Source organism: Nicrophorus vespilloides, unplaced genomic scaffold (genome assembly GCF_001412225.1).
Source record: "Nicrophorus vespilloides isolate i.1.1-1 unplaced genomic scaffold, Nicve_v1.0, whole genome shotgun sequence".
Taxonomy (NCBI): domain Eukaryota; kingdom Metazoa; phylum Arthropoda; class Insecta; order Coleoptera; family Silphidae; genus Nicrophorus; species Nicrophorus vespilloides.
This window is the reverse complement of record NW_017099098.1, coordinates 2,216-73,372: the sequence shown is the minus strand read 5'-3', so window position 1 is coordinate 73,372 and position 71,157 is coordinate 2,216. Positions and strand designations below refer to the sequence as shown.

Here is a 71,157-nt window from a genome sequence, read left to right as displayed (position 1 = left end):
CAATTTCTAAGTCATATTAATTTTGTGCGATTTATTTTTGTATGTACCTCTATCCCTCGATTTACACGGTACTTTCTTTACACGTTTTCGCTTGTACACGATTATAAAAAAAAATTAAAAAATAATTGTTGAAAATAACCTTTCCCTCCTTTCACACGGTACTTTCTTTACTCGTTTTACACGATTTTACATTCAAAAAGATACAGGTTTTAACAGAAAACAAAAACTGAAACAAATTATTTCAGATTTAATTATCTATAAAAAAAAATAAGGAAATATTTGCATAAATAGATTCAGAAAATATTTGTAATATTTAAAAAAATTATAAGAAAAACAATATTAAAATAATTATATATTTTCGAATTTGACTTTGATTATTAAATATTTTCTTTATAAATTTTATTTCTTGATAGAATTACTAAACTCAATCATAATGGATAATTTGATGCAATAAATGTTGTTGGTTACATTAAGAATTGTAATGACCTTAAATTTATACAAAGGAAAAAAAATTAAGTTAATTTTGCCAATCCACTCAAATTAAGATTAGAAGATATTTTTTACCTGATTCAGTTGCTGGAAGATTTTGTAAAATAAGATTTAGAAGAGATGAATGAGTGGAACGTGAATGCAAGTAGAAGAGCTCATCAGTACAACATTAATGAAACCGGAAGTGCTCCGTGTGTGCACAATCAACATTAAATTTACACGTCGGGCTTCGGTTTGCCCTGCTTCCTCCAGAGACTTCTATTTCCTGGACATAATTAGGTCGTAATGTTCGCTTCAAGGCAGTGCTCGTTAGTGCAGCAAGCGAGACGGAAATTTGCAAAATCAATTCCTCTTGATATATGCAAATAAAAGAATCATAGACAAAAGAAGAAGAATAACAAGAAAACAACCTAAGCAAGAAGAGGGCGTACAAAAGAAAATTTGTGTAGTAAATTTTCCGGTGGATAAAACTGGTGGAAGGCTGCAATCCAAGTTCCGTCCTTTTGTCAACTTATATCCCAAGTGTGTCGTGACGTGTTCACGTTAGAGCACTTACACTGCGTTAAAGTATCGCTCAATTTTCTTTTTATCGTGGCTATGTACTCGCTGCTGGGCCCTTCCTTCCTTTCCCTTCCCATTTTTTTTCCTTCGTTCTCGTTTCCACAGAAACTGTATATCTTCGGAGTTAACGAAATGAAGAAACTCGTCTGTAACTGATCACGACGAAGTGCATACCGCTATCGGGGATATGGCAAATGAAAATGCGGACGAGAGTGGCGAAAGTTCCGGTGCATTATCTCCGACAGCCGCCTCCCCTCTCAGCATCCTCTTGATTCCCATCTAAAACGATGCCGAATATGTACCCTTGATGTTGTAATTTTAAATGGGCTCTAAAGAACTTCTAGTTATAGTCCGGGGAGACCTTTTATTCCCGAATTCCGTGTTCCCTTTATCCTGTTTCGTATTTTTATTTTATCAATTTCTTCTTCTGTGAGACCCGCCGCCTGCTGTTTCTTGTATAAAATATTTAAGCGTTCCGCCATCTCGAACTAAATTTAATGACTCCTAAAATTCTTTCTTTTTAACTAAATACTCTCAACTTATATTTCCTATGATTTACATAATTTGTGGTACTGATCTAATAATATTTAAAATAACTATTGCAAGAAGTTACATAACTTCTTAATTTCTTCTAATTTAACATTTAGATTGCTTCCCGCAAAAAAAAGAAATTTAAAATCCCGTGAATTCCCGGGAAATTATAACAAGTTTATTAAGGCCACTCGTTTTCGTCTGAGATATATCATTTATATAACATCAAAAATTGGAATTCAATTTAATAACTTATTTGGATAATTTAAACATCAAATTTACATTATTCAAATAAAATACACAAAACTGTAAAAATATTTACAATGCGAAATATTGTAATGATCGTTAATGTTGGAATTGAAATAAATATTCAGATCTGAAATATTATCCTTTATAATATTTTCAATAAATTCATAAAATCATTATATTCAAATAGAAATAAAAAAAAACTGTAAAAATATTTACAATGTGAAACATTGTAATAATTGCGAACGTTGGAATTGAAATAAATATTCCGACCTAAATTATCCTTTATAATATTTTTAACAAATTCCAACATTTAAATGTTGATACTTTCAACAGAAATAGTAAAATATAATAAAAAGTGCCTTTCGCAGCTGTGAATCTTTTTGTTTAATAATAATAATAATAATAATAAAACAATAATGTTGTTAATGAAAAAAATAATTTTGATTGTTTTATTTATATAGAAAATATGAAATATTTTAAAATTGTTTATAATAAAATATAAAATCATGGGACTTTTTTTTGAGTTAGTATTAGATTTTACGAGTTGGATTTAGCAATTAATGTTGTATAAATTTATTGATTTCTTCCTTGTTCCATTGTTCCTTTTGATTATATCCAGGTTATTTTCAACATTTATTTGTTAATTTAATCATAATTGTACCAAAATATTTGATAAAACATATATAATCAATTCAATTTGTACCAGACCTGTCTGTTAATGTAAGCAGTATAAATGTTAAAAAAAAAAACTGTTTTGATATGTTTATTGAAATTTATATGCAATTACCATAAAATCTGTGTTAAAATTCTCATCAAAAGCATACAGTTTTATTTTTGTTCAAGAAAATATGACTCAAATACGAATTTTATATTTCCTAAAACATATATAATCCATTGAATTTAAATTGGATTACTCTGGTTATTGAGAATCAAAGCGAAATATTTTTAGACCTAAGGATATATATATATGTAATAAATCTTAATGCGCTCTCCCTTACGAAAATCCCGCGTGCCCCATTGGTTCCAAAAACGATTGCTTTGCGACCCAAAGAACCATTACGAAGCCATTATTTTTTTATTTATTACAAATCTCATACATTTCAATATCAATAGACCCGACCCCACTCGTTTTGTGTTTGGAATATTAACATTGAATTGCAATATCATTATTAACATTATATAGTAAAAAATACGGATAAAAACGGAAGTCTTTCAACTTAAATTATTCAAATTTATATATACTCGCATAGTGTGTTATGGTAATATTCCGGACTGTTTAAAACTGGATCAATCGAGGACTTTAAAACAGCACAAACATAAATTGAACAAAAAATAGTATATTAATTTCATTATATTTTGTCATTCAGTAAATAGTCCAGCAGTTGACAAAATTATAATTGGACATCGCCCGTTGGTGATTATCCTTAAATTATTGGTTATCAATTGAATCTTAATGGTAAATCCAGTGGCTTATGTCCTTCTGTCGATGAGTTGTTAGGCTATTCTTAAGAAGATTGACATCTAATACGTGTCTGTCTAGTCTATTTTGGTATCGGCTACTGTTTTTCATAATTGATTCCTCCACTGTTTCCATTTGAATTCTCCTATTCCTTGGAGCACCAATGATCCTTTCTAGGCTTTTCGAATGGAATCATAACTGTATATATATAACATATCTCTATATATTTCATAGGTTAATTTTCTGGTTGCCTACCCAGATATTTAACTTTATTAACCACCTTATACATATTTCCGATGAGAGTTACTTGCAGGTGATGTGATTCAATTGATGGGTCTGCATGATAATATTGTAGTATCATCACCTGACATGATTGAATTACTGTTTCAAATACTTTCACATGAAATAATCTTCCAGTCAAATATGAATGTATTATTTTATTAAACTTTTATGGTAGTATTTTCTTTAATTAGTTTATAAAATTATTATACAATTAAATTGTATTTATGGTAAATGTATGTTATTTGCTTAATAATATCATGAAGAGAATCGACTTTAAAAACAATCAGAAATTTCTTCATAAATTCCATAGTAATATATTTTGAATCTATGAAATTAATGTCGTATGACTTCTCTGAATAAAGGAAAATGAAAGTTTAACAAAGTATCAAGGTTTTTTTTCAAATGTAGAAATCTTTAAATAATTTTTTTTACATACATATACATTTAATTAAAGCCCAATTGAACCCAACTTAATTAACTAATTATTTCATAAATAGTATATAGTATAGTATACTTATAACACGATTAATTGGTACCGTTTTCTATTAAAACCGCGTTGTAAAAAAATCACAATTCGTAACGTGTTCTATAAAAATTTAGTTATAATTCTGTATTCATATAAAGTTTGTTAACTCTATTTAAAATTGTTTAGTTCAAGAATTATATTCATTTTGGATAAACATAGTGAGAAATATGCAGATTGGATTGTTAACGAAAATTCTTAGTATTGATTGAGGTCATGAATAGAATAATGAAAATATTATTACTTTTCAAGGAAATATACATCAATAATGTTTTAAAGAATTTGAATTTTCAGTTGAAAAACATTCTTTCATGAGAATTTAATGACAACCACCCAATATTATCAGCCGTGGTAAAATTATCAAACGTTTACTGGTTCGCTGCGATAAAAAGTTTGGGGAGCACTGAACTAATGCATTTGAGGTATATGTATCAATGGATGCCATCAATTCCGTTAATCTAAACTTTAGAGTAATAGTTTTGAATATAGTAAATATGTATAATAGTTTATATAGTATAAAAGAACCGCGTTATATTAGCATTTGATGTAGTAATATGTTGATATTATATGATGTTTATATATAAAGTAAATAACTTTGGACAAAGCAAATACAAATAATACTAATATCATAACTAGATAAGCTAGTTGTGCTTTGTATAATGACCTTGATGAAATTATATCAAAGGGTGGCGGTCAGATAATGAAACATCTGTGTAATTAACCTTAGAACCTGTGGCGAGGATCAGCTTTTGGTCATGGGATTTCAATGACCCGCGTTGGGTGTTGATACCTGTAGTTAGATCGATAGCACTTTGTGGTAAAAGTTGCTGCTCCCCTTCGGCAATAAATTTAGTAGACAGATCCAACATAAATTATAACAGGAAGTCTTATATTTTATCTATACAATATATCAAACCAAAGGGAAGCTAAGAATCGTACATTTGAAGCAAAACGGAAATAGAAATGCGAGTATTATTTTATATTTCAATTTAAAAAAATAAAAAAACATAACAATATTTAACAATATTTAATTAATTAATATCAATCAAAAGTTACTTTTTAATATAATTAATATATTAATTAAATGTTTTTTTTTTTAAATTTAATTTATGTAATAAACACATATTAACTCCAATAAATATATAAAGTAAAATAAGAATTATATTTATAATTATATAACAGATGTCGGCAATCTTGTTGGAGCAAAGAGCCACTTGTCTGTAACAGAAAGTTTAGTGAGCCGCATTAAGCATTACACAAGTGAAATGAATTTCACTACTGTGACAGCTGGGAGCCGCAATTATTTATTAAAAGAGCCGCACGCGACACATTTGTCCACTATTTTTAAATTTACATAAACATTTCATTATATTTATTTAACGATGTTAGTATTCCACTGAATTAAAAAGAAAACATGATGTATAATTTTTAAAAATACTTTATTCTATTACGTGATTACGGCGATGCGTCCCTTTCATTTGGGTATTTCTTCTGGAACGTAAATGTTTGACTTTTCCAATATAACTCCTGAATAAATATTGGCCTTACCGATTATTACAAACGTATTTTAAATTTAGTTTTAATTAAATTCCTCGACGAAGTTTACTTTCCGCTATTTTATTTTTTTACCTTGTTCTCACCATTAATATAATTGATAATAAATCAATGTAAGCTTTTACAGAATTCATTTTTTGCTTTAAATTTTATAATTTGTTTTACTTACACAAAGTATAAAAGTCTAGTTACTTGTTAATAATTGTATTGCAACCTAATTGCTAACAGTTTTTCACAAGTTCCTAGTTTTGACAGCTGGCATTGCAATGTTTATAATATTACTTTTTGTTTTACATTAAAAGCAACTTTCAATAATATTAAATAAATTTAATTATATTAAAAGAGCTTTAATTCTATCTACAATTGTAAAGTATGAGAAAATTTATATTTTTACTTGTAATTACAAATTATTTTGATGATAATACTGTTAGTATTGAAAAATGATATTTTAGGCAGAAATTTCGATATCCAATAAAAATATGTTCTGAAATAAATCACATTTTTAATGAACTTTAAAGCGGATATTGGAAAGTACACGAAGCTGAAAAGATTTGGGAGGAAAAAAAAACTATATTTCATGTTTTTCGTTATTATATGTAACGTTCGCTTCTCGGCATTTTTATGTGTCCATAAATGCCCGTGGAAAGTTATTCTTGGTGACGTCCTATTTATGCACGTCTCCACGAGATTCCCGGTGAAACCGAGAAATTTATATGTTTACCACGTAGAAGGCTCATTTAACAACTGTCAATGCACTTCCAGCATCCCAAGCAAGCAACTCTTCCCCCCAGGGCACAGTTTCTCAAGATATAAAATTCACAATAGCCATCCTTTAAACATCGCCACTCTGCATACATTTCAATTAGGGATGCAACGAAATGTCCCTTTTTCGATTACTCTTCTTTTATTGTTACATTATTTGGTCTGGTTAATTATTTAACTGTTAAATATTTAAGGATAAATACAACTAAATATGCATTTATACAAATTATTTCATATTGAATGCTTAAAATATATTAATTAGTAATACTATACTTAATTATTTATTAATTTTTACATGTACATCATTTCATATTAACCCATTTTTGCCCAAACTTGAACAATAAAAAAACATTGCTTTTATTTCAACTAAGCAGAAATGTTGATATACAATCTATATCAACATTTTTTTATCTATATTATAGATGGTAGTTGTTACAGTTTCTATGCGATTTTCATAGTTTGGTACAACATATAGGTAAAAAGTACTCATCTCAAATTTCTTGCCATGAATAATTATTCAGAGACACAATAATTATTCACAGACTGATCACTTTGTTATAATTTTTGAACGCAAAAGTAAATCATTGATTGCCGAATATTGCCGTACCTGCTTGAGAACTGTGGGCAAAAATGTGTTAATCTATATTCAACATTCAAATACATATTTGGTTTATAGATAACTTCGATTTTTAGACCACTTTGAGTTGATTCATATAATATACATAAAACTATTAAGTTCAGAAATAGAAATGTATCTTTGTTATATAGTAATTATTAAAAATTAATTAAATATTTCACAATTGTTTTATTAATTATAATGCAAACCATTTCCTTTATAAATAATTTAGTATTATTCATATAATTTTCTTCTCCAGTTCATAGAAACAGAATATTATATTATTTTTTAAACAGTTATACTTAATGTGTGAATAAATTTCCAGATATGAAAGATTTGGAACAATATTTAGAAAAATTAATTTAAAAATATCAGGGGTTAATAAATACTTTCATCATTTAGAGTTTGTATTCCTTATATTATTCAGAAATTTATTTATTTTAGATTTCTTAATGAAACTATTATATTGAATCTTATTACTTACCGCGCTTAGTGCGGTTTAAAAATTATAAAAAAAACTAATTTTATTTTTGTGCTGTTTATTTTTATGCATTTTTAATATCCTCGATTAGTACTGTTTTAAATAGTTCGAAAAATTGGCGAAACTGACTACCCGCACTATTTGAGATACTGCTGTCATTTTCTTATCTAATATTTTTTTTAATATTGATTCAACTAGGTTCTTCAAAATAAGAAATTAACATTAAATTGGTATTTAAAATAATTTAAAAAACAATTCCTGAAAATATAAATGAAAGATGACAACGCCTTTACAATACTCTAACCTTCTAAATCCTTCCATAGACACATTTAAAGTTGACTAGGATTCTACTATTTGAGATTTGTAGCAATATACGTAGATAAGTGGAGAATTGCGTGTGAAATGAGTTTAGGACCTGGATAAACCATAGTTACAAGCAATTGCGACGAAAGTGATTTATGTACAGTGTGAGTCCGTGTGATTTGCATTCAATTTGTAAAACGTAGTGGCAATACGACTATTATTGCGATAGCTGCAGTCGTTAGTAAAGTCGTCTCTCCGGAAAATGGATGTGATTTCTCTTAGCCGCAATAATTTAAATCGACTCGAATGAAATATCTTAAGTGATAGAACGGGCCACAGCGAATATGCCTTGAGGATGTAATAATTTTCAATTTTGTTCCACTCCTCAACTCCCTTTTTCTCTGAATTTATATCTTCCTGGCTTCTCTGAAACATACATGTACAGCTTCATCTCTCTTCGAGAGTATTTCCAGTCGCTTGGCTTAATTTGCATCTGGATATTGATAAAACGAAGCTCCCTGTTTTGATCGAAGCTCATTTTCACCTCTCACTCCATCACAAACATACACACACAGAGATATGAAGCATCTCTATATATTTGAAGTTTGAGCTCCGTTACCTCTCAATTAGATTCCGGGCAAACCGTCACGGGCTTCCTAATGATCCACCATGATTTATGGTAACTAAATCCCCGGAGAAATTTAGCAGTCAACCAAACAGGCGATACATGATTGCACTAACGGCACCCAAATTATCCTTATTACCGACGCCCTTCTACAGACGATCGAAAAACTTTGGATGTTCAAACGCTCAGCTCAAGAGTATTCTGTTTCATAAGACATAAATGGAAACTCTTGTCTGCTTTGACTTCCAATTGATTTAACACTGAACATTGTTTTATTTTATATATTTACTTTGAAGACTTTTCTAAAAAAACTATTTCCATTTTAACTTGCTAAATCTAACATATATATTCAATAACTTAACTAACTTGTAGATAATTATTTTATTTCATACATGTACCTACACCTATAAGGATTCATTTGAACTACTCCGTTTTCATTATATACTGTTCATTGTATAATAATTAAGAAAAAATGGAATTATTATATCATTACAACTAATAATTACAGAGAAAAAAGAATAAAATATAGGCTTTTGCGTCACAATTTAAATAATAATACATAAAGAAACTACATGATAATTATTTCTAGAATATTTTAAAACTTTTTCTAGTATAAAAATAAACTAGCTTTCAGTTGATTTATTCTACCTTCATTTATTAGAACTACTTTGTGTTTCATTCAGTTCTAATTCAGAATATTTGTTTCAAGTATTATACAATTACAAAAATAAATACAGACAAAAAATATAAAATATATTGCTTTCCATTATAATTTAAATAATAATATAATTTATTGTAACAATAAAAAAAGATAATAAAACCTTAATACAATAATTATAAATTAGAAAGTCAAATGTTGCAAAGGGAGTTTTAAATAATAATGCACAAAGAAATATTTGAAAACTTTGTCTACCTTTAACAAGCTTTTAGCTAATTTTTCAATATTATATTTCATATATTTAACTACATCTATCGTAATTCATTTGATCTACTTTGTTTTTCTTTGAATTTTCATTTATAAAGAAGAATATTCATTACAACAATTATACAATTTAAAATTAATAATTACTTACAAAAAAACTATGAAAAACATTTAAATTATTTAAATAATTATTAATAAAGTATTATTAAAAATAATGTAAATGAGTTATGTAGATTTCATATATTGATTAATTTTGTATAGCTATTTAGAATACTGAAATAGACTTGATTAATTTGAATTACAACAAATATAGAATTACATAAATAATAATCAAATACAAGTCATTCATATCTTACATAAAATAGAGCAATGTGCGGTTTCGGTCAGTTATGATTCACTATAGTCCTGGTTGAAAATTTCAAAACAATCTAAACTTTAATTGAGTATACAAAATTATTTGTTTTATACATAATAAAAATGACTTAAAGTTTCTTCTTGTGAGCTTTAATTCTATTTTTTTTACTTGCTTGATTAGTCCGGTTTCAAACAGTCTAGGATATTGGCAAAATCGATTATCCGCTCTATTGCTCTAATAATATTTTTCTTTTTTTTGAATAACTAAGTTTCATTTCTTTTATAATGATATTAAAATTAATTTAAATAGATGAACAAAAGTATAGTTTACAAGAGTTAATGCGGTATAATCCGGTTGAGTATAGAGCCAACACTGTATTTTCATCCATGCATAAACATGTATCATGTTGTTGCGCTGTACCTAGTTCACGTTAGTTGTGTATTACAACCACTTATACAAAATGTAAAATTATATAACTAACAGTCCATTAAACTTTACTTAAGTGAAAGTTAACTAAAATAAACTACATTTTTTAAACTGCATGTTTAATTCTGTGAATATACATTTAATTACTATATATTATCTACATGTTGGAAATTAACATTTATTAAAATAGATTAATTTCAAAGTATAAAATCATTTTGTGTTACTTTTTAATTAAAAGTTTTAAAATTTAACAATTGTTTTATTTCAATCAGTGATGTTTTTTTTATTATTGCTATAATTTAGTTTTTTTTAGCTGTTTTATTCCAAATGAACATCATTTTTTGATTAACAACTTTAACCAATCGTAACACGCTAAATTTTCGATTTTTTTATACTCAAATATACGTTTACTAGGTTTTTCATTACTTTGGTTTATAACAAAAAAATATTTTGTAATAAAAAAAAATCATATAAGTATTAAGTCGAAATAATAGTTTATATATTAAAAGGAATTGTATGCTAGTTTAAATTGAAAATAGTTAATTTATAATAAAAACTTTGAGATACAAAAAACATCCAACAAAAACTTTTTCTTCGTCACTTAATTGTTGGAACGTTAATTAAAAATGCAACATAATACAAAATTAATTTTACTTAATTTTAATTACAAATGCTTGTTAAGTTCTCGTGTATAATACGCAGAGTTTGTAACATAAGTACAAACTATGGGTGCAAAATTGAGAGTGCAAATTATATTTGTTGTTATCAAAAATTTAACAATCTTATAACTATGAATGTTATTGGAGCAATATTTAATATTACCAAAATGTGTGCCGTGGCGCAAAAATTGAAAAACTACTATTAACATAAAGTTCTCCCGATTTCAAATATTTTTCGTATTTCGAAAAGTTAGGAGTGCGTATTATATACGAGTAAGTATTATTTTTTTCAAGAATAGACATCTACAAGTATTGTGTCAGGTGAACATCAAGAGTCAATATTACTTGACTTGTACTGCCTATTATGTGTACATGTGCACATATTAGTTGCGTACACTTGGTTTTCTTTTTATGAGGTAGATACGTTCCACAGGAAAACGCATAAAAATAAATCGCACAAAAATGGACTAGACACACGTATAAATAAAGAATACGTTCCATAATTTTTTAAAACCGCATGAAACTAAATCAATGAGTTACAATATACCGAAAATCGCATAAAAAAGGGTTTATTGAATTTCAAAAAATAATTATTCTTACTATATTCTTTCTGAAATGTTTATTCATAATTTTATAAAAACGTTAACAATCATAGACAATTTTATTAAATTTCAGAAAAATATAATCTTAACATATTCCTTCTAAATTTATACGGAAAAATTTTACAAAAAAATACAGATTTTTTATATTGAACTTAATCTTTCTTCACATTTTTTCTTTAGAATTATCGTCGCTATATGAGAGTGTTCGGCATAATTTGCGAACTAGCTCGAAATCACTTTCATCACTACAAGAGATAGTCAACATATCAGATCTATGTCCTGAAGATAATGATTCTGCACAAGTAAATTTAGTCTCAACTTCGCATGTTGATTTTTTCCCTTTGACAATATAATCAGTGATTAAACATTGCGATGGCTTTGCTATTTTTTTGTACAATTCCTGATATCCAAAAATGCAATTCTGAAGCTCGCGTTGAAACTTGAATGCTCGTTCAGAATTATCATCTTTTTCGATGAAATGGTTTGCCAATTTGTGTTAATAATAAACCAAATAGTTATTTAAAAAAATGCTTCTTGAAATAAAAACCGCATAAACTCAAAACCGAATAAAAAGAGGACCGAGTGTATATTTACATATTTAAAATAATAATTATGTATACAAATATTTGGCTTCAAGTTATTTATGTAATCAGCAGTGAGCCGCATGAGAGAACCGCAGTTTGACTAAGTCTGATATGCATGTGCACAGGAAACAAAAAAAAAACAGAAATAAAAAAAGAAACGCATTTCGTTGGAGTATAATTTAAACTACTTTACAATTACTCCGCATGAGTTCTCCTGAAATTATTCACTTTTCTCGGCGAAATAAAAATGCAACTGAAACGTCAGATGCAGCAATATTTAGAAGTCCCCCATTATATATACAAACACCTATTATAACGTTGTTTTTTTTTTTTCACGATTTTTTTCGTTTTCCCTCGGTTTTATATAGTTATGAGAGTAATGAAAAACTTCATACTTCATATACCCATTTTTTATCTTCATCTCAGTTGCAGACCGAGTGGGGGAAAAAAAACTTCCCTCCTGTGCTTTCGTCTGCTGTATTCGAATCAATAGCGACGAATCCGTCAAACGTAATTACGTAATTGTCGTCGTTCGGTTATTGTTATCGCCGTGTCTCCGGGATTCGCAGCTTGCTTAAAGTTTGTTAGTTCCATTCGAGTTTTCCTTCAAAGGCTTTTCCATCAATTTTCGCGCGGCTTCTGATTTTAAGCAGCGATAAGATTTTACTACCCTTTTGTGCTCCCTCGGCCAGAAAATAAGCTGGTTTTTGGGTCTCCCAGTATGCACGAGCTTTCTTCCCCCTTTTTCCATCAATTCGGTTCCATTCGCACTCTATTTCTATTATATTCTTATGTAAAATTTAGAGTTCATCAAAGACTAGTGAACCATCGTGTTTATTGCATAAAGTAGCATATTTGATCTATTATAACTGGTGATAATTAATTGATGTTGATAGTTATTCTTATAGTAGTTAACGTGTAGTATATGTCAAAATTGCATCAAGTGTATATCATAATATCTGTTAACGTTACGATGACGTTTATGTAATAATGTCTATGAACGACACAACATTGGATATACAATAATGTCGTTCAGTGTCTCGGTGAGGTCAGTCAAAAAATATGATGACTACGTCTATATGACATCGATCATTGTTACGATTAATCAATGTCATGATGATTTCGATTAACTTTACAATAATATCGATCAACATTACAATGACTACGTCAATATGTTGTTGATCATGGTTACTACTAATCAAAATCATGATGATCTCGATTAACGGCACAAATATATCGATTAAAAACATGTTGACTACGTCAATATGACATAGATCATAGCTACGATTAATAAATGTCATGATGATCTTGATTTACATTACAATGATATCGATCAACATCACGATGACTACGTCAATATGACGTCGATTAATCAATGTCATGATTGACATCTTCATAATAATGTCTATCAATGTCATAACGAAATTAGATATACAATGATGTAGATTAATGTCATTCAATAAAACAGAATCGATGTTATTTTACGGAAAAATGGTCTACAACTTCTACATTGTTATATCACAAAAGATATCAACAAAAACAGCTTCAGAATTTATCAACGTATGTAAATATAACTTCTTATTCCCTAAAAGAAGGTAGATTTCTATAAGATATTTTATTAAAGATTCAATATAAGAAACCTTCTTTATATATTCATTATCATGATAACAACTCATATGATCTATATATATATCTTTACATTTAAAATTTACTGTACTGTATCTGAACACAATTTTGTTATTAATTGAACAGGAGAATATACTTTGGTTGAAGTATATTTCTATGATAGTATTGAAAATTAAAATTAAAATGAACTAAAAAGTTAATATAGTTATATAAACCCAAAGTATTTTATGGATGAAATTCGTGAAAGGTAATCTGTCTTTATGAATAGAGCATAGAATATTAATTGAAAATTAAATAATAATAAGAATGTAACACTTACATCAAACTTTTTCAAAATATTTCTTGAGAATTATATATTTTTATTCATCGTAGCTGTAGAGTTTAAATTGCATTTATAGATAATTGAAAAGTTCTTGAACTCAAAAATATATTTCAATCGTTTCTTTTTTTCAGCTGCATAAGGGGTGATTACGTGAAGCTGTTTTTGCACTTGGAGGGCGGCGAAGTGAACGAGTACACCCCGTGGGCGGCGATGCTGTGCGGCGGTCTCGGCGATATTCCCACGGTGCTTTACTCTTCCGGTCCTGGCCTGGTGCTAGAGTTCCACTCCGGTTCGAAGACAACAAACGCCACGGGATTCTCCGGGACATTCCGGTTTATCGATAGACGTAAGTGTCCTTGGATTCAATTCAGCTTCCATGCTTCTACGAAAACGCAATATTGTCGCACGCAAAGCAAATTCGACAGGCACAAAAACTCCACGTAACCGTAAATTTAATTACCGACGGATTTCTGCGGCACCCTACTCCCTCATTTCCACGAGAAGCGAGCGAGCTGTACACAATAAAGACACATTTAATGGAATCCCGACGAAAGCGAAATGATTAAACGGGTTTCGAGATGGGTCTTTTTCCGGTCAGCTCTCTTTCCTTTTCATCTAATATGGACATATTTTAATGAATTTTGTAGCAAAAGAAACGAATATTTCATTGGTTTCAGGATGAATACACATAATTTACTTATGAAAAGCAATAATTAATATGTAGTGTAGTATGATGTATATAATTTGAAAAAATTTCATAGCAATTGAAATACGAGTATTTATATCATCATGATGGAATTTTATCTATAGGTTTATAAGAAGATACATTTGCTAAGAATCGTAAAGTGTGTACTTACCTTTACAATTAAACATCTTTAAATATTATCATCTTCATAGATATGTGTAAACTTCATTCACCCACTAGTGTTGTCTGTACTAGTCGCCTTCAACAGCCTTCGCTAATTTTCTTCCTTAGTGGAGAACAACCCGGTCTTTGGGCTCTTTTGCCAACGAAGATCTCTAATTCTAACAGTTGCCTGAGATTTTCCTCCGCTTCGAGCTTCATATTTACCGATCTGCAGCATATGAATAACGTGTGTTCTGGGCTGTTATCTCTTTTGTAATACCAGTACTTTCAATCTTCCTTCTTCGCAATGAATTGCAGGTATTTACCGAAGCACCCATGACCAGAAAAAGCCGGACTCTAGTGGAAAATTATACAACCGTATAAAGTATGTACCATAACAATTTGGGAAAGTATTTAATATAACAACTTAAAAACGAATGTTTATTTCGTCAAGTTTAAATATATGTATTGGTACGTTTTCAAAAAGATACTTTCATAAGAATCATGAAGTGATAACAACCTACCTACCTTTACAATATGAAAGAAATATTTGATAACAACTTAAACACCTTTACCGTCATTATGTATACATGTTTGCAGATCATTTATATTTTTTTGTTTCTAAAAATCTATTATTGTGTCCTAGGAATAGCAAATCGGGTCACTGTGAAATGTTGTATTTCTGTTGTCTGATGTGAAGTCTCAGGGTTTGTAAATAAATCAATCTAACTTTACTTAAGTTTGATTCGTGTTTCCTTTATTATCTCAACTAAGTTGATGAATACATGTGCAAAAAAAATGTTTTGACTTTTCTAATATAACAGTCACAAACTAAAATATGCATTGAAATGAAAACACTTCAAAATATTACGAAAATTAAGAAGTTTTAAATATATACAAATACGTAATTAGAAGTGATAGTTTCTAATTAATTGATTGACCTAAATCTATAATTAGTATAATATATCTTAAGCGGTAGTAAATAGTTCGATAGCTGAGTGAACTTGAGGCATGCACGATGTTTACTTGCAACTTGATTATATCTTATCGAGCACATAACGAATTTCCAATAAACTTGCTGTTTGTATACGCGGGAGTAGCTGAATATCACAAAGTCATTAAGTTGTTTTCAATTGATTAGAGGCAACCAACAACAATAGCATAGTTTCAAAACTGATCCCACCACAAACACCCCAAAACCGCTACCGTCTACGTTCAGAATCAATAACTTAATCTGAAATCGCCGTGAATTTGAATTAATAAAACCAATCAAATTACGAAATTTCTATTTGTCTCCTGCTGGAAACGTTTAAATCGACGCCGTCCGTCGAATAAATAAACAAAATTAAATGTAATTCAAAAAGCGATCGTTGCGTGCACTGCGTGATCCCGTGTATTAGTCAGTTTTAATTAAAATGTGTTTTTCACAGCGACTTTTTCGAAATGTCACACGCACATTCGCAAATGTCTGGTTGTGGTTTATTTGCTGGTATTTGTTTTCGCTTGTTTTTTTTTGTTTCATTTTCTGGCATGTATGTATGTAAATAATATAATCCGGACGTCCTCTGGTTCAGCGAACGATTACAATTTCCCAAACGAAAATGAAAAATAAAATAAATTAAAAACAACGAGATTGATGGTTTATGACCTGACTATTATAACTGGTAGCAATCAAATCGTTTGCAGATCGCCTGGGGATTTTCATCGTTTATGCATTAGTCGGGATACTTCCAAGTTTTAAGTGTTTCGAAGTTTTGCATATAAGCCCTTTGTAGTAAGCTACTTCTGAAACTTATACTTAAACTTACTCAATACTATTTTCTTCAAGTTTTGTAATAGCATATATTGATTGTCATATTATAATATTCAAGATTAACTATCAGGACAGAAATGTATTCTTCACATTTGACAGCTTACAAAAGTTAAGCAACGCATTTTGCTGGATGGGTGACAAAATTTAGCTTCTCCTGATAATAAATAGCAATTTAATAAGCTATTTGCTAGTACAAGTATCAATATCACATAACATAACAATATACAAAATTTGAAGTACTTTGGACATTTTTTATGGCGTGTAATTTTATTCACAATCTGTTCATCAATGTAAACATTGCGTAAATTTAAGATCGCCGTTGACATTAGGTAGGTAATCTATCCCGGTGGATAGTTACCATTGTGGTGATTTTTAATTTGTAGGTTAGCTGTCGTCTTGTAAGTTAACTTCAGTAGTATATTGATGCTCTGCGATTCCACTATTTTCTTTGACTGTGAATCTGTTTTGTCATTATTATAATTAAATCCAGAAATAAAAGTAATCACATAAAGTATACGCTTTTTTTTGGGAATACATTTTTTTTGTACAACAAAAAGTTAGATTAGTACAAATAATTTGATAAGTTCATAGTACATATCAGTCAAATGTCAACTGACATAACTAAATATCTCTACAATATAATAGTAAGGTTACTTTGATGACATCAATTATAAATCCAAATAAAACAAACAATGAAACATCAATAACTTAAAAAGTTTTACAGGTCTTATATAAATTGTCAACAATACTATTTTCTAATATTATTACATGTTTTTACAGCAATACCTCGCATAGACTCGATAATCGATTCTCTAATATTCCATACTATTTGTATCCGGACTAATCGAGGAACTTAAAACCTCATAAAAATCAAACATTTATACAAAATAATTTTATATATTTTTTAGAACTTATTATCATTTTGCTCAATTAGTTTGTCTTGATTTTCAAACCGGTCTAATGAATACTGACTGAATACATTTAAATAAATAAATCTTCTTGTTTACTATTCACAAAATAAATAATTGACACATGACACACATTTTCTTATCACTCGTGGTTAAAGCATTAGGTAATACTGATTCAAAGGAGCAATTAGGTATTTCCATTACATAATTTAAAATTATTATCCTAGTAATCAATAAACAAGAATGATTACATAACAGCGCAATGCGTCGTTTACAATCACTATTTATTCTTTCAAGTCATTGTACATAATTATTATGTAACCTCGGAAATTTTCATTGGATAATTTCGTAGAATTGCCTTCTGAGTAATAATTTGCTGAATATTTATTGCATTTTTATAATTTGTATACAAAGAAAGTTTATTTAAAAAATTATTGAAATAATACCAGTCAAATATATTACAATTTTTTTTAAAATAACTTGTAATAATAATTATAGTTTTCAACATTATATTAAATAATACTAGATTACGAGATGTGTAAACATTAACTATATTAATAATTAATAATAATAATATTGTGGTCTTATGTAAATGAAAGTTATATAGATTTGATTAAATCTAAAATAAAAATCAAATGAGGATTGACCTACTTTGTAGAAATCACATTAAGATTTACTATTATAAAACTATTTAATTAAATGAAAAAAAAATAGTTCATAACAAATAGTTTCATTTGAGCAGTTTCTTTTTATAGTTCAGGGGTTGGCGAACAAAGGTAAATTACCCAAAGTGGGGTAAAAAGTAATACTTGAGGGTAATGAGGACAAAATATATTGGAATTGACTCATCTCACAGTGTATAAATTTGATTGGTAAACATTTATTGGTAATTTAGATACATTAAATTCAATTATTAAGTAAAAATGATTATAGTGATTTCAGCCAATAAAATAAAATAGTTTGTAATATCTAAAAAATCATATTAAGACAATTATATTAACAACTATTTACAATAATCTAAATTAAATATTCAACACATCTTTTGCTAATTTCAGGAATTGCAATTTATCGTTTTATGTATCAACAATAATTTATTGCAACTTGTAATGAAAATAAATAATATAAATGTGCACAAATTAGCTACTTGGTCGTTTGCTAATTTTGGAACCGAAGAGTTTGTTGTTTTAGTTTTATGTTCGTAAACCGAATTTCAAAAATGAGACTAAATAAATACTATAGATAAGATAAACAAAATAACATTTCTTTAATATTGAAACTAATTTTTTTTTGTTAGAAAAGCATTTATATCTACTACCCTTAATTGGAAATTCGAAATTAAAATTGAGAGCAATATTATAATAAAAGTGATTTAATATGGCTATAATTTTATAGAATTATAGATGCGCATCAGTATTGGATATTATTTGCAGGGAAGCTGTAAAAAAGGCATGTAATTAAAAATTGATAACCAATATAACGTTTTTTTTTTCATGAGAACGTGAAGTGCATATCGTTAGTGCCGCAAGCAACGTTTTTATTACGAGTAAAGGGTGCGAAGTGAAAATTTATTAGTTTCAGTGCGGGAACGTGATGGGGTTTAGCAAATTCCATAACCGGAAACGGATGGAAATAAAGATGGAAAAAAAGAGGGATTGCAAAAAAAAATTATCCGTGCACACGGGTTGAAAAGATATGGAACCGCACCGTATTTATACACGGTTAAGCACAAACATCATTTAACCACGCAAATATTTTACTTTCATCGAGAAAATAAATAAGATGCAAACAAACACACAAAAAATGTCAATTTCTCACCTGCGCACGTACGTAAATGTTCCATCTCAAAAACACAAATATGTAACGAAGACAAAAGTCACTCAGCTTCGATGTTTTCTTTTGCATTTCACTTCCTCCCTTTGTTTGCTTATGCTTTGTTTTTTTTGTCTTCTCTGTTGTTGATGTTTGCTCTGGCATACCGGAAACGCAAATTGAAAAGTAATATCTCTCATGTGGTTCGGCGCCAAATCTTCGGGGATTTGAATATATCCGGGAGGCAAATCAATTTTGTCGAGAGTTGGAGAAACATAAACTTGACCACGTCCATGTTAATTCTGAACGTGAACGTGAAATGAAGACAGACACAAAAAAAAATGTGAGCAGAAATTTACGTGAAAGACGTTGTAATTAAACGTCGGGCACATCCTTAGTACAAATTATACTAGGTAATTGCGATTCGGCAAATGGGGCTTTTTTTACTGCCGGTGCGGGTGAAGGACTTTTTGCGGCACCCTTTCGCGATTTGCTCAACAAAGCCAGAAGTAATTTCACCCATCCCTAGCCGCAATACTGTTAACAAAGCAAACCTAGAAATGTTCTTCTTCCATTACTTGGATAGATCAGAACGTTTCCAGAAGAAAACAAAAAAAATGTTCATTATTTTGTATTTATTTCTTTGTAATTTGTTAAAATTTAGAAAACTGAGTATTTAAAAAAAGTTAACTCAATAAAAGAACAAAAATTTATATTTGTTATTTGGAATTTATTTAGAGTTTATTTAAATTCAACAATTCACATAACGTATAAATTATCTGTTAGAAACTGTAGGAGTACAGCTATACCTCGCATAGTACGGGTTATTAATTTTGACCGCACTATTTAAAACGACACTAATCAAAGACTTTAAATCGCATAAAAATAGACTTGACTGACAGAGAGAAAAAGGTTATTCATTTATAAACAAAAATGTGCACTAATTTTTTAAATTATTTTAATTTTTCTTAATTAAAGTTTAATTTATTATAAATTTCTGTAACTGTGTTATAGTGAATTCGGACTGATCGAAGGTATGTGAAATATTGCTGTAATTTAAGGCAAATACTTATTATGAATTTCCATACTTCTATATTATATTAAGCTGTAACAGTAAATATTTTGCTAATAGTTGTTTTATAATATAACAATGGTACACAATAATAATGCCACCTTTTGGTTTCATTTAAACAAAAATTGAAACTTCCTCGAACTCCTAAATCTTTAATTCTGCACGTTATGGCTATATTTGCGTTCTGAAGTAATAATAACCTAGAGCCATCATCGGCTATTTCACTATTTGCAAAGAGTAAATATATGTACGGCTTCCACTTCAAAGGTAAAACGGCAGGTGAGCACGTTCAGTATTTCCATATTTAGTATTTCCATGGCTAAACTTTTATTTTTCAGAGCCGAACACAAGCTCAAAGTTTAATTGAACGTAGCTCAACCCTTCCAATTTCTGTCCTCTGTGCAGATTCGCGCCAGAATTCAATGACAATTGAAATATTATTGAATAGAACAAGCATCAGCATGGCCAATTCCATTTAATTGTAAATAACTTCGATTCACCTACATAGAATTGCGCTGTTTGTGTTCGATTATGGCCAAAAGTGGAATGCCCACAATAACAATATTTACATTCCATTGATTATGATCATACATCGAATCGATGTTAACAATTCGGATTTGAGACATCATGAATACTTCATATTTGCAGCAAACATATTTCGTTTTCTCTAATTCAGTATTATTTATTATTGTATAAAAAAATACCTTTCGCCTCAATTAAAAAAAAACTTACATTTTAGCTTTCATCACAATAATAACATACAAACAAAATATAATTGGATACACAAGCAAACCAAAATATACTTTACAAATCAAAATATTAGTTGAAATAAAGGTAGAATAACATTTCATAATTTATTATTTGTGTTTACAGCAATAACTCGCATCCTTATATTCGCTTAAGTCCGGTTTAAAAATTTCAAAAAAAAATATATTTTAATTCAACAAGAGGAAATACCTATTATCTCAAAATGTATTTATTTACGACCAAGATTTTTTTTATTACACTATTTGTCGTAATTTACCCCAATTTGTAGACCTATACTTTATATAATATATTTACTTTTGCTAATAATATACTTTTGCTGAAATAAAAGTACATTCTTAAAATTTAGTACACAATTTTTTTTATATAGATATTCTAAAATGTATATTTAAGCCGACGTTTCGTTTTTGATACAATAACATCAAACTGAAGCATTTTGGTATTTAATTGGTATTTTTTTATTATATCATAATATATTTAATTTACAATCATTCCTGCAAACATTCATTGTAATGTAATGGCGGTAGATATTTGTTTCTTTTGGTAAACTTCCCAATGGAAGTTTTTACTATTACATTATTCTGTAATTTGTTAGTTGGCTGCCGTCTTGTAGGTTAACTTCAGTAGTATAATGATGCTCTGAGATTTCACTATTCCCTTTACCTCATCCATTTCACTGTCTATCTTTGACGAACAATGGCCCTAGTCCTGCAAACACCGAGAGGGCTCTCAAAGGGCATGGCTTGACCAGGATTCGAACCGGCGCCTACTAAATCGTCGGTAGGGCGACTTAACCATTCGGCTATTAGTCACATTTAATTGGTAAATGTTCCGGTAATGGTATTTATCACCAAGATTTTTATTTTTATCTGGGGTAAAATTACTATATAAGGTATTGATATATTATGTTATGTGTATTATAAATTAAATTAGCAATAAATTATAAATATCCAATAACATTAGCAATATTTATTTATATCAAAAACTAATCTGTAATTTAATGCCATTATAAATGAGCAGAGTGGATTACAAATAAATCAGAAAATAATCCAGTCAACTTTACGTATAATCCTTTCGCATGTTCCCATTTAATATTGGGTATTACGCTAATCATCTGCCGTAATAGGTCTGGAAATATTCCAATGATGGATTTGAACGTGAAATTCGTACGTAATGCCAAAAGTATTTTGCTCGCATCTCGGCAACGTCAAAATCAGCTTACGAGAGTGGGATAATTGCCATATTTTATTGGCAACAATAATTTACGGAAACAATGCTAATTGCGGAAAGGACTCGAAGGACATTCCGTGGGTGTAATTAGTAAAAGGAGCGGATGGAAATCACCGAATTGCGTTTTCGCGGAATCTCGGAAAGGGAGGAAACAAACACTCGTTATTGATAGCATCTACCCCTAACGAAGAGTTATATCATCGTTTGCCTTACGTATAATAATAATAATGATGGTGGATTAGATTCCGTGAGCACGATGGAAATAAAAGCATCGCAGTCTTTTTTTGCCCACGTTCTTTCTTTCAAAATAATCCGAGGAGAACTTTGTCGTCGAATTCACTCTTCCATTATTTTCACAATCTATTAAGCTAAAATTTATTCTGCTAGAAAACTTATTATTACGTGGAAAAGGCTCACTGCGAACAAAAAATTATAAGGGACGACGTGGCTTTGAAGTGTGTCTTTCAACGACATCAAGGATATTTTTTATGATATAATTAAATATTCTGTACAAAATATATACAAATAGGTTTATTGAGCAAGAAAATAAACCTATTTGCATATATTTTTTTATATATTTTTATAACTTAAAAGAAAATTTCATTGAATTCATTTTTATTTGAAGTATTCATATGTATTACATTTTTCTTTAAATAATTTCTAGCTATTGCACATTCTGCATTTTTTGTAATAATGTGACATGTCATTAATGTTTCACTTTTTCTACTTGTTGATAATTGAATTAGTAATTCATTATAGGTATATTATACCAATCCTTGCCATATTAAAGGTCATATTTTTTTTAAACAAACGTATTTTTGTTTGAGAACCATATTTTTCGACATTGTGAATTTCATTGATATTTATCTTTTTGTTACTTTTTGGTAATTGAAGTAATTATGTACTATAGGTATACGGTACCAATCTACACCATGTATAAAGTCATATTTGTTTGAAAACAGAAACTTTTTTTGTTCGAGAACCGAAGTTCTACTATATTTAGAAATTGTTACATCTCTTTTACTTTATATCTTGGAATAACTTTTTTTATTGACAAAGATTTATGTTATATGTTTAGTTTTTTTTCAGTAAAAGCAATGAAAAAAAATATTTGATAATACTTTTATAATTACATGTTATTTTGTAAATTAAAGGTCTATTCCTTTTATATCTTAGTTACACAATTATTTCTACAAGAACTATAAATATTTTATAAACATTTCTTTCATAGTAATGTAGTTTTGACGTAGAAAAACAATAAATTATAATTATTTTTCTTGCTGCGATAAATATTATGTTTAATGTACATACAATTATGATTTTTTTGCAGAATACCTCATATAGTGCAGCTTCGATCAATGCAAATTTAGTATACTACGGTTTGAAAATTTAGAAACAAATTCAATATTGCCATTTTTATAGATAAATGATTGTTTTATCTTATATACTGGTAATCCTACAAAACCTGTGTAAATTACCCTAAGTGGGATAAAAATGAGATTTTTGTGGGTAATGTGGAGGTTTAAATTTGTTTGGGGTAATAGATAAATTCTCTGACGTCTATTTTGTACTGTTCATTTTTACGCGAATTTAAAATACTCGGTTAGTCCGGTTTCAAAAAGAGCAAGATATTGGTAGAATCGGGTATTCGCACTATTCGAGGTATTTCTATATTAAAGAGGTGGACACACGTAACGCCAAAGAGAGATTCACTATAGTATGGTTTGAAGATTTCAAAACAATCACAATATTGCCATTTTGATAGATAAATCTGGCTAACCTGTGTAAATTACCCCAAATCGAGTAAACATGGAATTCTTGTAAATAATGTGGATATTTAAATTTATTTGGGGTAATAGATAAAAAAATCTCTAACGTCTATTTTGTACTATTTATTTTTATGCGAATTTAAAATACTTGATTAGTCCGGTTTCAAATAGTGCAAGATATTAGTAGAATCGAATACCCACACTATACGAGGTATTGCTATATTAGAGAGGTGAGCAGATATAATGCCAAAGAGAGATTCAATATAGTACGGATTGAACATTTCATAATAATCTCAATATTGCCATTTTATAGATAAATTATTATATATATATATTATATATGCAGGTTAGCCAGAATTCTGGCTAACCTGTATAAATTACCCCAAGTCGGGTAAACATGGAATTCTTGTGGGTAATGAGGATGTTTAAATTTGTTTGGGTGGGGTAATACATAAAAAAAGTTTTCTAACGTCTATTTTGTACTGTTTATTTTTATGTGATTATAAAATCTTCGATTAGTCCGGTTTCATGGTTTCAAGCAGAGAAAAATATTGGTAGAATCGAATACCCTGCACTATACGAGGTATTATAATATTAGAGAGGTGTGCCTACATGAGGCCAAATAGAGCAGCAATCCGTTTTTTTATGTATTATTAAGAGCCACAATTAGATTCACAAATTACTTTTTTTCATTTACTTTAATTGCATATTATCACATATAAAAAAATGTAATTATCAAAAATAAAATAATTATTTGAAAATTTTAGTAATAAAATTCAAATATAATAAAAATAAAATTTTAATGTGAGCCGCACTTAACTCAGCTAAGAGCCGCATTTCCTGTATTAAGTTTGTTTTTATTTTTGTAATTTATTGTTGCAATAAATATTAATTTAATTATTCATTATACAAAATGAATTTAATTATATAATTTTATATGAAAAATTCATCAAAAAATGAAACAATATAACGTTACAATCCGAGCATTTTACATCCAAATTACGTAAGCGAAATTGAGCGCGATGTTTATTATTATGGAAAATCATTAGCACGCGAACTACAGTGCAATTTTGCGAATGCCGGCGGTGAGTTAAAAACAGACAGATGTTTCAATTAATATTCCACGCATTGTAAACTGTACTTAGGTCAAATAATTTCCAATTCCTATCACGAAATACCGTGCATTTCCGTGAAATGAACACAGTTTGCATCCTGAATTCATACGCCAGAAGCTAATTACGTAAAAAAAATATTATCATCAAAAATTTGCATAATGCAGGGATGTTTGTACAACATTTTCCTTTTTTTGTTGTTGTTGCCGTTAGTTTAAAACATCCCTGGTTAAAAGTGTTACGAGGACCGGTCACAAAATGATGAATTAATTTTATATTACCCTCCTGTGGCAAACCGGCTAACTGTATTACAGCCCTTGCGGGATATTCTATTCTGTTTCGTTCCTCCCCTAAATTTCTATCTGTGTGGGTTGTGTATCCGAGTATTCGCATGTGTTTACTCTTTTTTTGCGTTTCCACCGCTCAGAAAATAATTGACAAATTGCACTTGCAGAACAATAAATTATAAGCTAACTCCCGCATGCAAAACACACGAAATCTCATTTAAGCCCAAAACGGTGGAGGTGCCGGGCTCACCGAACGAAATTTTTGGCTTAATTCTCTTGTTTGCACACGATGTTATCGTATTCATTTTAATCTTATTTGGCGAAACGAAATGCGAAATATTTGTTATGCGAATTATATAGATACAAATGTGACTATAGTAACAATAAAATAATAAAACTTATTACAAATATTTCGTATCTTCCCTTATATAAGACATTCCCATGAAAAGGGTGTCCCAAATTTCACGCAAGATATAATTTTAATAAAACATAGTTTTTTAATAACAAAATGTTATTGTTGGATGTGGAATAGCACATTGCACTCTTTTGTCGAAATTTTTCATGACCATTTTATATAAATGTGGCTGAATTTCTTTGATACAGCGCTCAATTTCCTCCTTCAAGGCGTGGGTGATCTTGATCTTGTTGTCATAAACCCCCAAAGAAAAGAGTCTAACGGCGTTAAATCGAATGATTTGGGAAATGACTTATGCAGTAATTGAATTGTTTCTAATTGATCCAGTCTCATTGATTTTTTTTAATTAATATTTGTCCGACCATATTTTGTACGAAAAATGCGAACTTTAGCTGCCAAACCTTCATTATATATAAAACAATTACAATTTGCAATTAAAAACATGTATAATCTATCAAAATTACTTCTTGCTTGAATTTTAGGAAGATTTTAGACCAATTTTTTTTATAGTAAGTCTTGGGGAAATACCTTACATTTAATATTAATAGAATAATGGACAAACAATGTTTTCTTCGTTCTATTTTCTTACACCAAAACTATGTAAATATTATCCACTTGTTAGACCTATTAAGTCTTCTGGAAATTTGGTACATTTCATATTAATGAAATAATATACAAACATTGATTTTTTCGTTTTATCATTTACTACACCAAAAATATGTAAAATTTATCCAATGTTTAGAAATTTTTCTTTTTAATAAAATTATTCAAAAGCTTTTTCAAGATTTTATATTTGTTTCAATACATGGCGTGTTAGTCTATTTTAATTATTCTTTATATTCTTTTTATTTGGTTTAAAATAAGTAAAAAATGTACAAATCTTTACTACAAAATTGGTAGGTAGAGTTAGGTTGAAAGTCAATTAAAATATAGTTTGTTCTGATATATTCAAACAGTATTATAGTTATAGTGAATACGAATTAATCGAAGCCGTACTATATTTAGCCTAAACTTAACTTGGAATTAGTTAATAATTTAAAAAACTTTATATACAGAAGAATCTTTAAGTTTTTTCTAATAATATAACAAAGTAGAAATTAATATTCTATTTTTTCTTTTAATTAGAATAATTCTAAGTACATTCTCTAAATCTAATAAATAAACGTATTTGCATGTTTCAATATTATTTAGAAAAGCAATTTATTGTATTTATATTCCCTATTTATTTTATAATTTAATAAATCTTTAAATTAATTGTAATAAAAACATTACCTATATTTTACATATACTAGTATTTTAATTTGAAGTGATTGTTATGTTTTAAAGAAATTATAAAGATTTTTTCAAATTTAATTAAACTATCAATCACGAAACTGGAGAAGTTATAAATTTATAATATAAATATTAATATGAGGTGTATACTATACTTGGTAAATGAAACTATTATATCCTAATACTAATGTCGATAACCTTCGGTTCCAGAGCCACTTGCGACTCCTTTGATGATAAATCATAATTCCCACTATGTATAAGCTATGTTGGATAACTATGCTGTCGCTACGTGCGGCTTTTTTAAGAGCAAATATCTTAAAAATGGCTCTTTGCTCTAAAAAAATTGTCGATCCCTGTTCTAATGAATACTCATATCTCATTTATGTATTTGATACATGGAAAGTACTTGAAATTAAGGAAGTTTAAATAATTTCACACTATTACAAATAAAAATGTTTAAAAACCTCTTCACGTTGATAGACATATAATAATAACAGGGGTAGGCGAGCATGAGATCAACAAGAGCCGTATTTTCATATATTATAGAGCCACTTTAATATTTTTTACTGTAATGGTCAAATTCTCGAAAGCCTCATTTCTCGAAAAAAAAAATAATCAAAGACAAATCGGTTTGCGAATAAAATTTTGTTTTCTAAACATGCAACTTTTAGAACGAATTATGTTCAACAACCAATATGTAATAAAAATTATGTAACTCGATTAAAGTTCTATACAAACTTATAAAACTCTTCGAGTAAAGTACATTTTAATGATTTGTTCCTGATATATAAATATATAGATATACGAATGCATCAAATAGATATTAAATGGGGAAAAGTTTGAATCCGGTATTGGATTGTGGTGCAGTATAAATGGTAACATAAGTGAGTCCATAAAAAACGGTATATATCTGTATATATTGAAGGAGATCTCTTGCGGAAAATATTTTCCACATACCAAAACTAAAAAATAAAAGACATACACCGAGATTGAGTTGTGCTCCAAATTCGAGGGAGCAATTCGTTTTCAACGAGATATTCGCATATCGAGTTTATTTAGCTTATCCACAGAAACCCAAACTAGATTCAAATTGCTTTTATTCAATTTATTTCATTTTTTTTTCTATTTTTTCTTTCAAAATAGTAGTAATTATTAATGGAATTAATAATCTTTGGCATTTCGGTTCAGCCAATATCCCCGTTTGAAACCGGACTAATCAAGGACTTTAAAATCACATAAAAATCACAAGAAAATCATGTTTTATTAAAAAAAATAATATATTTTGACATAATTTTTAGATTTTATTTTTATTTGCTTATTTAATTTATTTTGAAATTTTCAAACCGGACTATAGTTTGAGATGTTCCAAGTATTACTATGCTTCTAGTTCAGTTCTGATCAAAATCCCGACAATCGAATTCCCGAAAATTTAAATCGCGACAACTGTAATCAAAACTGTATTAAAATCTCGAACATTTTATCGATCAATTATCTATACTTATTTGTATAATTATGTTGTGTTCTAGAAATAAAAAATCGTATACAGTTATAAATTAAGTACAAAAACTTAAATGAAAAAAACATATAATAATACACTGTGAGTTATTACGTAAAGATATATATTGTTACCAACGTTAAAACATGAATATTTCTAATATATTGACAAAAAAAATCCACCAAAATTTTAAATGTCGGGATTTGGATCATGTCAAGGATCTTGAGATTTTCAATACATTGGGAAATTGTTAGTCGGGATTTTGATATAGACCCCTTCTAATTAGATTGACGAAATCAAGTTACATGGATAATATTAAAAACATTGAAAAATATTAAGTTCAGTAAGATTTGGAGTATATAAGATATTTTTAATATAATGTAAAAATCTAAATAAAATAGTAGTACTATATATTCAAAATGGAAGGATTTCAACAAATAAAAATAAATAGCATAATTTGGAAATACCGAATATTCAAAGCGAAAAATGCTTTGCTCATATAACAATGCACATTTTTATTTTTTGCAAGTACAGAAATTAAATCGTCGGTTCAATGTGTTGGAAAATACAATTTTTACACGCGGCTTATTTCTAGAATCTGCGATACTAGCAGTTTCGTATGTGCAGAATAACGTTATTTACGCTGTAATAAACTATCTTTATTGAGTGTATAATTCAGTTAGTTTCCCATGATGAACGAAAGCATAGTTTCATTAGATTTTATTTACTATGTTCTAATTTGTAATTGTTAAAATACATTGATTATTAACACAAGAAATTAAGCTTTTTACAATAGTTTTATTTGCTTAATTATGATTACATATAATTATTAATAAATTAAATAATAAAATGTATTAATTAAAAAATATTGAAAAGACGGTTTTCAAATTTTCGGACTATCCATCCTTCATGATGAAAGACCCGGCCGTCCACTGATTCACATCCGTAGGAGACTCCCGCTCCCGGTCATCCACATCGAACATTAAAACATAAGCATGATGTCCCGTATTTTTTGTTTTCTTGTTATATTATGTTATTTTAATGTACATTTAGCGAGTAAAGTTTATATGGCCTAATAAATATTAATAAATACTTAAAAATTAACAAACTGTAAGTTAGATATGTATTTTATCTGCATTATATTGACATAAGTTATATTAATTCGTATTTTTCAAATATAAGTTGAATGTCTTATAATTGTTATTAAATATTTATAATCAGTATTTACTTTGGTGATAAAGTTCGTCTGGTGTTATAAATTGGAATATTATGTAATTTTTAATTGGTTTTGTAGCAATGTATTTGATTTTATATGCTTTTAATTTGAGGTGTAAGTATAAGTCATAATTGGATTTTTCTAGCTCGGTATTGTTGCGAGCAATGAAAGTTTTGTAGAATTTATGTTTTGCAGTAAGCGGTGAGAATGCGGTGAGCGTGTGTGCGCACACACGAACGTATACATGTATGTTATATAAGTGTGTGCATTGAAAATTCCGCTCAGAAATGTTATTTCCGTTTCCGCTAAGTGCCATAATAAGGGGTCGGTCAGTCCGGCGGCGCCACATAATGGCCTTGTCCTCCTCCGTAATTTAGCTGCAAACATTTTAAGTGCACCCCCCATCCGAAAACCAGGATAAAAACCAATTACAACCCTCCTCTCCTTTAAATAATTTTCTATTATTTATTCGTCCTGAATGCTTAAGTAGTAAGTTCCTTCCGCCGTCGGCGAGGCATCTTCACCAAAGTAGATCTGCTCGTTGCCATCGCATCCACCAGCAATGAACACCTTCCAGGATTCGCATTTGGTTGCTAAGTATCTTCCGTTGATGGACATAGCGAAGTAAACCTTACTCTTGATGTGACTACAAAAATCTAAAAGGATAATATTAGCTACGTTTATTGACGGAATTGTACTTGTACCATCAGAGAATGGATATTTATTCCATACTGGTTGCATAGGTGGCATATCCAAGATGAGTCCTTCTTTGTTTTTGCAGTTCGGCTGCAATTTGTGTCCGCCGTTTGGATAGAAATCGAGTGATCCTGCAGGATGTTTGTATCCCAGTTGTCCGGCGTCCGTATGAATAATGTCGACTATTTCGGCGTCTTTTCGCGTTAATTTCGCACTCGCCGGCACCAAATTGCTTTCATAAGCTGGCCTGGCAGGATCCAGGGCTGTTATCCTTCCCAACTTCGAGCCGGTTAAACGGAAAACTGTCCTGCCAGCAAAGCCGCACACTTGACCACCCAATGAATGGCCAATCAAATGCACATTCGCCAACGATACGTTATGGTCTTCGTAAAGCATCGTCACGAATCTGCCGATATAATCACCTGCAACCAAATAAAAAATAAATTGGAAAAATTTTATGGACTTAAAATAATTCATCAATCAATGCTTTATGATTTATATTGAATCCTTGTATTAAATTCTTTAACAGGATTTTTAATCCAAGGCTTTAAATTTTAAAAACTTCTAAGGAAAAAAATGAATGAATTGTCTTTTTTTTTTTTTCGCGACACTCCTAGTTGAAAATCAATATTTTACAAATGACAAAATGACAAAACTATTAAAAAAATAACCTACAACCAAGTAAAAATGAATTGAAAAAATTCTATGGACAAATAGTAATCTATCAATATTTAAGATCTTATTACACTTTGAACTTCATAGAAAAATATACGATTCACGTCTCTACATTATTTTCTATAATACATATCCTATCCTTGCAATATCCTTTAATACTATAACTGATGCAAGTTATTTTTTTTATAATGTTAAGTTTGTTTAGTGTGAACAAAACTATTCAGAAAATAACCTGCAATCAAGTAAAAATAATTTGAAAATAATCTATGAATAAACACTAATCTATCAAAAGAAGAACTTATTACACTTTGAACTTCATAGGAAAATATTTACATCACCTCTACATAATTCTATATAATTAATATCTTATACTGTAATTGACTCTTGAATACTCTGACTCTACTATGGACAAAATTATTTAGAAAATCATTTATAATCGAGCAAAGTGAATGGAAAATCTCTATGGACAAATACCAATTGATGCATTAATTTTTCGATGATTTATTTATAATCCTTGAATTAAATTATATATTATATAATAGTGCCAGTGATACCAATTTTTTTGTTACAACTTTTTAACAGTACTTTTCAATAAATACATTTCATAGTCTTTATGAAAAAAGTTGTGTATTTCAGTGATTCAGTGGTTTTAATAGACAATTTCCGACAATTTTATACAAAATTCTTAGAAATTAAAAATAATCTTGATATAATTAGGCTTCAGAAAAATTCAAAATTTACATTAACATTTATTAAAGGAACAGTAAATTTTACTTATTAAATTCCATTAATTAAATTAGATTCAATTCATATTTACCAACAGTGTCGATCTTCATCATTGCCCTAACAAAGTCCATCTGGGAAATGGTCGAATAGTCAGCCCTGATAACATTATAATTCCCTTTCTTCGAATATTCCTCCGCCATTTCAATATACTCGGACGTGTTGCACGACTCGGTCCATCCATGGATCAGGATTTTAATTGGATAATCCGGATTAATCCTATCCAGATTCGAGCGGAAATCAATCGGCAGGCTTCCGGCCTCGGTGCTCAGAAACAATTCCGCTGGTTCTGAAGCCACCACTGAAACTGCTCCCCCAATTAAATCCCCAATGCAAATGTGAAATCGAATTATCTAAAAAGAAAGTTTATTTACCAGAAAATATTGTGACAACTAAAAACGCTGTTTTGAAAGCCATGTTGCGGTTTACTACTTTCATGCAATTGGTGTTGACTTTTACACTTATATACTGAAATACCTTTGTATTTATCAGACAAACACTAATTAATGATTATTCATTATTGGGGTTTAATGCAAATACGACGCACGGTTATGGTAAAATATTCAAAAATGTATTTATGCTTTTCATTATTTTTTTTTTCGCTTGCCCGTAGTACGACTATTGTGATATGACCGTACATATTTAGTCGTATCGTCATCATTAGCACTGCTTGTATTACCTTTATCATATGATTGTTATTACCTCATTACATTAATGCTCAATATAATTTGGATAATTAGATTGAATTTATGAAATCTGAATAAATGCCGATAAATATTATTTAAGTTACTTTTTATTATATTTATAACAATGAAACCAAAATATATCAAAAATTATTTGGGTGTCCCAAAAAGAACTAACATTTTAAATTTGTCTTTATTTTTTTGCGTTTGGTAGAGATTTTTATATGTTGTCATTAGTAAATATTGAGGTTAAGTTATGGAAAGTATACAATCGAACAACGCCTAGAAAATATGAAAGAAATGGTGAATATTTTACGGAAATTGTTCGCAGATGCCGTACTTTGTTTTGTCATCGTAATGCTACTACTCGTACGTACACCTTGGTGAAATTAATCAAGTACATGTGACTTGATATCATTAAACATCTTTCTTTGAAGTTATCTTAAACATAGTTACCTTATACATTTCATCAATAGAGAGAACAAGTCAGGGCAGATGTTTCAAAAATACATGTCTAAGTAGAAATATTATCAATTATCAAAAAAATGTGTTGTATTAAATAAATATAATATCAGTTCATTTTGGGACACCCTTTATGTTGTTACATTATTATAGTATATTAATACGAGTTACATTCAACAAATTTTAAGTAATTTGAAATAGTTGTAAAAGTACTACAATGTATTTTTTAAAGTTTGACAACAAGTTATATTGCATTTCTTTCTATAACGGAATAATAAAATGTCTATAAAAGTAAGCGCAATATCATGAAGATTACAATATTTATTTATCATTGTCAAACATTGTCATTGGTCAAACTTTATCTGTTATATTTTGTAGATTTATGATGCATTTTAAAAGATTAATTGGATATACTAGATTGTGAAGATATTTTTTAAAGTATTAGTAAAAAATAGTTGAATATCAATTAATTTTCTTTTTTTCTCAAAATTAAAAGAGCTTTGGTATACATTGCTCTGGAGACTCTTTTGATGAGAAATTGCGGCATCCATATCCACTTTAAGTATGCTATAATGGCTAGGTCACTAGCAAAAATGACAATCGTAGAGGTACGTGCGGCTCCCTAAACATTTTTTTAATAGGCACTATTTTATAAAATGGCAAAAAGGTTGTCGACATTAATATACAAAATACAGAGTTGTTGCAATTATATATTTAATTTCTATAATTATATCCCTTTTTCAATTTTCAAGAAAAGTTTTTGTAATCAAACAGGAGTTATAATTATTCATATGCTACCGGGTATTTATCCTCACGTCATGAATAGAACATTATTAAAATTTCAAATTTAATTAAAAAGTAATGTTGATAGAAATTGAGCAACTAATAAATTTGTTTCAATTAGTTATTATTATTTTTTTATATTATGTAATTTAATAAATTTCACTAAGTGAATCAATATATATTTAAAATAAATAAAAACTATTGGTTCAATTTGGATTTGTTTTTATTATTTTTAATGATCACTTGATAGATTGTGTAGTTTGAACTATTCCGCAAATAATTTTATTATATAATGGATATTTAAGAATTAATTGTCTTCTCATATTGATTAGCACCTGATGTTAAGATTAAGATCAATGTTCATTTTGGTGTCTAACGATTTAATATAAAAAACTAATAATCCAAATCTTATTTAAAATGTAATAAATAAAATTGTACAGTCAATAAAAAATACTAATACAAAACCTTTATGTTTCTCTCAAAATGGACGTTCGAATTTGTGTAGTTCGGATTCACTATAGTCCGGTTTAAATATTAAAAAAACAGACTAAATTTTAATTTAGTAAACCAAAAATGAATTCTAAAAAATAGTATACAAATTTATTATTTTATTCATAAAGTATTATAAGGGAGAATCAGGTTTTTATGTCCGATTAATCCATTTACCCGCACTAAGCGAGATATTGCTGTGGTTACTTCTATTGTCAATAATCCATTTAATTACATAAAATAGTTTAAATCTTTAATAGAATTGTGTATTAAAATAATCATAAAAAAATGATCAAAGTATATTTAATTTGATGTTACAAAACTTTATAGTAAAGTTAAACTTTCCTAACATCCAGAATATCATAGCTTTTTTTATACTAAAATTATGTCAATAAAGATACTTAAAATAAATTGGTCTACAATTTTTTTTTAATAATTGGTAATTATTCTTAGAAATGTTGAATTTATGTCTTAAAGTTAAAGATCTAATATAGATTTTAAATAATCGTTATTTAAATGTAGATATAAAAGCGTAAATTTCTTAACTATAATAATTTCAATTTAATTCAAATTTATATTTCAATGTGTAATTAAATAACTTTCTGTTTTAATAGCCCCGCAGGTCGCGACTTATTTGCGAAATTAAAATGCATTAACTGAGAAGATCATTAAATGGAAATATTTAAATGTGGGTTTATGAATCCTCGCACGCACAAGGTTTTATCCGAGCCCCAGATTAAATATTAATTATTATATGTATTTTATGTGCACGAACTAATGTTTATATGTTTGTTTGCATGCAAAACGCGCGTACGGCCGTTGCAGTCCATTTGTATTTTAAGGGATTTCTTTGTTTTTCTATACATTTTTTTACTCGGTTAAATAGCGCAAATATTGCTACCCAATTGTGGTTACGCAGCAGCAAATACGCCTATTCCATTCGAAATTATCCGATGAATTTGCACGAAACGCTCAAATAAATCCGATTAATATGGTCAGAAGCAATTGTTTTATTCTGTTTGTAATAGATTTTCCGTACATTATATATTTTAAATAATATTATTAATAAAACAAAAATAATAATATTATGGAATTGTAAATTCAGTGAAAATGAAACCTTTCAACTGATTAATTCAGTAAAATAACAGTTTTCATTTATAAAGTTATTATATATTGTTTTTCATGAGTATGTGAAATGTGTGTCGGAAGAGCGCAAATAACTCTTTAACAGAAATGGAAATTTTGTTTGAAAACCTAATTTCTTTTAAATTTATGCGGATTTGAGAACTAAGGATTCACTTGTTTGTGAAGAAGTAAATTAAAATCTCTGTTTTCGATAAATATATCACTTCTCCAATAGACAAAGTGTTAACCAGATTATTGTTGTATGTCACAATCTGTTCATCAATGTGAACATTGAGTAAATTTAAGATCGTGGTGGACATTAAATGGATAATCTTTCCCGGTGGATCGTTACCATTATGACGATTTGATATTAATTTGTTGGTTGGCTGTCGTCTTGTAGTTTAACTTAAGTAGCTGAACCATATGCTGAACTTCATTCATTTGACTGTCCATCTGTGATGAACGATGGCCCTATTGCTGCAAGCACCGAGAGACCTCACACAGGGCCTTGCTTGATCAGGATTCGAACCGGCGCCCACGAAATCGTGGGTAGGGCGACTTAACCATTAGGCTATTAGTCGTCCCTTGTTAACCAGATGAGTGAAATTTTTGTCTCCAGTAGACAAACTAGTACCCAAATATTTGAGAACCAAGGTTTCATTGTAAACAAAATACCATTGCAAATTCCATATATTTCCTGCCAAGATTTGACAATTGAAAATGGTTTATTTTTAACTCAAACAAATTATAACTACAGTTACTGAACTACAAATTCCAAATTCATATTATTGAATTTAGAAACAATCAACTCCAGTAAAAGAAAATTTTGTTCGGAAACCGATTTTTTTAATTTTTTCAAATTGTTTGAGAACTGAACTTAATATACATACCACTGTATAAACATCACATACATTTCCACTGCTTAAACATATACGTATCATATTTGAAATTATATTATGAAATAGAAACTAGTATTATATAAAGTTTTATGAAAAATATTTATTTTTTTCATTTCATTTCATTTTTTTTTATATATTATTTTGTGTATATTAAAACTATATATTTATAGACTAATTTATTTTTATAATTGACATTTTGTTGCATTGTTTATGAATGAGTCGAACTTTTTAATTAAAATTTAAATATTCAACTAAAAATGCACATATTTCCATATAAATATATATAGAGAGTTAAATCAATTTAATTAAATTAAACGAAAAATTCACAATAAATTGTTTCAATTTGCTGACGCGCATCGACCTCTTTTTCATCAACACGTTACAAACATATATATGCACAGAGTATATAAATAAATTAATTAATAGGAGAAACGGGGGAGGAGAGCGAACTGCCTGTCCTCAACAAGTATGATTAAATGCGCGGCCTTTTTACCACCCACCTCCAATTTTCATTCCCCATTTAAAGTCTTTAATTTGAAAAGCAGTCCATTAATCACATTGAATGCGATGAAAAAAAAAACCTTAACGTAAAAAAAGGCGATTATCTACATAAACTCAATCAATTTTTCTCTTTGTTGTGGTAGATATATACAAATGTAGTAGGGGATGAAAAGAAAAAAATACAATCGTTACAAAATGATGAAACAAACGATGGGAATTGATTTGTGATTCGGGGGGATGCGCCGGGGAAAGCAAGAAAGATCAACAGGAGTGAAAATAGACCGCATAACAACCTTAGATCCGGACAGAACCTTTGAAACTTTTATGGAAAAGCAGGAAATTAACATGAGGGGGATACCCGGAAACGGTGGGTATCATTCACACGGGCGCACTCGGAAAACGCTTTCGGTTCGGAAACTGGGCCTTCGACAGCCAAATTCGCATCCGTGGAATAAAAATGTGAGCAAATGGAATCACGATTTGATCCATTTACATTTTAATAATTTAAACTATGGAAGGTGGCTTTTTCGTGTTTAATTATTTGCTTTGCATATTTTGACACTTTCGATTATTTTGTTGTTATTAATAGTTTATTAAGTTATTCATATTTTATCCAAAATATACGTGACTTGAGACATAAGTGTTTATGATGCAGGTTTCGGTATAGATTTTCATGAAAATTGGTTATATTCAAACTGCACTGACAGTTATTGCTTCAAAATTAAGAATTCCGTAATCATTTACTGGTATTTAGATTGAAGAAAATCGGACTGCCAACAAAGAAAACTTTTGCTTTTTTAAAACAATAACATAAATTTGGATAATGAACACCTTACAGTACATTGAATGACAAATTTAGTGTGATCAGATAAGAAATAAATCTGGTAGAAAATATCCTTTTTAACGGATAATAGTCATTATCCCATTACTTGATCTGTATAATTATTATAGTGATGGAACTATCATGAAGTTAGATGAAACTCAAATTGTACTTACAAATATCATTTAAACATATAATTTAGTGCTTCAATATATTGCGTTATTCGTATTTAGATTGAAAGAAAGTGTACAATTATTTAAATGTTGCGATAGTATATCATCAAGTCCAATCACATTCAAACTGTACTGACAGCTGATAATTGTACATAGTAATTAAACATTTTCGGCGGATTTATCCGCCCAAATTTGTATATGCTTATGGAAACTATGAAAGAGCAGACATCAAATCTTAAGCGAGTCGCCACTAACCTCTTTGGGACGGTGTCGTCATGTTCAGGATTAAGCGTTAAGTGTTTTTCGATTTTCGATTACTTGTGTTATCGAAGCAGTGGTTTAGTTTCTGACCACGAACGTTAAATTGTTCCATACTCAAAAGGTTAAAGCTTTGAAATACTTGACATTTTATATCTATATATATGGTTTTTCATATTTAAATTTGAGAAATGTATAACACTATGCGTTGTTTGAGACAATACTTATAATAAGTATTATGACACTCAAAATATACTATAGATAAAAAAAAATAGATCAAAAACTATTAATGAGTCAATATGTTCTGTTGACGCTTATAATTATACAATTGGTAATCGGTTAACGAACAGTTCGGACTAAGAACAAAATGGATAACGACCTCTTTTGAGAAAGATTTTTGTAAGCTATTGTTAGTGGTGATATACCTATATTGACTAATGACTGAAATTATACAATATGTGATAGGTTAATGAACGGATTACATTAATTACACGGATTACATCACATATATAATCATATAAAAGAAATAATGTTTGTGTGTAATTATTTTCTGAAAAAAACAAGGTTAAAGGAAAATATATAGTATTCTTGTCAAATATATACATTAATAGCAAACAAATATAACAAATAAATGATACTAAATACTTGTGGTCATTAAGAATGACAAACTGAATTAGGACGGTTATGTTTGGAATGTTACGACAAACATTCCTATCATTGCAAAATGTGTTTACAACGTAAAATACACACCTAACTAAATGATAATGTAATTTATACAATAGTCTCTTTAAATCCATGATCACATATGGTTTAAAAATTGAATGAAATACTATACTTGATGAAATAAATATAACAAAAAGTATTGCAAAATCATGTTATCATAAAATAAAAGTAGTGTTTAAGTATGAAATATATCTCATGAAATTAAAGTTGGATATAACTGTATGTCATCAAATCAATGTATATAGAAAAATTGCTTTAATTGGACTACTTAACTATAAATATACTTTGCTTGATAATTTAAATAATTTTGTGTATGCAATGTTCTCAATTACATTTATATTAATAAAATAAATCTTAGAAATATAATGAAGTTTTGGGAAATCATCAAAAATATTTAAGTTGCAAAAAAATTACTAAATATTATGTATTTGAATAACTCATAGTTAATGTGTCCTTTAAATAGTTTCATTGATTAGTTTTATCCATATAAAACTGAGAATGTGTTTAGTATACTTTCCATTTTTGGTTGTAATTTATATATTATATATTCATATTTATTTATGAATTTTCTTAATTTTATTGTTATAAATTAGACAACATTTAAATACCATTTATGTGTTCATCCTTAGTTGATAATCCCTTATAACTTGTTAACTTGTTTATTTAGAATATCGTTACCAAGATGCGCTTTACAATAAATACACAATTAAAAATCAATACAAAACATAATTAATTTAGTAAAACCACTTTATTAAAATAAAATACATAAAAATGCTAAAAAAACAGGCCAAATATAGGTCTTATTTCAAATTAGTTATTTTACAAGTATAAAAGAAGGAATGGTACACTTTTTGAAATATACAATATAATTTTCGGGAACTAAAAAATAATAAAACATTACTAATATCAAATTGGATTATTTTCCAAGAGCGTATGGGCTCTGAGGATTCGTCCTGAAATAATAGGATCCCTCTGCATTACCCGGCATATCATCTCCGTATATTATTTTCTCGTTATTGTCGCAGTCGCCTGCCGTGTATCTCTCCCAGGACTCGCATTTCGTAGCAATAAATTTATCCGAGTAAATTGATTCAGCATATATAAGGGCGCTCCTCTTCAAGCTGCAATAATCTACGCACACATAACGAAAAATAAAAGTAGCAAGGAAAAGTAAACAAGATAAATGCATTTTTAATACTGCAGGAAGGAATATAATAGTTACCGTCGTACAAAAGGACCTGTTTCCAGCCGTCCTTCTCGCCGACTCCGTAAATCTTCTTCTCCTCTACCAGTTTGCAGCCCGGCTGTATTTTGTCTCCGAAGTTGGGGTAGAAATCGACCGATCCATGGGACTCGGCGTAGCCTAGGTTGCGGTCCGTGTGAAGGATGTCAACGATGCGGGCGTCGTTGGCGGACAACTTCGCGTCGTCCTTGACTAAGATGCTCTCGAATCCTGGACGGGTGGGATTCAATGCCGTTATCCTACCTACTTTCGCTCCTCTTGTATACTGGTTAGCTTTCCTTGCTGCGTGAGCTGCGATCTGTGCTCCGGTCGAGTACCCAATTATTTGTACTCTTCCCAACGTTATACAACGGGACAACTTCAGTCTGCCCAACAATTCACCCAAGTAAAAACCTATAAGAATAAAGAATTGTCAATAGAACCAGCGTATATCATATTCATAAATAACATATTTACTTATAAATATTTAATGTAAATAGTAATGTTAGCAAAACAAAATATTCAAAATAATTTTATTGTTTAGTACATTAGACATGAATGAGTGATGTAATAAAATGAAGATCTTAAGTTTTCTTTCTTAACAAATATCAAATTAGTAATCGCTTTGGACATTGTTAAAAACCACAAATTATCGATACATAAATATTTTTGCAAGTAAAATTTAACATTTTCCTATCATAAGTATTCCAATTTGGTGGTACATATTTTGTTAATTAGTACATAAATTACCTATTCGTAAATAACCATAATATCTGGCGAAATGACCTCGGTCCAATAAATATGTTTATAAAATCATTAAATATATTTTAAATATTTTTATCTTTCGTATTCTATTGGAATTTAATTGTGGGGTTGAACTTCTATTCCAGTATTTTCTAGTGCATTTGTCAGTAGGATCAAATTACTAGTGGTGAGAGGTACTTATTTTATAGTGTATTTCGGGTCAAAATGACCCGTCCTTGAAACATCATCAATATTTAGACTTCAAACTGAAATAATTTTAGTTTCCCACCTGATATTTGTTATCATTCGGATTCTATTACGATTTATTTGTTTGGGTTGATTTTATAGTTAATTCAGTATTGGTGCACTTTTCAGTAGGAGCGAAGCAGTTGTGGCAGTATGGCAGTATTTTTGATATAGAGTGTATTTCATTAAATAAATAATTTGTTTGAAAAATGGGAAAAAATATTGTAAACAAACACCACTGATAAATATTATGGCAAAAAAGATAAATTATATAAATATATCACAAGTTATATATTATAAACGTAATAAATCTATATAATATATAATATTTGATTAATGGATATATTCTATATAGTAATTTAGACATTAATCCAATACTTTTAATTTGAATTCAATAGTTATTTTGTTTTGTTTTTCTGGTAACATTGATAGATTTTTTGAATGCACCTTTTACTGAATATTATTAACGATCAAAGTCGATTTTGAAAACAATATCTACTATAAAAACAATGCAAGTAATTTCCACACAAATGAATCAATATTTTTTGCTGAATAGTTCAAATTTCCTGCTCGGAATATCCAATGGTCATTAGATCTTTTAACTGTTTATTTTTTTAAGTCTCTTTTTGTGCGGTTTATTTATATTTTCCTCGATTAAAAAGTCATGTGTATTGACGAAACCAATACTCGAACTATGTACATTCATGTATTTTTCATTATTATATTTCATTTTATTATAATATTATTCCATGCATGTTTATTGCCTCTACAATCATTGCACCGCATTTGCTATAATCGTAAATAATACTGATATTTATAATATATTATTATTATTTTAACGGAACAGACGCATATATCACATTATTATGTAATTTTTTCGCATTATTTATGTAATGAAATGCAAAAGAATTGAATATGATAAAATAATCTATTTAGGTCTTTTCCCGAGTTTCTTTAATAAATATTTTTTGCGCTTTTATGCAAATATATTCACATTTAAACAATAGACCGTAACGTGCCGTTGCTTATTCGTAGAAAGTAGTAATGAATACATACCGGATCTTTATTTATAGTTATATACAATTATGCAAATACGTTCAACGTTAAATAACAATTCATAGTCAAAACACTTATAACGTATTTTCACTAAAAGTTTCATAAAAAAATTGAATTATCATTTCGATATTTAAAATTGATTAAGTTTTTAGCGCATTTAACTTCGATTTCCGAACAAAATTAATATACGTTCGAAAACCGATGCTTTTTCTGTAAGTTTCAAGTTCTGCAATCGAGGCATTCAAGAAGTATAGTTTCCACAATTTAAAATATAATCTACGCAAAAGAAAACGTAATTAAAAATAATGTCTCACAAAAAACTAAAAAAAATTATTGGCCAATAAACTGCTATTCACTATACGTTTCTCCGTCTTTTCTCATAATATTTGATATAAGCGTGTACACTAAAAAAGTTTATTTTAATTAAATTCAAAGTGTTAGGACACTAACTATCATTGCTGCAGTCGCGGTTAACCCGTTACTTTACCGGATATTGCTGTTAAGGGCTGTTTACTCAAAGTGCAGTTAAGATCTGAGAACATCCACAATTACAGGTGAGGGTAATATCGCTGTGCCTCGACAAAAGTTTACACAGAGGTTTCGTGTGTATTCGCATTAATCATGAGGGCAACTGAGTCAACTTCGTCTTAAGGAAATTATTATTACTTGGAGCTATTAAGATATATTTTAATTTGCATGATATAATTTTGTTGAATTTTTTTTAAGCAAACAGTACAAGAAATAGGATGTATTTCTTGTACTGTTTGCTTAATAATCCAAGACACTTTTTATACAGTTTTAAGGTACTCGGCCTAATTGAGGTTTCTAACAATTCGGAATATTGGCGAAATCGATTATCCTGACTATGCGAGGTATTGCTGTCGTTTATTAGTATAATCATTGCAAAATATATTGTGTTCTTTTTATTAAATAAGTTTTTCAATTATTTATCATTGCATGTGTATTGAAATAAAATTAATAAAGCGAATATATTATGATCAATTATTTATATCTTGTCTCTCCTTTATACAGTCAGGAAACTTTTTATACAGTTTTAAAATATATTATATTCATTTTCTAAATGCAAGCATCTTCATCTCAATTATTAAAATAATATTTATAAAGATAAATCATATAATATGTTTCATCTAAATTAAAAATTTAAAAAAATAATTATGAAAAATCTATTCTTTTTATATTTGAATTTGATTAAATGTAAATACATATTTATATAAGCTTTAACACCTATTAATGACTAACATTTCTAGTAAATGAATAGATTAAGTTTAGAGACAGGACTGTATAAATCATCCGTGCAAGAACAGCAAGTTTTGACATAACCGTAATATTCTGCATAACTGGTTCAAGTTTAGGGTAACTTAATGATAACTTTATCTATTACTCTTAGTATAGAAAAAACATTTATTTCATGCAAATAATATTATAACAACTTTAAAAAATAATATTATTTTCCTTTAAATTTTAAATAATACTTGATAAACATAATAGTTAAATAATAATTTACATATTTTTTAACACATTAGTAATGATTTTGTAATAATAAGCATTGTATTTGTGTATTTATTTGTGTATCATTAATTATTTATGTAGCACTAATTAAGATTTTGTATTATAATATTGTTTAAAATGTAATATTTTAATCAATTCATTAACAAAATGGGACTAAAAAATGTGTGCGTAACAGTGAACAATAATGAATGTACAAATAAACAAAATTAATGAAATTTCTCATAATATGTTAATATCTTTAAAACTAATTGAAATATTTGAAAACTAGGTAATATTTTTCTTATGGTAAAAAAAATAACATATTAATAGAACAGTTTTTGAAAATAATAATGATAATTTTAAGATTAAAAAATTAGAAATGTACAATGAAGTAAAATGTAAATAATATTTGTAAACAAATATGCAAAAATTTATTTGAAGAAATTGCATTAATATCTTAAAAAAGTATATTAAATAATTTTATTAGGGCGGAAAGACCTCGGTCGATAGCCCTTTGGCCAGCATGTTAATATTTATTTTGTTAATTAGTGTTAGAATTTATTTACTTATTTTTATTATTTAGTTGTTATTATTATCATTTATTTATACAATGTACTCTTTTTTTGTGTTTCCTGTCTGGCCAATAAATTATTATTAATAATTTTATTAATTTAAAAGAAAAATATAAAAAAAAATCATAAATATACTATGAAAAATGTGAACTCTAAAATATAAAACTTTTTAACTATTTTTTATTTCTCAAGAAATTTGTTACCGCAAGTTTATTTATGAAAAAAGTGGTTATAATACAATATTGTAATTTTAATAAAAATGTTATTAATGTAGCACAAAATTATTAAATAATAATTAAAAAATATAATTACCAATATGAGGAATTGCATGTAAGATTTTTAAATAGTTGTTCTGCCAGTCGTAATAGCTGTAATCAACTGTGATCACATTCAAATTGTCCTTTGCCATAAACTTCTGCACCATTTCCTTGTAAATGGGCATTTGCACATTTTCGTTAAAACCATGTATGATGATCTTGGTATCAAGATTCTTCTCGAACTTTTCCGAGTTATAAAACAAATCCAAAGTACCATTGAACTTCTGAGAATACCAGTAGAAGCTAGTCTTGAAAGTGTTCTGCATCAAGTAGCAGCTTGAGCTGCTCACTGTAAAATTAATAAGAATAATTAATAATTAAGTTTCTTAGGAAATCGTGTTATAAGAGAATTTTTCCAGGGGATGAACTATTGTCACATTCAAATCTCGTCTTAACAGTTTTAAAGAAATCGCGTTATTCGGAAGTCTACTTTATATAAACTACTTTATATAAATTTATGTTTCTAATACTTACCTATGATTAACAACGTTAGAAGGTGTGCGAAGCCCATGATGTTCTGTACTGAACGTAGACTGCGTTCGGTTTATATAAACAAAAGTATTACTTATCGGTCGTTTTGAATGCACATGTGATTCATAAGCGTTGCAACCTCTTTGTTATCCAATGTCAAGGACGAGTTTCCTATTCAATACCCGCAGCCCCCATTGTCCATCGGTATCGCAATCAAAATTGTATGCTTTTCCGATGTTGCTTTCGGCAATTCGAACGAAAAACAACAACAACAAAAATAAACAGGAATGCAAATGAAAATCAATTGCGCTCCTGGTGTCAGACAATCCATTCATGCCTTGTCCGACTGCGAAACAAACAAAAAAAAATTAAAAAAAAAGTGGGCGAGAGTTGAAAAAGTAAAATAAATAAAGCTCGGTACTCGGAAACACAATTATTTTGCTTCGATTGTAAAACCTAACGACTCTCCCGATGTAATCTTATAATTAAATCTGTATGGTGCTGTGTAATTGTTTTAATTCCGTTCGCAACGCGAGGACCGTAGGAGATATACACGGATTTTGATAAAAATCTGCGGGGGCGGTATTCTCTGAACCCCTTCACACCCTGCACCCTAGAGCCGACCTCCGCTCGACGAACACTACTTTCGCCAATTTTATTTTCGCTGAAAACATCCCCTGGTTTTAGTGCGACATGCCGTGACCCCCCCTGGCATAAATTCACGTTTACGTTACATGCAATTACCCACCATCGCGGAATAAAACAACAACGGCATCACTTTTAAATTAAAACGCGTTTATGAACTCGTAAATTACCGTTTTTTTTTTCACTCTTCGTCTCTCATTTTCTCTCTGCATTCTTGATTTTTATCTGCTTCATGAGTAACATAGTAAGAATATTCTTTACTTTACAAACAAAGTGCATGTTCATATAAACTTTGAAAAGAGAAAAAGATTGTAAAGACATATAAATAGATATTAAAAGTCCGATTATCGTATGTTAAGGATATTACACTATGTACTTGAAATGAAAATTTACCTAATACAGAAGATTTAAGACGAAATTGATAGTGGAATTAAAGATTATATAAGAAATCAGTTATATTTCATTCAACGTCTTTGACTTTCTCTCTTTATGGTATTTTTCTTCATTCAATATACATTATAGATTATTATAAAAATATAGTAAATACGTGCAATTTTATTAATAGACATAAAATTGCACATATTTATTATAGTTTCATTAACAGATTATACGGTTATTAGTTTAGGCAATATTCAATAATTGAAAATTGTGGTATTTAACTGATCAAAAAGATTATAGACGAAATTGGTAGTAGATCTAAAAATTATATAAGAAATTCCAAACTTTTTGTCTCTTATTTTCTCTCGTCATTGTATAATTCTAGATTTAAATCTGGAAAAGTGTACGATTGAATGAAATGCGAGTAAATTCGTGCAAATGAAGAGACACACAAAGATTGATATTGCACGTGTGATCAACGTAGACTGCGGCTATTTGTTTGAATCGAAGTATATTCCTTTAGAATTAGAAACAAGTAATACAAAGGTAAGTATAAACAGGTAATTCCCACAATTTCAATTGTTGATTTCCATTCCTCTTACAAGGAAATTTGCTATTTTAAAACTGATTTCTATAGTTTTATACAATCGAGTATATCTAAAGTGACCATACGTCCCACCTTTGGCGGGACAATACCAATTTTTTAACAAATTTATCATAGTACCGTTTTTTAAAAGAATGTACGTTTTTGCTAGTTTACAGTAAAAATAAATAAATAAATCTAAGACTTACACAATAAGTGTTAAGACTACATTTAATCTAATTCTCAATCACAACTTTATTTATCAAATATAAATAATTTAATATTTAATTAATAGATATTTATAATTTGATCAACATAAAATTATATTCTTGATATTTTCCTTTAGGTCAAAGGGCTAACAACAACCAAAGCCTTGCTGCCTGATACTCTTATTATTTTATGAAAGTTTAGAATAATTTATGTTTGCTATGCATTTATCAAAATTTCTTTATCTTACATTAGCATATAGCTTACATTAAAGTAAAATTGAATCATACTATTTCTGGTGATGAGTCATATTTTTTTAAAATCAATTTGAATATGCATTGTATGAAAACAATAAAAATTATAATAATCATTAAATATTCATTTTTATTAAATAAGTTCATTACAAAAATATAATAAATAATTTACTGAAGTGATGGTATTAGTATATAGTAAATGTTATTGGAATTGTTATTTGCCTGCTCGGTTGGCGAAGACAATTCCATTTCAAAAGATTGTTGATATAAGTTACGACATGGACAGCCACTTGGACCAACTTATGTGCATGTTGCTGTGTAAATTGCTTTCCTGAAGGAGGATTCCCCCGTTGGCTCGCATCCAAGTTTTTCGGGGACCGCTACTACTCTAATCCAAGAGCAGACTATAAGAAGCAGATCCTTTGTTAACAGCTTCGATACTTTATAGGACAACCATACACATTACTGGACACTACAAATTGTGATTGTCGTGTTTCCCATACAATCAAATCAGCAGTTTTATTTTCATCAATTATTATTAGCATAATTAAATTAGTACAAATAATCATTTATTCACTGTATGTGTGAAGATATAATGAATACATAATACATAAAATACACATTTTTTGTTAATTTGTTCTAATAAGAGTTTATTCAATCATTATTATTTGAGTGATTAAAAATATTAATATATTTTTTTCCCAAATCTAGTTGTCTATCCACAAGGATAATAAGTTGTGGTACTGTTATAGTATACACCATTAGAATGGTCAGTTGGTCCAATGCAAAATTGTGTCAGAAATTGAATAAAACGTGTTCAGATTCTGTCGATCTCGGCTTTATAGTCAATAACGATGATCTACGTTCTAGAGTACGTGTCTTTATTATCGTTGTTTTAGTTCTCAAAAGGACATTGAAAATATTTTGCAATATTGTACTTTTCCATTGGTTTAATCAATCACTTTTAAATTTTCATATATTTTTAGTATTTTTACTGTTTTCAATATCGAAAACAGCATCGGGATTTCCTGAAAAAAAACCACTGCAATCAACCCTTAAATAATATTAGTTGTGTTCTATTCAAAACCGTGATACTTCAGTTATGTATATGTTAAAGGATATTATTAATTATATAGGATTTTACACAACGTCGAAATGAAATTCTATTATGAAATCTGAAAAAGCATATTTGAAAAAAACCGTCTCACGGTACTTCCAGTGTTTACGAGGGTTGTTGCAATTTTTGACCGTGTTATATAAAACTCCTTATAATTCAAGATATATTATATATAAATGTATTTATAAAAATAGAAATTTTTCAAATGTTGTGTCAACATTTAGTTATTCAATTCAAATTGTAACATAGAATTGCTATTTTCTAAAATCAGTGTGATTATGATAATCCCTAGATGATTATTTAATGAAGAAAAGTTGAAACATTTTCTAGCTCGATACAATTAATTGAATGGATCCAGTTTGTAGTAAAACGGAATGGGACCTAAAGGTGTTTAAAGTATACAGTCTAAAATGACGTGCTAATTATCTCGAAAATTTGCATCCAAAAGAGGACGAAGCGAAATAACAATTGTTTCGATAGGGGGAAAAGTTTCGAGCTTTGTAAGTACACCGGATGGGAATTACCGTGCACAAACGCATGTTCGCAAACTGCAGGGTTATTACCTCACGTTTTGGCGCGAAGTTTGAAAAGCTTTGGATCAGGTCGGAAGGGTGATAAACGGGGCGAGGAGATAAGATCAAATGGGACAGTAAATTTTTAATAGATGATGGAGGTGTTGGCGGAGGGTTCATAAATCTCTCTTCTTGGTTCGCGTAATTACGAAAACGGCAGCGGCGAAAAGTTTCCTCATTCTCTCTCTCTCTCTATCTTTTACATTCTATCTACCTTTCTCGCTCTCTGTTTTTCGCCCTTTCGGTGAAGGGTATTTAAAATATCTGGGAATACGAAAGCTGCTAGTCTATAGATAACGTGGTATTGTTGGCCTCGCGAGATCATGAAGAGGACAATTATGGTCTGCGCTTTTCGGATGCGATTGTTCTAATGTTTATTAGCGATGATAGCGGTGTTCGTTAAGTTAAAATAAAACTGGTTGAAATGTTTCCCGGTTTACAACGTACGAGTAGATATGAAAATTGCTATTTGGGGGTTTCCAAAGCAACATATAATTAAAAAAATATGTACATCTAGACTATTCGAGAAACGTATGACTATTATTGATTTACATAATATGCTGTCACGAATCATATGTTTTATCAGAGACTTGTTAGCATTCCTGTTGATAATACACATTCATATTAACATAATTATTATTTATTTTATTATTTGGTCCAGAAACCTACGTTAATATGTTTATATGTAATTATTTATGCAATTGTAGTTAAATTATTACTTATAATCATACTTCGATTGTCGAATAGTTATGTTCCATGAAATTACTTCGTTAAGCAAAATTTTCAGAAACTTCGGAAACAAAATGAAAAAATATTTGATTAAAAAAACAATCAAGTAAAATCACATGTAAATATAATTGTTTGTCCTTCTTTCTTTTCCATTTGAAAATTCTTCCTAAATCAGGACAATTTTCATTAAAAAAAAGAAATCCTTTTCTTTGGCATAAAACACTGTTTTAAATCTTTAATTGTTAACATTTTTGGTTGGAACTTCTTTAGTTTCGTTGTCTTCGTTGATAAGAAGGTTTTCTAAATCTTCCACTAAACAACCATCATCTTCTGCATTCTACATTCAACCATCGTCTTAATCTGAAACAAAGCTAACTAACTAACTTATCAAATCATCCATCCATTGAAAAACAAGAAAAATACGGAAAATTATTTGAATACATATGTTGGTATATTAAGAATAGTAAATAGACCTTTCCATATAATAAAGTTTTAGTGGGAAATAGACTAAATGTTACTTTTGATATTTTTCATTGAAATATGCATATTATCACCTAATTCATAAATCAATAGAATATTTTAGCTTGCTGTGAGAATATAGTGTTTTTGTGTATGGACATTTTTGAACAAGTATTATATAAATATTGTCAAAATATCGAATTACTATTTCTAATTGTAGATTTACTGATTTTTAAAGGTATTCATTACTCTAGTATTAATAATTAAATTATGTAGCATCTAATTAACAGTGGGATTTGGGTGTAACGAGCATGCATAACGTTTAGTAGGTGTAAGCAACTTGTACATCTGATAATCTGTTCTGAGTAGGTGGCATCATCTTGGAAGTGAGCCAGTTACTTGGAGAGAAACTTACATTGATACATGCAAACACATAAACGCCACCAAATTGTTGGCGCATACCAAAATCAATGTTCTACTTCCTAATAAATATTTGTTACCTGCAAAAGCAGTAAATTAATTGAAATTGTTTAAAGTCGTTTGCATTGTAAACATTAATTTTCTACTGTTGGGATGAAATGAAATGAAAGTTGGACTGCGGCCCTTCGGGAAAAGGGTGGCCGCTGTAACATTTATTAGAGGTGATTGCGGTGTGCAGGAAATCCCTGCTCAGGGCAAAAGCGGAGGAAGAACGTCTTAGCATTGCTTGAATAATTCGTGCGTTGGCTCGTGCGACCACTTCAATATTACATTTGCAGTAATGAGGTTTACCTGACTGTCTCTAATGTGAATTCTCAGTCCAATACAACGGGGACACAACTAATCCGAGAAGAGCACACTTTAATTAACTTAAGCCGTATTATCTGCAGCCCTGAATGCACACACAGACATTTCCTAAGTGAAATAGTTGCCCTTTGTACCAGCACTAGAGAATTTCGGCGACTTTTTCCACCTTAGAGGAGAGAGCTAATCTCCTGCACCGAGATTGAATTTCGCCGCTTAAAATAAGTCCTCATAATAAATTAAATGGATAGTTTTTGAGCAGAAGCGAGATTAAAGAGTTTAAGGAAGTGAGTGTAGAAGAATAAAAAATAAAGTCACTCCTAGGCGATTTAGCTTCTCGTCGGACTGATTAATGGTAGTTCTTAGGGCAAGATCGCATATTAACGTCTAGCAGGATGGGATGGCCTTCCCCCTTCTACGTTCCGTAAGATCCTCCTCAGCAATTGCTTTCTCGAGCTCATCGGACCCCATGCATTCCTGATTAAAGCACGTGTCCTATTGACTTATAATTCACTCCTCCTCCAGCTTCTTCCCGCAACACTCATTAACTAGTCTCTAATTAATTTACGTTCATGTTTTACTGCCGCAACCAACAAAACACGTCTTACACCCCAATCCTTCAAATGAAATATTCACCTTCCTACATTATTCCGACGTTCATTAACAATTACTATCAATAATTCAGTGTTATACGCTGCGAATTTAGTAATGACCACAAATGCAATTCAGATATATTACTTCTGTTTTAATTTATTCCGCTTTACAACCATTTCAATAATATATGGATTTACTGCATGCATTTACAAATGTTAATTAATTAAAAATTTACTGTTATTGATACACATTACCAAATTTATATTTTTACATTTATTTGTAACTATTAAGATTATTTCTGTAATTAAGTTTACCATAATTAATTGTTACTATTACTATTGGTCATTAATTTTGTGACAAATTATATGAAAATTATAAAATGCATTTAATTGTGCTTTCAACCATACTAAAATACAAATGAACGAAATTAATTTTAAATTTTATATATTATAACAACTAAAATTATATCCGCTTTATAGAATTTGTTCATAACTTCAAAACCTTGAGAACGGAACTCCTTTCTGGTTCAATAATATGACTTTTTTGACTGTACCTTTCTGTCGTTGCCATCGCCATCGCATGATCAAGGGCCTCTTCGTATTATTGATAACCTGAGTCTACTTCATGGCGACTTTTGGAGCTGGCTTTACCACAATATTCACGTAAGAAAATTTTGTCTGTGTCATATTTATTGATATTTTCTGCAACTGAAAATGTTGTAGGAACTCAGAACTCAATTTCTTGTCGTTTTGACATTTTCCCGAGGTTGCGATCAAAGTTGGCATTGTTAATATTTTAACATCATGCACTTTGCATTTCTTAGATAAACATTTCAGTGGTTTGGAATAACTTATTTGTATCGAAGGTTTCACTGCACTTGTGCTCAAGGTTTTCTTAATGCTAGTACTATATCATTCCTCGTCCCAGTATAACCTAAACTTATATATTCATAAGCTTTGCTAGACTTCTATGTAATTTTTGTATGTTTCTGTAGCTTTGAAATTTTTACTATTTCTTAATTTTGTATTGACTTCTTTCTGTATCAAAGCATTAGTAAAACTAAACAAAATCAACACATAATCATCTTCCAAAACCTTAATTTTCTAAACACTGCTTCTTTTTGAAGACCTGATATTGCTAAATGCAGATCTACTTCTGTTTCTATCTTTTCTGTTCAAATTTCTTCGTAATTGTATTTGGCGTTGACTTCACCACAATTGATATACCTATTCACTTTAAAGCAAGGGTTATATATATAGAATTAAATATTTTTATTGGTCAGTAGCTTCAATCTGTTGTTTCCATCTTGTATCGTCGCAGCTATGCATATTATTAATTTACCAAACATTGTATACTTTGATCTCACATACATAAACGTACATTGTATGTGGATTCATATCCTAATTGAATTAGTATTAGCATCCAATTATAATTTAACACATTGCTCGTAGCCACTATACACAGCACGAACATAATCAGATCAAAGATGACATTGCACAGCCGTTAATTAAACCTAAACATTGTATATAGTTTTTCCCTATACTGTCCTATGACAATCAATAATTGAATCATTGCGAAATTACATTTTTTTTTAAATTTAAGAAAAAAAAAACTTTTTATTGAAATTATAATATGATTTACTTGGATATAAATTAATTGATTTCATATTAATTTCATATTAATTTAGAATCGACAATTAACTGTAATTTGCATAAATGCCGGTGTTCGAAATATACATCAATCAATAATTGCTTTCGGTATATAAAATAGACCCTATACCTTACTCAGTTGCAGACGTCGGCAATGCGTTCAGATTGAATCTCGATTTTCAGTTTATTTATTCCACTTTTAAAGTAATTGCCATTCTCTCCGATTCGACGCGAATAATTGCCTTTGATGGGAGCAAAGTTTGCTGCGAACAAAAAAAAAGAAGTGGCTCTTTTTCGATGGGCTATATACAATAGCAATCGAAAGAGATGGAACTGGAACTAATATAATGGTATCAAGGTATAGCGAATTGAAAATTGATTGGGATACTTTGAAGCTTTCGCTCAATCAGTTTAGAAGTGCATTGAATACACATCATAAAATTGTTAATTTAAAAGAGTGAATTTTTATCTTTATAAAAGTAAATTAAATTTGTAGTATATATTTATATTTTAATCAATAATTTAAAAATTACAGTTCTATCATTATCCCAGATTGTTTGAGACCAAATTAATCAAGGAAATAAATATATACCAAAATAAAACTCACAAAATGCCGCATTATGTGAGGTATTGCTATAAATTATGAAATTCAAGTTGACTAAAATTTTAACAAATTATTAGAAATGACACCCGATTTTAACGTTTCCTCATTTAAAGTTGATTCGATATAGCGCGGTCTATTCGAAGCCTAGAAAGGTTCCTATTTTATCTATTTACTATATTGTTAAATTGACTATTTCCAATATTTTGTAGACTTAATTAGCGTTATTTATAAGGCAGAATCTAAATTCTACAAAAAATTATAACTTTTTATAAAAAAATCTGTAATTAATGAATAAAAATCTACGGCTTATTTCCTTCTTCCAATTGATTTACTTACATTTTTGTATTACTTACATATTTTTAAGTATCAACTTTTGTTTTATCAAAATTATTAAGACAATGTATATATATATTCAAGATTTTTGTATATTATGTAAATTTTGTATTTAATGACTTCTATACTATTACTTGGGTTTTGGGATTAAATTATTACCATTACATTTATAATTTAATAAATAATAGCTCATATAACATATAATCTTGTATTATTTAAATACTTAACTACTCTGAAACTTTGTAAATCTTTTATGGTTTTTTGCTAGAGAAACTACAAAACCATACACGATTTACAAATAAAAATTGATGTTTTTCCCTACTTCTTCTACGTTCATTTTAAAAATAATCCTGAAATGATAATAAAAAAACGATTACTTTCAATTTCTTTCTCGTTTTTATTGGAATGGGTATATTGAATCTGTTTAACAAGTAATAGAAGATTGCATAACATCATGGGAAGGGTGTGCAAGTTATGTCATAACTATCCAGGAGGGACCCTGGGGAGGCAAGGGCAGACATATCCCAAAAGGACATGAATTTACACTCACGGAGTACGGGACGCCGATCAATCTCGGTCCTACCGGAGGCTACGTCCTTTATCTTCGTCAGGATATCAGAACGCGTTTCGCCCAAATCCTCCAGCGTTTCACGCAAATAAAATGAATTGCACGTGATCATTGTGCAATCTTTCAATTACGACGGTCACAAAACGAATAAAAATACATGTTAGATGTTCGAACAAGTATATGTTTATTTAGTTTACTTCATAATAATTAATCCCCAACACTAACTATGAAGTATATAGATTAATTTTCTTTCCTATACAATTTTCCCAAAAGAGGATTATAGTCAAAGTATAATCCCAAACATTACGGCACAGTCTCAAAAAGACTAGTGGGTATTTGTTAAGAATTAAGATTTGATGACTTGCCACCACAGTTTTCTTGTTGGGCGGTTATATCCGCCACTAGTCCGAAAAGTATTAAGATCTCGTTGGAAGGTAAAAAAAAGAGATTTGTAAAGGCAGTAAAGATACAATTCAAATTAATAAACAGAAAATACAATAAATTTAATAGTATTGGCACTTGAAAATTGATTAATATTAAAAAATGTGTCAATAAGATGTTTACATCAAATACAGCATTTTTATTTCTACATTGTATATACTGTCTCTATATAGCAAATAACTAATGTTTACTTTTTAGAGGATTTATAGAATGGGACCCAAGACATTTCCCAGTTGGACTCCTGCTGCTGTAATTGGATACAGTTTAGTTTGTTCTTCTTCGAGTTTTAGTAGAAATTTCCTATCAATTCAATATTTAGGACTTTCAATTACAACGATCGTAAAATAAACGAAACAAAATTTATGTCTGTACGTATTTACTTGCTTGCGCATCGATCGTGAACGGTCGCAAGTTACGATTCGCGAGATTTAGTATGCAGAATATGTAATAAAGATTTAAGTTCACGGTGTAAAAGAAAGTAGAGGAAGAAGAAGTTGACGGGATTGCGAAACTGCAGAAAACTAGACGGAGCAAATGGAAAGGGCGGAGAGTAATGGCAATGATAAAAATTAAAAGTTCACGAACTACGTCCGAATGCACGGGAGCGAGGTGCAATAAATAATTTCTAGTTGTTGGTGATGAAGATAAATGGAGGAAGTCGCTGTTAATTTTGCTTCCCCTGTTCATTTTAATTTAATTCCAGCAGTGAATTTGTTGCATCATCGGGTTACTAAAGGATACCGCACATCAACGCTGGTGGAATATATATAAATATTCAAATATCCCGCCATGCACTCACTCTAAAGGTACTCTTTAATTAAATAAATTTTCGATTTGATTTAAATATCGTTTTCAAAGGTAATATGTTTAGAGAGGTAAAGAGAATGAAAACGCTTTTTTTTTGTTACATGAAAATGTATATTAAATAAACAGTGTATTTAGATACAAAATGAATGAGTTTTACCAAATAGTTTTAACTGTCATTTTCCACTTTACACTAAATTACTTCATGCTTAAAGTAGATAATAAGCTTTACTTGATGTCATTATCCACAAGTTAATGGTTGAATTAGGAAAGCTGTGTGTTTGTAGGAAGAAGTTTAACTTTAATAGGAATGTATGTGTTCAATGTGTTATGATGAGTTGGCCTAAATTTGAATATTTTTTATGTGCAATGGGACTAGAAATTGCGGACTTCGATATATCGAAGCTTTGTTATAAAAGGTAAGGTTAACCGAAGTAGACTATATGTTCATTTTATCATATTTTATATGGTACCATTATTTCCTGATCTTTTGGTTGAATCAGGTAAGCTGTGAGTTTATTTGGGCAGATCTCCATTCAGATCTCCATTTGACATCATATACAATTTCCTTTTCATCTGCTTGCGAAGAATTTTTGTCCACAAAGAAAACTCTTCTCCTCCTTTTCACTTTACGCCTTCGGAGTTGGTGGTGTGCCTCTAGGTGTGCAATATTTAAGGGTATTAAGGGTAATACAATTTTACAACCTCAATTAATATAAAGTAATTTCTTTGTAGATCATAACAAAATAACATTTTTTTTTTGGTATTTTTTTCTTTACCTTATAATTACTTTATATCAATGCAAGATGCAGATTAAACAGATTCTATCGATGAATGTAACCGATTAAAACATTTCCTTCATATTTTGAAAATGGAATCACAATGCAGAATCGACAGATTCCAAAAAGGAGCAGTGACCTGACAAGCAGTTTTTTTTATCAAAAACATACTATAGTCCTCTATCAAAACTCCCACTTCCTTAGATAATAACAACAAAATAGTCTTAGTCGTAACGTTAAATAAAGATATAACAACTACATAGTGGTAGTTTATATAATAAAACGAACACTTCATCTTAGTTTAACGCATATCTCAGAATACATCATTAATAAAACCAGTTTGATTTATTTACAAACCTAATACTATACATCAAATAATACAACGGAATATTACACAGGGACTCAATTTTCCATCCATATAACATATAAACAAATAAAAAATATATGTATATAAGGATAGTAACAACAAAAGTTACAAACGGTTATTGACCATAAATATTTTTGCCCTTGTTTTGATTATTATTCCAATAATAATATGATCCAAAAATAATTGTTTTACTAAGTTTATGAAGAAATACGTTAAGTTGGTAATACTGCACCAAGTTTGTTTCTAAAAAATCTTCCATTAATGTTACACAAAATTTACCACCAAATGTTAGGTTGGCAATAAACAATTTTGGAGTGTGTATTCCTTAACATTCTCTTTATTTTCGTAGTTAATGTAATTAAAACCCGATCCGCATTTCCTCACCTTCGTCTCTTTGGTGTTACAATAACAACAATAACTGGTGAGAAGACATATCCAGTGCGGTTTATCCGAGCACATAAATTATCCAGAAAGTTCTCCGAACGACCTCCGCCACTTTGCGTAATTAAATGTTTCCACCTTAGCAATTAGCTTGCGATTCTTGCGTAATTGAATCGGGAATGAATGGTGGCGCGAAATTAATTAAATAAACAGGAAGTGTGAGGCTTCAAAAAAAAAACAATAGATGAAACGGAAACAAATTACAAATTACATCGACGTTTAATTTATCACCAAAAAAAAACATTAACTCCTCTTCGTTTATTAATGATGTCCACTGTAATCTGTATCAATTAATTAAGTTTCACTTAACATCACAATGAAGATTGCCTAAATAAGAAACATCCGTTCTTCATTGGACGCTTGATTTATCGCGCCGTTTAAATTTTCCCCTTTCTTTCGATGCTTTATTAATGAACCTCCACCCAAAGAGATTGATGTTGCAGACATGAGGAGTTGCGTCTCATTAATTACTTAACTTTCGGCGGAAAGGACTGCAAACAAATTGTTTATGGAAAGATGTGTTTGTGTGTTTCAGGGCTTTTCCGAACAGACGGACAGAAGTTGACTGGGACTATGTGCGATTACCAGTTCAGCAGTTCTGATTATACGCCGAGCCACGGGAAATTCTATTCGCCAAGATATCCTTCGAGTTACCCGAAGAATATCCGCTGCTCCTACCGCTTCAGAGCCAGGTTTGTATTATTCAACTACCGGATAAGAATCGCTGCTTTGAGTCACGAGCGATATTGATTTTTCACATCTATCAACGGCACAAATTCTGTAAATGCCTTCTTTCAACATGACTTCAATTCAATTCGTCACAATTGAATTCATCATTTTATATCTCGGTGGGAAATAATATGAAAATATTTGCAAAAAAAAGTTATATTATAACAAATGATTAAATCTTTCTTTTAGAAATGACTTTTTGATTAAAATAAACGTGGAGACATTGACTTAAAATGTTTTTTTTATAATTTTTTTTCTTAAAATTTTCTAATTATCATTTGCATCGTTAATAATTAATATTTAAAATAATTATTAAATAATTACAAAAATTAAAAATAACAAGTAATACTAAATTAAATAATGAATTTTCAACCAGAAGGATAATTTTTTATAGTAATGTTATTTAAATATATATTTAAATTTAATGTGAGATTAGTATTAAAATTTTTATTTTATTTTTTTAAATTTCCAAACAGTTATAAATTATAATTGTAATTTGTTTTTGTTTGAAGAAATTTGTTTGTTTCTTGGCTATGTTGTCAATTTAAAACAAAATTTTCTTCATATTTCCTGTAAATTTAATTTTTAGTTCAATTTTATTTAATAATAAAATATCTAATACTGTGGCTGATTGGTTAACTAAATGAATTAGTTTAATTTCAATTTAAACCTTTTTTAACTTTCTCTAAAATTTCCATATTAATTATTGGTTTATATAAAGTTATAAGAAAAATTATCCTGAATTTTTTAATTTTGAGTAATCTGGGCATAAATTTGGTTTTTCTCTAAGAAAGTTCAAAAGGTGAAAATATGGTTAGTATTTTTGAAAAAAGTAATGATTATTATTTTATTATAAATATAATTGAAGAAAACACACATAAAGTATAATTTAACATGATTTAGTCAAGAAATGCTAAATCGATCCTAATTTAAAGGTGCACAGTAATTATATAACTAAATTACATATTTACAGAAAGATTTGTATTATTTCAATAAATAATCACTAGTCAGTTGTGATTTTGCATGTAATAAATAATTGAAAAAAAAACTAAATTTTAATTCAGAAAAACAATATAAAAAAATTGATACACAAAATTATTTCTTTTGTAGACATAAAACATTGTTTAATAAATATACAATATAAATGTCATGTTACAAAAATTCAATAGCTCGAGTAAAAATATACTAATAACAGTTATTAGTATATTTTCAATAAAAATAAATGACTGGATGAATAAATGTTTTTTTTTCATTAATATAAATTAATTGCTTTAAAGCTCACTATTTGCGGATTCAGTTGAAACCGGAAAAGCAAAAACAAAAACAGCGTATTTGTTTTATGAATTTCAGAACGCAAACGAATGCACTCTCATTTGCTGCAACACCATTAAAATAAATTGATTAAATACACAGAAATTTAATCCGATCCTGGAAAATGTTTTATTTCCATGCATTTCAAATACCCTTGAGTTAAACTTATTTTATCGAATAAATACATTATACACAAGTGTTTAAATTTTTTCAATTATCACCAATAATTAGCAATAATTAATTAGATGATAATTTATGTGATTATTATAATTTATTATGATAACACTTTCAATAATATTATTTTGATACATATTATAGTTGTTTTTTTCTTTTAATTAGTAAGATATTAACAAATATTCTCTATATATAAGTACAATATTTTATTTTTAAGTATAATTATTATATTATAGAAATAACTAATTTCTTTTTCTTTAATATAATTCTATTTAATTATTATGAAATATTTTATATAAATTTAAGTTAAATGAGGAATGAGTATGAAATTATTTTGAAACGTAATTTATTTAAAGTTTCATAGTATTTATTAATTAGTAAAACATGTTTATTTTTCTAAGTAAATAAGAACATTTCACATCTTTGCTAAGGACACCACTTGGATTCACCTCGACTTTAACCTTCAATCCTTGATCCAGAACTTACAAAACCTATTCTCAGTCCATCGCCCTCTGTTAAATACTTGGAAATTTTCCTTGATACAAAACTTGACCTCAATTCCCTCTTCAACCACCTCAAATATTCTAACTAGATCTAGCCATTTCTGATTCCTGACCTTTAGTAATTCTGAAATCCATTATAAATCCATTTGCCGTCTGATACTTGACCATTGTTTTCTCTTCTTTCTCAATACCAGTCATAAAAAGCTTTCTCCAACTACTGGTATTTATTGAAAAATGGTATGATTTTTTTTAGACTATGGTTTCCCTCTTCTTTCCCATTACCGAAATTCAGTCCTAAAAACTTAATATACAGTTCGGTTAACGAACAGTTCTAATATCGAGCAAATGGCTTAATAAACACTTTTACAAACACTTATGTTCGGATAATGAAAACCTTACCGATTGATGTTAGTTTTGGAATATGAAGATTAATTGGGTTAACGAACAATTCGGATAGTATTTTCACAGATCAAACACCCACTATATAAGAAAGTTGAAGTTTCATAATTTTGGTTATTTTGTATCAATAAAAACTGAAATTAAAAATGTCAAGTTTACGAGAGAAGCTGCATAAAACTATAATGGCTTCTGCATCAGCTGTAAGTGTAAACTTTGTCCTATTGAATTGTTAAAAAGGCATTATTCATTCCGACAGTATTGCAAGCGCTGCATGCATTCCGTTTTATGTGGAATGCCCGTTTCGCCGCTTAGGAATTTATGAAATAAAACCGTTATTGTTATTACCGGTTTGCGGAATTGGGAAATAATGTCATGCAAAATACTCTGACCCCTCGCCACCATTGGAACCTATTACCGATCGTTCAGAGAACATTATCCCGCGGTTGTACCATAATTTTATTATAAAGTTTATATACAAACAAAACAAAAAATAATATAAATTTATTGGAAACGCTATTAAATTTAATTTCTAATTATTGTTTATATTTTTTAATGCTCTAACATTAATTAATTTGCAATTTTTCAACCACTTCTCTGTCCTTGTGAAAAAAAATATTAAGATTATAATAATTACAATATTTACTGTAATAATTATACAATTACATCAAGATATACACTAATGAGATAGTATTTGTTTTTTTAACATATGAAAGTATATAATAATTATTTTTGATGAAAAACATGGCAATCAAAACAATTGACAATGGTAAAAAATAATTCACGCATCGCTAAAATCAAATCAACTTGTTTCCTAAGAGCAAGTGCTCTTGCTTATAGTTAGTTTTCATTCGTATAATTTCATAATATTTTTTTAACATTTACTCCATATAATATCTGCTTCCTTAGTATCATTCTATAAAATACAATTTTTTCTAGTAATTTTTACTAAATAAATCAAAAAAATTACTTTAGTTTTTAGAAACTAGTTTTTACTGCGATTCTTGTTGATAAAAATTAGAAATTTTGACATTTGATAATTATAGTAAATTGTTCTTAGATAAGTGTACTTTACAAATATACTTTAAAACAATCACTAAAAAAATATTAAAAAAAAGCCTATAAAAGTTATTACATCTAGATTACCCATATTTGTTACTATATAACAGATGTGGACAAATGTGGCTATCAGAGCCGCATGCGGCTCCCATTGAAAATATAAATACGTGCATTTAATACTACTTAACTATGGTATGATTCCTTATAATGTATGACAAATCGGAATGCGCATTCAACTCATGCGTGCCGTATAGTGGCAATTTACAATATAGGTCAATTTTCGGATATGGTCCAACCTAGGCGGTAGCCCAATTTCTGTATTTGCATATTTAATATTTAAAGTTAAATGTATTAATGATTTACAATGAACGGATGAATATTTATTCGATAACAGCTTTCCTCTTACATTCCAATATATATCCTGAAATTGTATATTCAGTAGTTTAAAGTGATTTCATTATTGAGTTGTAAAGCTATTATCCATTCAGTTAAATATTAAAGCACTTACACATGGATCGACGTTCACTTTATATTTAGTATATAAATTTTTGATAATCCCATTGACTGGAATTAGAAATTTTAGGTAAAGTTAATTGACATTTCTATATTGCATCATAATGAATAAAATAGTTTAATTGGAAACATTGAATTATTTTTATTTTTGATCATATCGTACCACTTTTGAAATCTATACTGATATTAAATATGAATTCTTTCTTTGTAGCCTACAGTTTTTGTGGGTCTTAAAACAGCAATACCTCACATAATTCAGTTTGGATCTGTGCGGATTCACAATAGTACAGTTTGGAAATTTCATTTTTTTTTGTTAAACATAAATTATAGATTTTTTATCTATACAATAAACAGTATATTATTGTTATGTTTATTTGTATGCGGTTTTAAAGTATTCGATTAGTGCTGTCAAACAGTATGAAATACCCTTTGACCCGCACTATGCAAGGTATTTGTGTACATAGTTATAGTATTAGAAATATTTATTTTATTTGATGTATACATCCCTTATGTCTTCCTTCTCTCTGCAGGTGCTTTCAGCACATATTAAAAATGCATGCTGATTTAAATTCTATATTTATGCTTTGAATGTCTCTTTTGTATATTCAACATTAAACTTGTGATTCACTATCACTTAAATATATTATTTCAGAATTCGGTTAATCAAGGCAAATTACCCTAAATGTGACAAAAGTAAATTCCTATGGATAATGAGTAACATAGTTTTTTCTCATCCAACTAATATTATTATATTATCAAGAACTATAATGCTTTACCATTATATTTCTTATAGTGTTTTATGTATGTTATATGTTGCAACTATGTTGAAGATTAAAGAAAATGTTGTAATTGTACTATAAATTGAAGTATAGATGACATCGTTTTCTTTCTAGACTAGTTTTTTTTTGTGAATATTTATGATAGTTATTAATATTTGGTGTCTATATATTTTCTATCTGAGAGTGTTAGAACTAATTATAACTTTGTGCACAATTAAAACACAAGACAATTTGTCTTTACTTTGTCTAATTATTACAAAATATTCTAAAGAACTTCTGCCACTTGTAATAAATAAATTTGTAAGTACGTTTCCAGCGGCTTATTATGATCATTACAGTACGTGCGTTGGTTTGATACTGTTTGAAACTTTAGACTCAATTTCTTCAGTGTATATATGTGACCTGGCAGAGAAGCATTTGGAAATTGCACGAAGTTAGAATATTGTAATTTGCTTGAATGTATATTTTAGTGGTAAATTAAGAACAAAGGTTTTGCTATTTACTTGTATGCGAATTTATTTGCATAATTGGCGTACACTGTGGCATTATCGTGCAAATATATTTAGATTGAAGCACTTTTAGATTGTTTTGCGTATTAATTAGCTAAACTATATTTTAGGTCAGTTGTTCATTCTATATTTCTTAGCTAAATAATTATTTCAAGGCAGAAAGTCGATAATAGAAACAAAATTATAAATAATTGAATACATATTTCAATACTTACAATTGATAAAATACATAAACATTTTTATTATAATTTATATTTAAGCATGTACAACAAGTTTTTGTTAAGCTTCAATAAATGTTGGATTTAATATACGAATTCGAAAAAACGACGAATAAGTGCACAGCTGATAATGTACATAAAGATTTTGAAGTTTCTAAGTTTAGAAAAATGATGAAAATGCGATATTGACAGTAAGATGTTAGATCGTATGATTGAATCCTTTTACAACCTGTTGGAATAGAGACGATTTGATAAAATAAAAAGTAAACTTTTAAAAAAAAGTTTTAAAAAGTTCTAAGTATAGATTTAAACAACGGTTTTTTAGTTAGTAGTTTGTACAAGTAAATATCATTAAATTTGTATTATGTATTTTGTCTAAAGGGTCAGTTTTTAAAAGAATTGATTTATTGATATATACTGATGTGAGTAAAGTTGAAAATGTTAAAAATTATGACAATTAATAGAATATTATGTTATAAAAAAAATAAATGAAGAAATGTGTTAAAAAAATTTCCGATCAAAAATCCTCTTTCTAAATTTAACAATATTGTTTTTTTATTTATACTACAAATTGCTATACTTATCTATAAATATTTACGTAACACTATATTAATTATACCTTTAACAATTATTTTAAAAATTATCAATAGTATTAGCCTTTTGTGTCTATATTATAATATATTTTAAGGATTTAGTCAGGGTCACAAACCCAAATAATATACAAATTTTACCTCGTTTCTCGAATGGATACATTCTCCATAATTGGTTTTAGAACAAAAACACAACCAAATATCAGTTTTCGAACATAATTTCAGGTTGCGGATAGTATATAGTTTATTACCATGTAATAAGTAAGACAATATAACATAAGGCTTTGATAAAAAACGCATTATTTTTATAATTTACACCAACAATATATTTTCAATAATTGATTTTTATTTGTATCCTATTTATTCAGATCTAATTTATGTCCAAAGAGAAATAAAATCAATCTGACCAAAATACAACTATATTAGAGAAAAATATAAAAAAAAACTTAAATTCTCGAGGAATTAGAATTAGCACTATAAATCTTTAATAAATGGATATTTTTATTTATTATATTTTACTGATAATTGATAATCATGTTTAATTTGAAATAAAAAATAAATCTATTATACAAATGTCTGTATATTTTATTAAATACTGTTAGTAATCGGTTAGCGAACAATTTTGACTACAAATAAATTGGACAATAAACACATTTGCAAAAGATTTTTATGTTAATATAACAAATAAATCCATATTTAATTACGGAAAATATATCCGCCCAACCTTTTTATACATAATACAGTTTTTATACATAACATTATTGAATCTTAATTCTTAGTTTTTCTAGGAAGTTATTTTTATTATGTCAAGTTATTGTTAATTGAAAAAAAAATACCTTTAAGGACATTCCGATTCTAAAAATTAATACAGTTAAATTATAAATTTAAATGAACTTACTTGGTTCAAAAATCTAAATAAGCTTTTTAAGATTTTTAAGGATCAAACTCATGTCCGGATAATAGAGCTTAAGCTGTTTCTTGAATCTATTATGGATTAATTAACAATTCGGGTGGTGAACATAGTCTTTCATGGTATTATGTTCGTTAACCGATCATCCATTAGGTAATCGGTTTTGCTAATTCCCAACTGTTCGAAACCGGACTAATACATACAAAAACAAATCACACAAAAAGAAATTCGACTGTATAAATGGAAAACAATAATCCTGTATACTATTTATAGAATTTATTTATATTTTGCTCTATCAAAACTTAATTTGTTTTGAAATATTCATACCGGACTATACGAGGTATTGCTGTATTTTTTAATGGTCATATTTCTTATTTTATAAATACTCATTATTTGTATAAATTTCTTAATATTATTAAACATTTCATACAATTGCATTACATAATTATGTAATACAATTTTTACAATTGTAAGGCTTCTTTAATCCAATTTGTATTTATAATAAAATGAGATGATGAGAAAGCGGAGAGATGCTGTATCAAGCCCGTACACCGGCTATAGCGAAGAATGCAAAAATAACATCTGCCGTCTTCGACATTGACCAAATAAGCAATTTCGCAACGAAAATACGTAATTTTAAATATGAATCTCAGGTAGTACAGGGATGAGTGAGTAATAGAATTTTTCATTAGATTTCTCTGCAGGAGCGCCCGATACGTGCACAGCAGGAAGCGGCACTGAGCACTGTTTAAAAAAAGGGCGTTTCGCGGAAAATAATCACATTCGGTTTTCATTTATTTATATTAAAACAAAGATGAAAAGGGCTCGGCTCCCTAAACGTGCCACAATAAATCAGGTCGCCGAGTTATGTTATTTACGGTCGCATATGTTGCGCCCTGAATTCCCTCTTACGTCCTCTTTTTCTCTCACTACACTCCTTTTTTTTATTATTGTTTCCAACGTTTTTATGCCGTCTGGGATTGAGAGAAATGGCACCGTTGCCCTCAGGATTGTAACATTGTTAGTGTATCTATACATCCTTTAATTATACCTTACAAATAATTGAATGAATAATATTTGTTATATTTTTCATTATTATTTAAATTATTTCAGGATTTAAATATTATTTTGAAATAATTGTTTTATTTTATCTGAAAATAAACAGGATATTTTATTTCACAACGTTCATGTCATCCAATACCCTACAATTTGTTTTATTTACATGTTTAGTAAATTGAATTTGCAGCTTTATTTTACAAATATTTATTGAAATGTATTGAGTTCAGTCAATGAAAAGTGATATTGTTATAATACTATTAAAAATAAGGTATTCAAAATAAATAATTTCTCTTAATCAATTTAAAAATCATTTACAGCAATACCTCGCATACGCCGGCTCGCATAGTATTTTTTATGTGATCTCACATTTTTAGTTTAATTTGGTTTTAAAAAGAATTTAATAAAAAAAATATTATTTTATTAATTTGATCATTTTTAATTTAGTATTTCAAAATTGATTGGACTTCTCTGTCTTCATAAATTAATTTTGTCTTTAAAAGTATGCGTACAAAGAGAATCATAGGATGAGCGGCGATTATATCCGCCCAACCTTTTTATACAGAATATTATATTAAATCTCAGCTCATAGATTTTCACAGAAGTTATTTTGATTTTGTCAAGTTATTGCTACTACATAACTGAAAATAATGTAACAGAAAATATCAGACATTTGATGTGAAATAGATGTTTTAAGCTAATATATTAAAAATATGTTACATTTTGTGAACTGATTTTCAAATAATAAAATATATTGTTGCACATTATCGTTATTCGAGTACTCTTAATTCAATAATTTCAAAGAAAATGCAATACAAAATCTGTGTTTTAAAGTCCTCGCTTCGTCCGGTTTCAAGCAGTGCCAAAACAGATTACCCAGACTATTTTAGATATTGTTTTAATTAAGAGACTAAGTTAAAATATAACTTTGAATGAACTAATTAGGTTCAAATAACTAAATATGCTATACTTCATTGACCTCAATTCATTTCACTTGTAAGTATAAATCTGCTAAAGAAGAATGAAAGAAAACGAGCAACAAAAAAATGAACGTCCTCCATTGAGTAGAATTAAAAGAGACGTAATGCATGATAATATCGAGATTTATCGTGGTTATGGATTTCGCGGCTTTACTTTAGATTAAGGTAGATTTATAAAGCAGCGGGTGCCTGGGGTGTAATCCGGGTGAATGAATAGAGCACAATTAATTTGAATGATCTGGTGGTTTTTTTCAGGCAGAAGGAGCGGATCCGGATCGTGTTCGAAAAAGTGACCTTACAGAAGGGCGACCTTAGGTAAGATTTTTGTGATATTTCGTATACAATCTTGTTCTTCCTCGTCCTCCTCAACCTTTTTTGTTGTTCCATCGATTCTCTTTTCAACGGGTTGGTGCATACGGAGAGAAAGAGTGTGTGGTACTCTGGCAGAAGCGGCTTTGCGTGGAATATTTAAGATAAAAACAAGCGAGGAATGCGACCTCGCGCACTGTTTTATAGCGACGTCTGTCACGTAACATATTTCTCTCACGCGTTACTGAAATGTTTCCTCCGTCATCCTGAAAAATACTTGCCCCTTCTACGCCATACATTTTTAATTCCTCTTGTAAACCAGGCCACATCGCTTCACTCCGCTCATACATTTTTTTTTATCTGTATTCAACTCTCTACTTTTTCGTACTTCTATTTTTCATTATAAATTTCCTCAACTTTAAATCAGTTATTATCTATTAAATTTCACTGTCTATTTACAAGAATGTATAAATTCTGTAATATAGTTCGAATTGTTACAAGTAATTTCACTGTTCATTATACTCTTATCTCTCGGTTTACACGGTATTTCCTTTACACGTTTTTGCTTTTACATGGTTTAATGAAAAATTAAAAATAAATCTTAAAAATAAAATGGTTATGATCAAAATGAACATTTGCATACTCTTCTATTTACACAGTTTTACATTCAAAAAGTTACAATTTTGATTGATGAATATGGAATTTTATAAATGGAAATACCATAGTTAACATACTTATTCAATTACTGTAAACTCTCCTACAACACGCTACTCTTATAATGCAGTTTCCATATAACACGGAATAAAAATGAGGACAGCGACTTCTATTTAATACAACTTAATTACATTAAGAACAATATTATATTACATTATTTTGAGAATATACTTTTAAGTTTAGATGTAAAGGAAATAATCTGATTTGTACGAATTAATCTAAACTGTAATTTAGCCCATATAACACGGTACTAATTAATCATGTTATAGAAGAATTTTCTTCATGTTAATGATAACTTTATTTCATAAGATATTCAAACATAAAAAGCGTTAAAAATTACATAATTAATTAAATACGTTTTAATAAATGTAATAAATGGTTTTATAATTTAATACTATTTTATAATTGAATTAGTATCTTTTGGGAATTAAAGACAATTTTATAAGTAAAGCTTAGAATATTTATACAATTAGTGTAATATAAATCAATAAAAGTCATATAATAATTAAAGTTTCGTTTTTCTTTAATATTAATTAGTAGATTCACAATATATCAATTATTTCATAAAAGTAAATTGAAAACATGTATTTTTTTTTAAATTCAGTTTTTTAATATTTCTTAATTTTATTAATTAATGTAATTATTTTTCTATCAATTTTTATCGTGAAATTTTGATATAATTTTGAAATCTATAATATTTCTGAAATAGAATTAATTTCAGAAGTATTATATAGATTTTACTGTACTTTTATTCCAGGTCGTCATTGTTTGTAGTGTACGAAGCAAATAAGATTAACCCAATTTGTCTAAATGTATTCAGTTTCACATGATTTAAAGGTAAATTCCAACGTAAACAGAATTAGTTATTGGAAATGCTTTATATACAATCCTTCAACATCATTACATAATAAAAAATCAACATATTACAAATATATTTCTAATTTTTCTAAATAAGCAACATGTAATAATATTATTTTCGACTACTTTTATTTTATATTTTTTAAATATTTTTATAAGCACTATTTGGACCAATATCTAACTCAAATTTCATAAATCAATTAACAAAAATATAATCATTTGTTATATTATTGTATAGTTAATATAGTTAAACATCCTCAGTCAAGGAAATATTTTGGATGGAATAACCCTTTGCCCACTCGGTGCTAATGGAATAGTAGAAGTAGAAGATGATTTGTATATATGAAGTAATATTTAGGTAATGCATAAATCTGAATGAAGATGTATTAAAACTTTCGTTGTTTATAAGAAAAAATATTATTAATGCTATTGTATAATATTTGTTAAAAAGTTAATTATTGTAATTATAAATTTAAATTCAAAGTAATTTTCATAATTAGTACGTTTTCTTAACTTTGTAGACTTTAAGATATATTTTGTTTAAGTTATAGAAGTTATATCGAAATACGAAAGTTAGTCTTTTAATCTTGGTACTCGATTGAACCCTTTTCCGGCTACATGAACAGCTTTATGCATTCTTTAGAAGTTAGAAAAATGCTTACTAAAAAGAAAGTGCCTGTACGAAGGTTCAAATTGGAAGGACAGTACAAACAATCTGCTAAGGATAACTTAAATAAGTCAATGTTTGCACCTGTTCTGAATTTTGACGATAGGCTGGCTTTCTTTTTCAAATTTATTTAGTAAGTTTTCTCTCTGTTTTCCTTGTTTCCACTCACCCAACTTTACTTCGAGCCGACCGTAATTTTTGCAGCGTTTCAATTTCCCTTCGAAAAGGTTAACGGAGCATGAATTTACGGCCTCGTTCGAGTAGGAGGAGGAGGGTGCATTGATTGCGGGACAAATTAATACAAACCCGTCTAAGTTATTGGTGCTGTGCCAGTTAGTCTCGACCTCGAATGAATGGCACACAGTTTCAAATAACAGTAGTTATGAGTAACGTAGTTTCTGAAACGTATGCACAATGATTTAGTCCGTGGCGAAATTGCCTTTACTTCCAAGTTCCCGATGCTTTTGAAAAAGTTGGAGAGAGAAAAAAATCTAGTGGTTTTATGCATGATGTGTGTAATTTAATGTTAAAGAACAATGGCCTGTGAACACTGGGACACTTCGATTCCATCATTATCATAATTGATTGGCTGCATCAGCAGAACTCGAGCAGGTCGAGGACCCTGTTATATAATGCGATCCTTGCGAGGGCCATACTCAACTAAATGCCTTTAATGCAATATGCAGAAAACGATTGTCCGCTTTACGTTTTCCTTATGTATGCATCTCATAAAGTAGTAGTTCCAGTAGATCAGTGGTTTTCAAACTTTTTATTATAACAGTTATAATATTTTTTGCTCAAAAATAGTAACAAATCAATGAAAAATATAATAAATGGAGAAAATCAAAAGATATTTTTATTTTTTTTACGGTTAATCTCCTAAGTTAAACATAATTTATTTCTAAAAACCGAAACCATTTTTTACCATAAGAGTGAACGTAAAATTATATAATTTGCTGCTTATTCACATATAACTGCTTATAAGTCAATTAATTATTCTGTCTTTCCTTCATTAGATAAATAATGTATTTTTATTTTAATCAAAATATCAATTTCTAATATTGTGTTACATTTAATTAATTCTTTTGATAGAGTGGATGAATAATTCTTCTTATATCAGTTTGAGTCTTTTGAGAGCTTTAGTTCTTGCAAACCATACCACTTTGAAAACCACTACAATATACTCATTTCATCCCAAATACTACAGCAAAGACATTATTTGAATTCCGAAATGAGCAATTTGTCAAATCAGAAACAGGACTCAAAAAAAAATAAATCGAAGGCGTCTTTGGGGAAAGCGAAGCAATTTATGTATTCCCCATTCTTTCCCTCCTCTTATTCTACTTCCACTTGTTTTTTTTTACTTCGTTCACGCCAATCGCATTTTTATCGATGGAAATATAAAGTGTAAAAGTATATATCTATAT

At 28.8% G+C, this 71,157-nt stretch overlaps 2 protein-coding genes across 2 annotated transcripts; one reads left to right on the top strand and one right to left on the bottom strand.

Annotated features, from left to right (window-relative positions):
• Window positions 1–13,474: 13,474 nt before the first annotated feature.
• LOC108564006 (deleted in malignant brain tumors 1 protein-like) lies at window positions 13,475–67,497 on the top strand (the record flags this gene model as incomplete). Its single annotated transcript, XM_017922874.1, has 4 exons — window positions 13,475–13,578; window positions 14,063–14,277; window positions 57,991–58,147; window positions 67,438–67,497. Coding segments are annotated over exons 1-4 (536 nt in total), but the record flags the coding sequence as incomplete, so codon positions are not given.
• Window positions 39,810–45,232, bottom strand: LOC108564007 (pancreatic lipase-related protein 2-like). Its single transcript, XM_017922875.1, has 4 exons — window positions 45,152–45,232; window positions 44,673–44,966; window positions 40,234–40,647; window positions 39,810–40,142 (listed from the first exon to the last, which is right to left on the bottom strand). Exons 1-4 carry the CDS (start codon window positions 45,186–45,188, stop codon window positions 39,928–39,930), a joined length of 960 nt encoding a protein of 319 aa, XP_017778364.1. The 5' UTR covers window positions 45,189–45,232; the 3' UTR covers window positions 39,810–39,927.
• Window positions 67,498–71,157: the final 3,660 nt, after the last annotated feature.

Bases quoted from the DNA above. Each gene is read 5' to 3' on its own strand.
- LOC108564007 (XM_017922875.1), bottom strand. From the start codon at position 45,188: ATGGGCTTCGCACACCTTCTAACGTTGTTAATCATAG. The intron at 44,967-45,151 runs GTAAGTATTAGA...TTAATTTTACAG, and splicing joins TCTAACGTTGTTAATCATAG to TGAGCAGCTCAAGCTGCTAC. The intron at 40,648-44,672 runs GTAATTATATTT...TTATTCTTATAG, and splicing joins ACATGCAATTCCTCATATTG to GTTTTTACTTGGGTGAATTG.